At 32.0% G+C, this 71148-nt stretch overlaps 10 protein-coding genes, 1 non-coding gene and 1 pseudogene across 11 annotated transcripts in view; 8 read left to right on the top strand and 4 right to left on the bottom strand.

Annotated features, from left to right (window-relative positions):
- Positions 1 to 2313, top strand: part of LOC123907343 (guanine nucleotide-binding protein subunit gamma 3-like) — a 2499-nt gene extending 186 nt beyond the window's left edge. The window contains exons 1-5 of the mRNA XM_045957558.1: positions 1 to 161; positions 681 to 733; positions 827 to 871; positions 959 to 1003; positions 1686 to 2313. The exon at positions 1 to 161 is cut by the window's left edge and continues 186 nt beyond it. Of these exons, the coding sequence (XP_045813514.1) occupies positions 6 to 161; positions 681 to 733; positions 827 to 871; positions 959 to 1003; positions 1686 to 2103 (717 nt within the window). The 5' untranslated portion in view covers positions 1 to 5 and the 3' untranslated portion in view covers positions 2104 to 2313. The remainder of the gene's footprint in view (positions 162 to 680; positions 734 to 826; positions 872 to 958; positions 1004 to 1685) is intronic.
- Positions 2314 to 4587: 2274 nt separating this feature from the next.
- On the bottom strand, positions 4588 to 7733 carry LOC123907342 (subtilisin-like protease SBT1.8). Its single transcript, XM_045957556.1, has 2 exons — positions 5661 to 7733; positions 4588 to 5546 (listed from the first exon to the last, which is right to left on the bottom strand). Exons 1-2 carry the CDS (start codon positions 7270 to 7272, stop codon positions 4876 to 4878), a joined length of 2283 nt encoding a protein of 760 aa, XP_045813512.1. The 5' UTR covers positions 7273 to 7733; the 3' UTR covers positions 4588 to 4875.
- Positions 7734 to 12427: 4694 nt separating this feature from the next.
- TRNAS-GCU lies at positions 12428 to 12509 on the top strand. The gene has a single exon. It is a non-coding gene; the product is annotated as a tRNA-Ser (tRNA).
- A 4748-nt stretch (positions 12510 to 17257) lies between these two features.
- On the bottom strand, positions 17258 to 20311 carry LOC123907341 (serine/threonine-protein kinase RIPK-like). Its single transcript, XM_045957555.1, has 5 exons — positions 19392 to 20311; positions 19043 to 19178; positions 18796 to 18932; positions 18481 to 18604; positions 17258 to 18349 (listed from the first exon to the last, which is right to left on the bottom strand). The coding sequence occupies exons 1-5, from the start codon at positions 19812 to 19814 to the stop codon at positions 17589 to 17591; spliced, it is 1581 nt and encodes a 526-aa protein (XP_045813511.1). The 5' UTR covers positions 19815 to 20311; the 3' UTR covers positions 17258 to 17588.
- Positions 20312 to 26939: 6628 nt separating this feature from the next.
- LOC123907340 (pro-cathepsin H) lies at positions 26940 to 31246 on the top strand. The gene is made up of 7 exons (XM_045957554.1): positions 26940 to 28025; positions 28115 to 28230; positions 29106 to 29179; positions 29640 to 29904; positions 30212 to 30343; positions 30480 to 30615; positions 30954 to 31246. The coding sequence occupies exons 1-7, from the start codon at positions 27734 to 27736 to the stop codon at positions 30989 to 30991; spliced, it is 1053 nt and encodes a 350-aa protein (XP_045813510.1). The 5' UTR covers positions 26940 to 27733; the 3' UTR covers positions 30992 to 31246.
- Positions 31247 to 39093: 7847 nt separating this feature from the next.
- Positions 39094 to 42579, top strand: LOC123906299. The gene is made up of 2 exons (XM_045956183.1): positions 39094 to 40238; positions 41785 to 42579. Exons 1-2 carry the CDS (start codon positions 39982 to 39984, stop codon positions 42272 to 42274), a joined length of 747 nt encoding a protein of 248 aa, XP_045812139.1. The 5' UTR covers positions 39094 to 39981; the 3' UTR covers positions 42275 to 42579.
- A 542-nt stretch (positions 42580 to 43121) lies between these two features.
- LOC123906298 lies at positions 43122 to 44059 on the top strand (annotated as a pseudogene).
- A 3935-nt stretch (positions 44060 to 47994) lies between these two features.
- On the top strand, positions 47995 to 48957 carry LOC123904665. The gene has a single exon (XM_045954300.1). The coding sequence runs from the start codon at positions 47995 to 47997 to the stop codon at positions 48955 to 48957; it is 963 nt and encodes a 320-aa protein (XP_045810256.1).
- A 3621-nt stretch (positions 48958 to 52578) lies between these two features.
- LOC123906297 lies at positions 52579 to 55452 on the top strand. The gene is made up of 4 exons (XM_045956181.1): positions 52579 to 52815; positions 54395 to 54547; positions 54769 to 54944; positions 55097 to 55452. Exons 1-4 carry the CDS (start codon positions 52681 to 52683, stop codon positions 55254 to 55256), a joined length of 624 nt encoding a protein of 207 aa, XP_045812137.1. The 5' UTR covers positions 52579 to 52680; the 3' UTR covers positions 55257 to 55452.
- A 2238-nt stretch (positions 55453 to 57690) lies between these two features.
- On the top strand, positions 57691 to 58610 carry LOC123906296. The gene has a single exon (XM_045956180.1). The coding sequence runs from the start codon at positions 57723 to 57725 to the stop codon at positions 58347 to 58349; it is 627 nt and encodes a 208-aa protein (XP_045812136.1). The 5' UTR covers positions 57691 to 57722; the 3' UTR covers positions 58350 to 58610.
- A 2402-nt stretch (positions 58611 to 61012) lies between these two features.
- Positions 61013 to 61435, bottom strand: LOC123904664. The gene has a single exon (XM_045954299.1). It carries the CDS (start codon positions 61433 to 61435, stop codon positions 61013 to 61015), a length of 423 nt encoding a protein of 140 aa, XP_045810255.1.
- A 2386-nt stretch (positions 61436 to 63821) lies between these two features.
- LOC123904663 (dynein regulatory complex subunit 6) lies at positions 63822 to 67741 on the bottom strand. The gene is made up of 6 exons (XM_045954298.1): positions 66692 to 67741; positions 65695 to 66128; positions 65437 to 65598; positions 64913 to 64988; positions 64304 to 64459; positions 63822 to 64175 (listed from the first exon to the last, which is right to left on the bottom strand). The coding sequence occupies exons 1-6, from the start codon at positions 67739 to 67741 to the stop codon at positions 64035 to 64037; spliced, it is 2019 nt and encodes a 672-aa protein (XP_045810254.1). The 3' UTR covers positions 63822 to 64034.
- Positions 67742 to 71148: the final 3407 nt, after the last annotated feature.

The following is a 71148-nucleotide window of genomic DNA, read 5'->3' as shown; positions in this document are numbered from 1 at the left end:
TATCAATGTCTATTCCTATGCTTCGTTCTTCTTCTTCCTCTTCTGTTCCTTCACTTCCTCCTCCTTCTCCTAAGTCTCCTCCTGAATATCCTGATTTGTATGGCAAACGCCGTGAGATGGCTAAGGTTCAGATGCTTGAAAGAGAGATAAGTTTTCTTGAGGTCAGTATTTCCTTTTCATCTCTTACATGCTTTTTTCAATCTCTTAATCAAAATGTTTCTAACATTTTTGTGATGATCAATGAAGTAAGTACTATTACTATTAGAGTTGATATGTGGTTTCATTTCAAATTCAAGAAATGTACTATAGTTTGTATTCATGGCATTATAAAATTCAGAGACAAGGTTTTCTAACTTCAAAATTTAAATTAAACTAATTCTTGAACTCTTTTGTTTTTAATTATAGCAACAAAAAGTGAAGATGCTCTTTTCAATTTTGCAGAGAATCTTTTTGTCTGTGACTCATTGTCCAATTTGAAAGACATACATGATTTTACTCTATGGAATTAAATTAAATTAAATTATATGTGTTGTTAATTAGAAGTTACTTGATTAATAACTAATTAGCAACATGGCAACTTCATTTCATGGAAATTTGGGTTTAAGAGATTTTTTCTGTAGTCTCTTTCTGTCAATTTTTGGTGTTAAAATCAAATTTAGTGATGATTTTGCATCTACCAGGAAGAATTGAAATCTGTGGAAGGCCTTCAACCAGCTTCAAAATGCTGCAAAGAGTATGTTAATTTGTTGAATTTAAAACTATAGAGTGATTCCTTAAAATATTTGATTTTATTTTTGCTGATTGAATGCCATAATTAATGTTACAGGCTTGCTGATTATGTGGTGGCAAATTCAGATCCTCTGTTACCTTCGTAAGAAATGTTCTCACCAAATCAATCATCCTTTTGTTAGTAGTTTAGAAGAGATCATGATTCTTATACAATTTCTCTTTCAAGCAGAAACAAGAAGAATCGCCGGTCTTGTCGCTTCTGGAAGTGGCTCTGGTACCATTTCTTTATCTCCTAACTTTTATTCGCTTATACCACGAAACTTGTGAATAAATCTTCAATTTAGTCCAGCCAGAAACTATCCTTATGATAGTTCATGGACTAACTTGATAGATTAAAAGTAGTTGAGGGACTAATTATTTTTATTATTCTTGGAGCAAATTGAAGAGAGAACAATAGTTTAGAACCAAATTGAAGGTTTATTCAAGAAACTTTTGAGTAGTATAATTCATTTGAAGGTTTTTAAATTGTACAGCTTCAACACCAAGTCACCATGTAGTCTGTTTTCCACACATGCAGCTATTTTATTGAAATGATAAGAAAGATGTTATGTTTCAAGCAAAAAAGAGTAAAAAAAATAACAAGGAACATTCTGAGAAGTGTATATGTTTAGCTTAACTTTGAAGAATGACACACTGTTATGCCTAATTTCATAGATTATGGAATATTTCTTGTCCTTTTTTACTCTGCATCATGTTGCTGAGCCTTAAATTCAGCTAACATTGGTGTGTGTGTTTCTGAGATATAAACAGGAGTGACCACCACACAATGATTGATAAGTTAGTCAAATTTCATTTATTGAAGCAGCAGCATGCCAGCATATATATATTACTAGTAAGTAGAAAGTATTAAGTGTTATTTAATAGAATAACATGAGTAACTAACTTTTTTTGTGCAGTCGAATGCCATGTTTTAATCTGTCTTGGATCTGCTGTTGCTGCTGTTGCTGTGATGGATTATCTGTACATCTAAAATTGCCACAATGCTGCTGCAGTGACTGTAAACCATGCAGCTGCAGCAGTTGTTGCAGTTGCAGCAACTGTTTTCCATCATTCAGTAGTTGTTGCTCCTTACCTAAGTGGAGCTGTTGCTGTTGTTTCTCTTGTCCCAAATCATCCAATTGCTGTAAACATAGCTGTGGTTCGGGAAATTGTTGTACTTTTCCAAGTAGTTGCAATTTTGGGTGTCCATCATGCCCTTCTTTATGCAGTTGCAAATGCACCTGCACTTGTTCTTGCCCAACTTGTCCAAAGGTAAAGCCAGGCTGCTGTTGTACAGACTCATGTTTTAATCCTTCTTGTTTCTGTTGTTGCTAGCTACTAGTATATTCTATTTTTTCCAAAGGAGAAAAAATCTGAACCAGCTCTTGTTGTAAGTCTTCACAAAATTCCATTTATATTAGCTAGCTAGACCAGTATAAATTTTGGAAAAATAAATGTTTATAATTAACTATGCAGTATATGGATAGTGGATACTTGAAGCATTTGTAAGTTGTAATGTAATTTTTGGTATCATAAGTTCCATTCCATCCTTTGTGTTTGTACTATTATTCTCCAATATTGAAATTAATTAGGTTCTTTAATTAATCGATAACCTTCTTCATTTTTAAGTGAAGAATGAGTATATCACCGTAGGCACGTCAGAATCAGAATCACCACTTGCTCACGGTGATTCTGATCACTGCTTGTCCACAGTGAGCATACTCTCATCGTGATACCAAACATAGACTTAGAGTAGTTATGTGTGTTGATTTCACAAACTTTGATTGGTAAAGGCTGCTGGGATGTTTGACAGATCATGAGTCCTGCTAGTTTCCTAAAATCATGATAAGAATAGTGTTTTTATCTGTGAAAAGAGTAAAGAAAAAAGTGTGTGTTGATTTGTCTTATTGATTATTTACTCTTACAAGTTTAAAATGTTAGAGTTGTGGTCCTACATGAAAGTTGATGATCGATGAAAATGGGGTGCACGGCAGGAAAATAAGTGAGCTAATTTTCTTTTTTCTGCATAATAACTGACACATACACACAGAGAGCACAGTACACGGGAAATGACTTTACATTCGGTACACCATTTAGTGGTCATTCAAGCAAAGAATCGTTTTGGAACAAGAAACTGAGAAATAGCCAGTAATTAGTAATTCAAAGGAAATGGGTTGTTAACTTTGATGAATGACCGTGTGCACTGTGCAGCATATACTGCGGTAGAAGTTGCTAATACAGTAGTAGTATAGGAGGATAGTATCTTCTTTTGCTTTTTCCCCCTCTCTGTCTCATTTACTGCACGCGCGTACGGTATATAAGGAAAAGAAATAAATAATTCACACATGGGTGTGCTCAATTTTGCAGAGCAATACTGTCTCGTGATGTTTCCGTATATATATATATATTTGTGAATTTCATTAATCTCCTCAGACCTCAGACCTGCGTTCTGCACTATATATACGTGCTTCTCTGTCTTTGTTTGTTGGTACTATGAGATAAGTTTGGGTTTTATAAAAATTTAGTAAACTGTTTTTATGCACTTTGTTCATGTTTAGTTTTATAATGAGTTTTCTAAAATCAAGGGGATACACACCTTAATTTTGCAAAAGATCTCTAAAGTATAGTGTTTATAAAATTTAGTTTGATATGGTAAAGTTTGTGGAATCAACCACTAATTTAGTCCTCAACTTTGTAAGTGTTGTAACAAGTGTTTAGAATTTAAAAGGAATTAGTAAGAAATAAATAAGTTTTGAACTAATGTGTAGTGTGAATTCTAAAAGATTCAATAAGTCTTGTATTGGAGGAACAACACACACTCTATAGTAGTGTTTATAAGGTGAACACTTGTGGAATATCGTAATGCTATTTAGTTTTGTAAACGGGGAACACCAATGACACTCTTGAGTAACCAACACTAGTAACTTTTTAATAAACGAAATTGATTTTTTTTTTTCTTTTATTTAAGTGTGTGGTCCAATTGTGTTGTAATATTTTACCGATTTCTATCGTACAATAGCTATTCAATATCAATTTGAATTGTCCCGCTTTATCCTAGTACCTCTCACACAATTTTGACAAAGTCGCAAAACATTTTCAAAGAGCAACTTAGTATGTGACTCGACCCGATAATTTCTTCGGTGATATAATATTTTGAACAGTTATGTTATTTTGACACAATTTTTGTTACACAAATACTGTTCATGCAAAAAGTGTGGAATATAAAGTTTTTGGTTTGACAAAATATCCTTTCCTTTTTGAAAATGTCTCTGTATTGTGTAAAATAAATTGTGTATGAATATCATTTCTCAAAAAAAAAAAATATGGACCGACATGTTTTCTGTTTCTAAAAAAAAAAAAACTCAAAATCTCAATTTTGAAAATCTTAAAATTCAAAAGCAACCGTAGGAGATTCTCAAATAGATCTATGACTTTGAGAATATCTCAAAAATGTCTCTAACTTTATTAATCTATCAAGTAAGTTCATATTTTAGTTACTTATTATCAATTAAATCCTTATATTTTAATAATTTACTGTTAATTTTATCCTTAACTTTATCCACTTACTATCAATTTATTCTCTAACATACTTTCAGAAGGAGTAATATTTATAAAATCAGAAACATATTTGAGTCTTTCTTACAAAGTTAGTGAGCAATTTAGTGTACTCAAAGTGGGTTCAAATTTCAGAAGGAGTAATATTTATAAAATCAGAAACATATTTGAGTGTTTCTTACAAAGTTAGTGAGCAATTTAGTGTACTCAAAGTGGGTTCAAAAACTTGGAAATTATCATAAAAATTGAAGAAAATTCCAAACATACTTTAATCATACTTGGTGCATAGCATTATGTTCTGTCAAAGCCTGTCGAATTACACTATTTTTAACGCTTAATAATAATGTCTTGTTACATTAGCTGTTACTTCTGAGTATGACTAATTAATCTCATCATAATGCTATGTTACTTACTGATTGCAACAACAATATCCCATTATCCATAGCTCCAAGCAGCTGGTTTGTTTTTGTCGTTTTCTTTTTTAGATCAACTCCAATAGGGCTATCCTATTGCCTATTGGGCTACAATAACACAGTAGCTATCCAAAACATATCATAAATTGGTCCATGTAAAAGCAATTGGACTTCTAACTTGGTGTCGTTCATTGCTCCACGTAATACTGCCAAAATCACACGTAATCGATTCATCAACAGAATCTCTGTTGGAAACAAACTTCACCATGTATGTTTGCCTTTCTCCAACTTGTTCAAATACAAGCTTGGTAGGGTTCACCGATATCCCAACCGTCGATGGTCCACTCACGGCCACTTCATAGACTGATCCGGACTCCCCAACGTTAGTGAGTGTACGTGTGTATTGAACAACGCTACTATTGTTTCCAAAAACAACAGAAAATGATGGATAATTAAGATCACCGGGGTCAGACAAATAAGTAGAACAATTAACATTAGGACGCTTGACAATGAGTTTCACATGGTCAAGTGTGTAGTTTAAGGAGCACAAAAATGCAATGTAATCGTTAGTGTCAACATCATAGACAAGCCCAGGTGATAGGGCCTTTTGTGGGTTGACATGTCCTGACCCATAAGCCCACGGTGTGGATAAAGCCTCCCCCATTGCATCCCTTAGAGGAGACTCAGTGTTGTCAATGGTATAAGCTGTTGTCATGAGAGCTGATTTGATTGAACTTGGACTCCAATCCGGATGAACCGCTTTCAATAATGCAGCTACTCCACTTATGTGTGGACATGACATTGACGTACCTAACAAAATCACATTCACAAAATTAACAATTCAATATCATACTATAGTATAGTACTAGTATTAAATTATGTTTCAAATTAATATACTATAGTACGAGTATTAAATTATATTACCAGACATGATATTGAATTGAGTTTTGCGAGTGTCTTGTGAGCCAGAAGGCCCAACAGCACCGGTCCAGCCCGCTAAGATATTTACGCCAGGCCCAATAATATCCGGTTTTAGAATCTGGGGGGTCACACCATTGGGCCCACGAGAGCTGAAAGATGCTATCACGGGCGAAGGTTTCACGTTCAAAACAGTTCCACCGAAACTAAGGACAGCCGTTGGATTACGATCCAACGATGCATACATTTTTATCTCATCTCCCTCTGTTTTTCCAACCGCCACGGCGGGTACCAAGTGACTATCAGCCACCAATCCCTCACCGCTCGCCGCCGTGTTAGCAAGAATCATCCCAACTCCTCCGGCGTCACTCACCACCGTGCCTTTCTCAACACGTGAGTTAACACCTCTATCACAAACAACAACTTTCCCGCGCACGATTTCTGGGTCAAGCGAACCGGGCATACATATACTGCTCGATGAGTTGAACCGTTCGTTAAAATAAACCAAACCAACCGGTTCGTTTCCCATTCCTTCTCCACTGTAAAGCGAAACGCCAGAGAAACGTTTTCCGTTTCCGAGCATAGCGTAAGCCGGAAAATCCCGATCCAGCGTCCCTGCTCCGACGGTCATGAGCCACGGAGCTACATTCGACAACGAACCGCTGCGAGGTCCGGTATTCCCCGCCGAACAAGAAACGAATATCCCCCTCTCCACCGCCGCAAAAGCTCCGATTGCGACTGTGTCGAAGTAATAAGGAGTTGAAGATGAACCACCGAGGGAGAGCGATAACACATCAACGCCGTCTTGAATCGCTTGATCTATTCCGGCGAGTATATCGGAAGCAAAGCAACCGTCTGTCCAACAGACTTTGTAAACAGCGATTCGCGCCTGAGGAGCCATACCACGTGCAGTTCCGGTAGCGTAACCGAGAAGAGTGGTAGCGTAACCGAGAAGAGTAGCGTTGGCTACGGCAGAGCCAGCGGCGGTGGTTGCAGTGTGAGTACCATGACCATCTCTGTCACGAGGTGAAATAGTGTCCGTAGCTTTTCTTCTACCACCTCCGGTGGAACCCATTAGATAGCCCTTGGAGAAACTTCTAGCACCAATGAGTTTCTTGTTACAGAGTGAAGGATTGAATTCTGGTGCTGATTCACACTTTCCACGCCATCTTGTTGGGATTTGGGGCATTTGAGAATCATGGAAACTCTGTGATTCTGGCCATACGCCAGTGTCAAGAACTCCAATAACAACGTCGTATGAAGGTTGATGAATATACTGAGAATGGGTCTGAATTTGAAGAAGACCCAAAAACTCTGGAGTTCGGGTTGTGTGCAGTGAGTACAGGGTATCTTCGTATACACCAAGTACTGAATCAGAATTAAGCAGTTTTTGCGCTTGTTCATTATCAAGGGAAACAGCGAAACCGTTGTAAGAGTTAGTATAGGTATAAAGAAGAGAATCAGAATGAGAAGAAGATTTGAGAATGGAAGAGTACATGGATGATGATGCATTGTGTTTCATGTGAACTATGTAAGTCTTTTTGGTAGCCAAGGACATTACTATTGTTATTGATAACAATAACATTACGAGATACAAAGTTGAGATTGAAGAGGCCATGGATTCTTAATTGATTAATAATACCGTGATTAATTAAGAATGTAATGACTAATGACTAATGTTAATGTTAATATGAATGATTATTATTTATAATGAAACAAGAGCTAAGAAGAAAACAACTTACACAAGTGAGTGAAGCTCATGATTCTTATCATCATCATCAGGTTGGCATTTATAAACAAGAATAATTTGAGCTGGTTGGTTACTACTTACCAACTTGTTAGTATTTTGCTAAATTATTTTGTCTGAAATTACGTTTCTGCCACTGTCTGGTAAGTGGTAAGTATTGCTATCCTGTATAAAGAATTTTTTTATAGTACCTTTAAACAACCCACCTTAAAGCATAGTGTAATGATTCTCCAGAATAGTTAAAAAAATTGGAAATGGATAGTCTTTTGGATGTTTGGCGTACTGGGAATGGGATTATTGTATCAATATAGTAACATTTTGAAAATTATACTTGGCTGTTATTATTTACAGAATTAGGTAATTAAGTACCATAGGATCCTATATACTGTATTCGATTTGATAAGCATATGTTCCCATTCCGGATTATTATTGTTACAACATGATATATTAACCTCATTCGTAATACATGATTTTTTTTTAAAGTGGTGTCCACAATCTTTGCCTTCTAATCTAAGGGTAGTCGCGCCGTAAATAGTCGATGTCTAGTGTATTTTGACCAAGCCTCAAGCCTTGACGACCATACTAGACTTTAGTAGGCTTGAGAAAGATTTGGTTTTCTCATGTTCGGTTGCATTTATACTCGTCTTATGAGCTAATAATTGAGGCTCCTTTGACCATCTCTTTAATCGATCACTTGTTAAACCAATTTTGATTAACAATTTATTTTTTTGTGTGTAATTAAACATGTATTTCAACTCTTTTAACACTTAGCTCAAAATCAATTTAAGATACCAAACTCCCACTTTCAAATCAACTATTAACGTAATCTAAAAAATGATTTTCCATGAAGAGAATAAAACATAAACAATTGAAAGAGTAACACCTAAAGACAAAGTTTTATATATGAGGAATTGACATAGATTTGATTGCCTTCGTATTCCAAGGAAAATGAAAAACATACAAAGACAAAGTGTTGGGTCCGAATCAACGCGTCTTATAAGATTTGAGCCTTGACATATCAATCCTTGCTTTCATAAAAAATATATGAATAAAACTTGGTGAAAAAGAATTGAAGGAATAGTCCTTCTTTTAAAAGCTTTTCAATTATGATAGCACTTCAAAGTTGCCTCCTATTATTTGCAACATCCAAAAAAAATTATTAATAAATAAAATTACAAATTTTGAAGGGACATTATAAAAAAGTACAATTCAAATGAAGGAAAATCAACAAAAAAAAAGTCTAACCCATGTTTCTTCATGTTTGTTTTTCCTTTTGTTACACTTTTGGTTATCCTTCATTTTGCTTCATGTTTCTGAGTTTTAGGATAGAAAATGGGAAACAATGAATTAATGCGATAATTGATAAACCTAACCATGTTGTGTGTTTTGCTTGTACATTTTGATGGAGAAATGAGCATACCGATTTTGAATATTGATCTTGACTAGTACTCTTACTTTATCTACAGATTACAGAGCAACCATCATCCATAGAAAAATAGTAGTTTTAGATATAAAGAATAAACAATATTAACTTTAAGTTGATGTTTTTATCTATTTTAAGAGACCTTTATGGGAGGTTAGTGCTTAGGGTAAAATTAGAGGAGTGTTTAACAAATTAATTAACTGTGTTAAGTTGATAAGAGAATTTTTTTATATATTTCAAGAGAAGTCACCGTTTAATGTAAAATTAGAGGGGTCCGTGTCATTTAGAAAAACTTGCAGAGGAGATGGATATAATTTTTCCTAAAATATATGGATACCAGGCACAGGCAGGGTGGATATTAGAATACCCGCACTCATACTCATTTAATTTTTCGGATAATTACTTGTACCCGTTTCTATTATCTTCAGTGCGAATTTTTACCTTATCTACCGTTTTTGCAATTACCCATTGAAAATGAGTCCATTTGCGATTCCTATTCTTAGCCTGTTAATTTAGGCAACCTAAGTATTCTTCATTGTTTAATTTGTGGAGTGGATGACATGTCGTTGTGACCTTTGTTGAAGTTGGATGCTTTCTACTATATATATTATGCATACATATGCATGTAAGATAAAGATATGATCTAGGAGCATTTCTAATGTTTGTGATTAGTATTGATAAAAAAAACTTGCCCCTTGAAAAATATTAATTAAGTAAATGGCTATGGGAAATGACATTTATTCACTTTGGATGCTATCAATTGGGATAATAGAGGATATGTTTCGGGGGAGAGATATTTGTCTTCATCAAAGAAGATATAGAACATATGAAATGCAGGGATTGAACAGCTGGAAAGGAGTGTGGTTACCACTATTTTTTGATAAAATATACGTTTATTTATTTTATCAATCTTTTTGATAAAATATATATATATGTTGGAAATCACTGCCAATTCCTTTTTATGACATTCTAATATGTATTCATTAGATTAAATAATTGAAAATATTCAATATAGTATACTAAATATTTTGTTATTGGTTTTTTATGGCATATTTCGTTGGCACGACCTTGTTGTGATATTCATTGGCTACATTGCTTAACCAAATCATCTTCTTGATACGAACATGGGCAGGCACTGCTACATAAATTGAATGATTTATCCATCATCCATCATAGGGGTAACAATTGAGTATAATAGTGCTACATATATTCAAAACATTTGGATTCAAATCTTCATCTTGATATGTAAAAGAAAACACGACTCTACTAAATTTGTCTCTATTAAATAAGGCTTCTCCTTTGAGCACTTCCTGCAGATTCTCCTTTCAAACAATTGATCACAACAGTTGAATCAATGTGTAACTCAATCATATATTAGTATGGAGAATCAATGAAAAACGCGTTTATTTTTTTTTTGTCTTCAAATATATAATTTGATTTGACAATTCATTCCAAAAAGTATTAGTATAATTTTCAAGAGAATAAAATGAAAACACGTTTTGTTGTTTTTGTCTTCAAATATAAATTTGATTTGACAATCCATTCCAAAATATAAGTAGTATAAATAGTATTTAAATCCTTATATACTCACGGACTTGAGCTTGGTAATTGTAATAATATAATTATAGAGTTTTATATAAAAATAAAATAAATTACACCAAAGAAAAAAATTGATCCACTTACAAGTTTTATTAATGGACGTCCTACTCAGCAGATGAATAGTGCTGGTTGAGTTTACTTTCCTTACAGAAGATTCTAATCATAAAAGTCCTACCAGAAACATTTGTAACACACTTAGTTCAATTAATGCGTTACTTCAACCTAATGAAACCTCCTCTCAAGACTGAATAGTGAAATCAGACATCAGCTCGACTTGATTGGGGCAATAAGTGAATGATGATGAATCATGCATACACTCACATTTAAGAAGATATGTTAAAATTTATCAAGTGTGGGTTAAGTTCCACATTCTTTGAGAAAGTTAATGTTCAGGAATATATAAGTGAAATGACATATAAACTTAATATTTTAAGGTTTTGAGAAAAATTATGGTGTTAAAAGTCACTTATGTGGTTGCTCAAGGTCTAATGTGATGATCCAACCTACCGAGTCTCCTCCTCCTGGTCCAATAGTGGTACTAGATAGACTCACACTTGAGGGAAGATGTTGAGATATATCGAGTATGAGTTAAATTTTCACATTGATTGTAAAAGTTGAAGTTCAACAACATATAAGTGAAATGACTCATAAAACATGTTAAGAATCTACCTCAACTCCCAATAAAACATATAGGGAATTTATTGTTAAACAGGCCAAAAATTAAGAAGGAAATATAATGGAGTAGTTCATATATAACCTCTGCATATAAAAATCTAAAAGTAACCAATATATATTAGGTTTAGCGGAATGAGCTAAACTATGACAAATTAATATTCAAATATTAAATGGAATACATGACTATCTTAAGTGGCGATAATCTATAAAATAAAAATAACAAAGAAAAAATAAAAGTAAATCATTATCAACAAGTAACAAAATTAAATTAGACTCAAAATTATAAATATCAGTCAAAATAATCCTTACTTTTATGAGTCAACAAATTCATATTTGAAATCATAAAAGATCATTCTTTTTATGGAAGTAAAACATCATTTAAAATGGTCAATTTGCTAACTTCTACCGTTAGAGGCTATGAATCGACGAAATTGGACTCCATGGAATCAACATTTATCCCACATTCAGTCACAATATTAATGTTTGTGCGGTTTTGATCGGACAAACTAAAAAATGACCTATTTTTTATTTTAGAATTTCAAAATTATCAAACTTAAATCCAGAATTAAGATGGTCCGATATCAATCGGACAATACTAACGCGTGACTAAACTCCATGGATGTCTTTTAGTGTAGCAACTAGCAAATCCTCATCTAGTATTGACTAATGAGTTAGAGATGTTAAATAAAAATAAAAGAGAGAGTTTGAGATGTTATATTTTTTAACACAATATAAGCATGAATCTTTTCAAAACACAGAATAAGTGTATTCCGTAAACTATGTTCCTATCCGATACTGTGTGGGTTGTGTTTTAGAAGCTAGTAATATTTTTTGTCAATGAAACATAATAGTTTATGGATAATAAACCATTTGAATAGAGTGAAACATATTTGAATTGTAAATTACAACCCCCCACGTTTAATATTTTGTCCTATTATTGTTGTGTATAAATTAGTACAAAACTTGTTATACGACACATATTCACGGGTTTTTAGCTCAATAAACTAAGTGATGATGGATTGATGGATGTCTTATGTGCACGATCCTTAGTATGAAGGAAAAATAGTTGTAAAAAGAAAGAAATTGGGTGGGAAAAAATGAAGAGACTATAATATATTAATTAAATAGAAATTGAAAAAAATTGTGTTAAACTCTGATTAAAGTTAATAAATAAATTTGTTGGGTCTCGTCATAAGAAGTTCATGTTCTTTTTTTTTTACAACCGGTCACAATGAAATTAAATCTAAATTAACTAGGTTGTATGAAACCAAAACAATTCTCTAAGCGTCCACATGTTAAGTTGTATGAAAAATATTACATACACATGTTGTCGCTTTGGCCGAGTGGTTAAGGCGTGTGCCTGCTAAGTACATGGGGTTTCCCCGCGAGAGTTTGAATCTCTCAGGCGACGTTTATATAATTTTTTACAATATTTCTCTTATTTATGCACCGTGGCGAGAATCAATCACCTGAAAATACAAATTGAACTCATTATTAAGTTCTATTTGGTAAGACAAGATTATAGCTTATAAGCTTATATGATAAACAAAAGATTCGTTTGGTAAACATTTTTCAAAAAGAGTTTATACTTTATAGTGTATCTTACTAGCTTATATAGTTTATTTTTTAAATGTTATTTCAAATAACTTATAAGCATATAACTTATCATTTAATCATCAACGACTAATTTTATTTTCCTTTAATCACGGTTTATGTATTTAATGATGAATCATCAACATATAATTTTAGCCGCTAATGCATAAAACATGTCAATATGATCACTTTGAGTTTAGGCAAAAACCATTTAATCAGCAACAAGTAAACTCTGTCAAAAAGATGAGACGAAAGTAATGTATATCAGCAACAAGTAAAATTAATAGGCGTGTTATTAGACTAACAACATCAGCAGCATGATCACAAGAATTTAGGCATAAACCATTTTATCATGTTAGAAAATTAAATTAGGCCACGTCGTTGGACAAGATGATAAATTCTCTATCCACCTCTACATTTTTTTTTATCTCCTGAATTTCCGTTTTTGTCCTTGTATAAAAAAATCGGTTCTTGTTTATCGAATTTTTTTTGCCTTGAAAAAATATTCAGTTTCTACTTACCGAATTTTTTCTTAATTTGCACTAAGAAAAAAATTGGTTTATGCGTACCGAATTTTTCTGCAAGAACAAAATTGGAATTTCGGGAGGTTAAAAAGAATCACCGGGAGAGTTGGAAGAGAAATTATCGGACAAGATAGGGTATGAAACCAATTGGAATTGGGCTCACTTACAATATTTTTGGCCAATAATGAACTGGCCCAATTTTCAGTTTTTCTAACAAACAAAAGACTGAAACAAGAATTTTTCCACCCCATGTTTCTCTTATCTCCCTTGAAAATCCGTTTTTGCCCCTAAGACTTAAGTTTGGAATCTCCGTTTCAAACAAAAAATGGTTCAAAAGATATATTCCGCTCACTATGATTCGGAAAACATAATCTAAACATGTCCTTTATACACACGGGTTATTACATATTACCCATTGCGGGGTGGGGGTGGCGAGAGAAAATTTCTTTAAACAATGGTTTGAGGCCCATTGTAATACATTAATACCACCTTTTATAAAAATGAAACCAACACCTTTACTAAATAAAATTAAATTAAACCAATCGTTAGTTGGTTCAGTGGTGATTGGCGCTGAACTTGGTAGGGAGGACCACGGTTCGATCCCCCGCAACTGCGATCGGGAGGGGGCTGGAACCACTTGATGCCAAAACTGACCCCCGAACCAGATTAAACTGGTGGTGAAAAACCAAAAAAAAAAAAATAATAAAATTAAATTAAAGGATATAAGTGTTATTAGCAACACAATATTTTCAATACTTTAATAACTAGGTGAAATTCATGCTGGCCTACCATTTAAGAAAGTCTCCACTAAATAAAATGTGTGATTGTTTACTTATAATTATAAAAGAGAAAATGAGAACATTTTCTGTCAAAAGAAATATATTATAAAGTGAACATTTACATGTCATAGTTTTTACATTAACATGAACATAAGTTCATCAATAGAAACAAAAAATAGAAAATTTTGGGGCGAAGAAAACCTTGTTTTCATTTTTAGGAATTAAAAATTAAATTTCTCATTTTTTTTAGAAACGTAAAACTTATTTACCCCTAAAATTATTTTATTGACCAAAACTAAATTATGTATTTTTTTTTTTGAAATAGTATATTTTATATTTTAATTAATAATTTTCTAATTGTAATAAATTATGTAAAGACAATATTTTCATTAAATTATTAAAATGATTTTAAATCAAATATTTTCAAGAAAAAAATAATTCAGCAACTTCCACAACATACTTTTTAAATTAAATTTATAAAACTTGTAATTAAATAATTCAAATAAACTAAATATATTAGCCCAGATATATAAATGTTGGTCAAATTAAGATCAAATATTTAATACATAACGATTAATTTAATAATACCAATCAAATTAAAGAGATGCTTACATAGAAATAGTAACACAAAGTGTGTCATTCTTGACTTGATTAGAGCAATTGATAAGGGCGATCATTCACACCTGATCGGAGGGTCAATACATTTTAACACTATCTAGTATCTACATTATATATGGAAGAGACCATATGAAAATTGTGTTAAACTTAATTGTAATGGAGCTTATATAAGAACTCATTTGAGCTACTATTCACATATTTTTTTAAGTTTTATTCGAGTTTTTTCTTCTGTGATTTTTTTCGTCTGGTGTTATTTTAATCTCGTCTTAGTGTGGAGTTTTGTTTATCCCGTCTGTGTACAGTGTTTGTCTCGTCTTGGTATGACGTTTATTTTTGTTCAGATTTGCAGGTTTGTTTCGATCTCAATTCAGTGCAGATTCAATGACTTTAGCATCATCAACGTTGCATATCCGGATACATGATTATTCCGGACATTTGAAGTTTGTCATATCAATTGTAGGTTTTTTCTTAGACATTAGGCCGTTTTATGCTATTAACTCAGATGATGTGAGTCTGATTGCAGATTCATTCTTATAAGTTTTTAGCGAAATTGAATTTGTAATGATTTCGATTGATGTATTTCCTATAAATTTGAATGAATGAATGAATATCGTTGTTTTTGAGTAAAATAAAAAATGGACGGAGGTAGTATTACTTAATTAATCATGTGATAATTTTATTCATCATTCAAATGATACTTTCCGCGTCGTCAACGTGAAATGCAAATTCAAAATTAAAGTTTTTTATATTATAAACTAGTTTTTATATTAAGTATTAACTAGTTGATGCGTTAATATTTCACCTCCTGTAGTACTATTATTCAGGCATGAAGCATATAGCGACATTGAAGTGATTATTTATTTTTATATTGTAATACTAACATGATTAGACGATGTGCAGTATATTAAATATAAAAATAAATGGTACAGTATAGAATAATTTTAGGAGTGAATGAGTGATGCAATCAGTCTGAAAATAAATTTATTTAATAGAACGTCAAAGACTAAAATTCAAAATTTCTTTTTATTAAATGAGATTTTTTTTGGTACATTATTAAATGAGATTTTATATATTTCAACTATACTGTGTTATTAAAATCTTTAATTAAATGTGCATGCCACAAACCACAAAATAATTAACAAGGCGGCTAATTTTTCATGATGTCTTGCATTCATGTGGTTGGTGACCATGGTTACATTTTAACCAACTATCGAAGAAGTAAGTGAGGTGTTGACGTATCTTCTATATGTTTTTGTTGTGGGAATGATGACGAGACTATTCTTCATGTGCTTTGGGACTGTTCTGTTGCAGTGTAGGTATGATTTAGACTTTTTCCTCCAGAATGTTTCTGGTGTCCAACCAATCCTTCAATGTCATTCAAAATTTTATCAGGGTCACTGAAATAAGTTGCTTCAATCAACGGCAGTGTTTTCCTTAGAATTGGGAAATTATTTACATAGGTTGGAAGAAGCCTCAAGATGGTTGGGTCAAACTAAATTGTGGCGTGACTTGCAAAGAGCTTGGTTCAACTGTGGGTTGTGGTGGCCTATTTCGAGATTCAGATGGCAGATGAATCAAGGGCTATAGTCGAAAGATTTGAGCGTGTGATGCTCTTCATGCAGAGATGTGGGGCATGCACCTGGAACTAGACATAGCGTGGATTTGGAACTAGACATAACATGAAGGGACGGTTTATCTCATTTGATTGTGGAAAGTGACTCGAAGATTCTCATAAACATGGTCACAAACAAGTGCAATATCAAAGAACACACTCTTTCACTAATTTGACGTATTCAAGAGTTTCCGCACAAAGATTGACAAATTCATTTTGTTCACACCTAACAGAAATGCAACAGAAGTACGGACTGATCGGCTAATTTTAGCCTTACTTCTATGTCTTGAAATCTTATTATTATGGAGTCTCTTCCTAATAAGCTTAGGCAACTCTTATTTGATGATATTTTTTAGGCTTAGATACTTAAGAGCATTAGCTTAATTTCTTTTTGTTTCTTTTTGGACTTCGACTCTCGTTTATACCAAAATAAATTAAATTGTCAATTGGCTTTTGTTTGGATATGTATGTACCGTATTTTATTTTCTGTCAAAACAAAATACTCCTATATATTTTTTTTTTTTGAGAAAAAAATACTCCTATATATATATATACTGTATTATTTACGATTTTACGTGTCGTTTGGTCAACGCACGCAAGTTGTACTCGGCTACTCGCTTTTGTTGAAGAACTGTAAGGACTGTAAATTCGTTCAAACAAATCGTGGTTGGTAATTGTCCATTTGTTGAAGTAGTCTTTTGATTTTGAATAATACAGTAATTAATTAATTAAGGTTTAAACACAGATGACTACTTCTAGTTTTGATTTTGAATAATTATGTTTAAACACAGATGATTACTTCTAGTATACTATGTACCTACGGATTGGGATTCCCTCTTTCTTAACAAATTAACACAATTATCAAATCTCAGCCGTTAATTATTTAACGGTTCAAACCGTTAAATCTATAATTAGCTTAAGAAAAAATGCTTACCGGTGGTTTTAGAACACTAGTTAAAAAAAACTAAAAATAGTAACATTATCTTGAACTTTTTGCGGTCATGTTACTAAAATAAAAAAATACATATATTTGTGAAGAGATAAGAGTATATTAACTCATTAATTAATCATGGAATAAAAATTCACTATTGTATACACAATTCAAAATAATCAACTTCCTCAATAAATAAATAGAAAAATAATAATAATAATAATAATAATAAAACGAAAGAAAACAAAAAACTCAAGCATGCTTTTCCATGCTAGGACCATTGCATTTGCATTGGCACTTCCTTCACCTTTTTCTTTGTTTCCAACTTTTATTTGCTTGAAGCCAGCTCATTGCAATATTGCACTATATACATTTAAAATTGTATGATCTTAATCTAACTACGTACGTGTCTATTATATACTATATACTTTCCTTAATTTCCTTGGCTTTCTGATGTAATAGATGTATCTGGTGAATTTGAGTGTGACCCATTTTGTTCATGTCCTAGCTCATTTTGTGACTTTGTTTTTGGTGACTTTTGTGGATGCCTATGTCCATTGTGCCTATGATGATGATGACTTCTATGATGATTACCATTTTCTCTCTTCTTCTCCTTAGGTGTATCATAATATTCTTCTCCATCTTTAATCACTTCATTAGCATTATTTTTATCTATAACAATATGCTTATGATTAGTAGTACCATTACCATTACTTTGATGTTGATTTCTACGATGATGAGTACTAGTACTATTTCTTCTTGATCTCTCCTTTGGTGTCTCAGCAGGAGTAGTATTACCAGTATTACCATTACTACTCTCTTTTTGAACTTCATTGTTACTAACATCACTTGGAACTGTATAAACAAAAGGACCAATTGGAATATCTACATAATTTTGAAGAGGTTCAAGAGTGTTAACTACTATAGACATTGAAGGTCTATTTCTTGGTCTATGACTTAAACATTGATAAGCTAATGCAGCTGCTTTTCTTGCTCCTGATTCAGAATACTGTCCTTCAAGTCTTGGATCCATTATTCTACTAAGTTTACGAGCATCGTTTAAAACTGGTCTGGCCCATTCCACTAAATTATGTTCTCTTGGTGGACGTGTTTTGTCCACTGATCTTCTACCGGTTAATAGTTCCAATAAGACAACTCCAAAACTATACACATCACTCATTGCTGTCAAATGTCCTATATATCAAAATTATAGTATTAATGTTAGGCCATTATTATTAACGACATGAATACCAGACACCAAACACAAATATCGGACACAGACACGATGTTGACATTATTGACATATATGTGGTAAATTAATTTACCTGTCATGATGTATTCCGGGGCAGCATAACCTTGAGTACCCATAACTCTAGTGGAAACATGTGTATCATCTCCTTCTGGACCATCTTTTGCCAAGCCAAAATCAGAGAGTTTTGCATTATAATCCTGGAAGATTAAGAAGAAATAATAATGAGCTAGATCCAAAGTTGAAATAACTCTCCAAAAAGGTTTAGTGGCGCAGCTTATTGTCCGTTTACCTTTCGTTCATGTGTAATTATATTATATATACCAGAAATTAAATAAATAAATAAATAAATTAATAGAGGATTGTTTGAAGATAAATTAGTGGTACTTACAGAGTCTAATAAGATGTTTGAAGCTTTGAAATCTCTATATATAACTGGTTTCTTTGCTTCATGTAAAAAGGCTACACCTTTTGCAGCTCCAACAGCAATTTTCATTCTTGTTGACCATGGTAATGATGCTGAATATCCTAAAATATTTCATCAAAAAATAAAAGGGAATAAAAGTTAGATCCTTCAAATTTATGCAAAGTGAAAGATGAGGATATAATAATATTATAACTAAAAATGAAATTCTTACTTCTAAATAGTTGATGTTCTAAGCTTCCTCTTGGTAAATACTCATAAACCAAAAGCCTATGCTCCTCTTCACAACAATATCCAATCAGCTTCACAAGGTGTTGATGTCTCAATTGACCAAGAAACACAACCTCAGTCTGTTGTCAGAACCAAGAGAAAAATCATTAATCTCAATTTCCCAAAAGATTTTAAACTATGAAGCACCAACACATACACAAACATCGGATAAAAACTAGATGTCTCACTATCGTGTCAGACACCAGACATAAAGTGTCGATGCTACATAGATTCTGAGTACTAATTAACACAACTAAGATTCAATAACAATAATCATGAAGAAAAAAACTCACCAGCCATTCTTTATGACCTTGAGAACCATGCAAATCTAGAAGCTTAACAGCCACAGGTTGAGGTTCAAGTCCAGCTCTAACCTTATCATCAATGAACCCTTTATGAACAGGTCCAAAACCTCCTTCACCAAGAAAATTACTAGAAGAAAAGCTCTGAGTAATTATCTTAAGCTCAGCATGTGTAAAAACATATAGATTAGAACCAGCTAAAGATATTGAAAGATCATCTGAAAGTGTTGTAGCACTTGGAAAACTCAGATCCGTCAGAGAAATTCTGTTAAAAGAATTTGTCTTTGTTGCAACAACATCTTTTGTTGTAGCAACAACTTTCGTTGCTGCTACTGGTTTGGGCGAAGAGTAATCACCTTCACCCTTATAACAACTTGGAAATATCAATTTCCACGTAAATTTCATCACAGTCATATATATACGTTATTATGATTGTGATGAGTGATGAATATATTGATGCAAAACTTGAATTTGTTTGTTTAGAGAGCTATGTTACAGAAAATGTTGCTATAGAAAGATGTGGTTGAGAAACGTTGGGGAAATAATTGAGGAAGAATGTTTATATAGAGATTGGAAAAGGGTTTAAGACTTTATAAAAGAAAGTGGGCGCAAATCTTTAAACTTCTAAGAATTTGCAGCTTCTTTTTCTAGCTTTGTGTTGAAAATTTCCTGTTTTTTTTTTTTAACTTTGATTATTAGTTGTCTAGGTCCTATATTAAATGGAATTATTCTTCTTTTTATATATATGATATAGAAGGGGTGGTTGTTGTTAACAATGAATGGACTAAGGTTTGAACTTGTTTAAATATTTGGTATTGGGTTAGAAAACGAGTATTAAGTCTAAGATGATGGATTAAGAGAAAATGACAGGGATACCCTTCTCATTGACTTTTTTGCATCATTGTGTTGTGGTCATAAATTTAGAAAAAGCAATTGGAAATTTTTATAGATAAAAAGCACCTTCCAGAATGCTTCCTTTCATTCTTGAGAGTATTTTTTTTATCAATTATTAAGAGATGTTATGTTGCTCACAATTTTCACATGGATATTTTGTTTTAGTCCTTGTAACTTATTGGTTTTTAATTTCAAACCCCTTATCATTTGTTTACTACCAACTTGCTGGTAGTCTGGTAGAAATCCAAATCAACATTCGTCGCGTAGACTTTTTAAATGATTAGAAGCAAATAATTGGAGACAAATATGAGGATAGGGATTCCATGAGTAAAATTCCACATTTTTGCCCATTAATCGATCATATATGTACTTCACTAGATTTTTTCGTCAAAAAAAAAAAAGTACTTCACTAGATGTCTCGTATGCTTTAAGCACGATTATATGGTACCACTTTAGTTTCGATGAAGGTCATTAGATCGTAGTCAATAATATTAATTAAACTTTATAAGAATTAACCACCTGCTCGTTCTTGATTTATGTGGGTGAGAACTTATTCGTCGTAAAATGATACATTGATTCTAGCTTTCACACATATATAAAGATCACTACATATCACAATATGAATTTGTGTATTTTCGTTGAATAGTGGTGTTGATGGATAAAGTGAATATAATGTAGATGAGAGAAACAAAAACTAAGATTTGAAGGTCGAAGATGAATATGATTCCTTTGATGATAGTAACAATTTTTGGTGGACATCCACAATTGTGAGTTAAGGACCAAGTGAATGGCTTGCCATCTGTAAACTATATATGGCCATAATGGCCTAACTCTTGAGACATGGTGTAGATCCCGCCTGACATTAAGGTCTCGTGGCTAGGTCGAACTCCATTCCGTCTCAAGTCTCAACTTAATATTGTTTTCGACACTCCTTTGGGCCTAGTTGAGCACTAAAAACTATGGCCGAAGTAAAAGAAAATTGATCGATCAAAATAAGGGCAGTTTAAAAATATTGAATCTCTTTTATGCTCGATAAAATTTTCATGACTCTATTTTCATGACTGTAAAGTTTGAAATGGTGAATTGAGGTAGAGTATATAATAATTTCTATTTTTTATTTACTTTCTACTACATGATCAATGAGATGCAAAATGTTTTAAACTTTTTTTTATTTATTTCCAAAAACAAAAATAATTTATTTTGTTTTTCTTTCATTATCTTTTGTAACTATCAAAATTTATTAGAGAGAAACAAAAAATTTCCCCACAAATCCATAAATATTATTGACATTGACATATAATGGAGTGATGCAACTAAAGAAAAGGAAGGTGTAGTGGATTTTTTTTATTAAAATTTGACTTAAATAAAACCCACAAATCCATTTTTTTATTACAAAATTTTAGGGTCAATGACTCAGTGATGATTAGAAAAATCTTATAACTCAAAAAATACTTAAAAATAAATTTGCATTAATATATCCCTTCAAAAATATTAGCGATTTAAGCTCTGTTTGGATTGATGGAATGTAATGAAATGGAGCGAAGCGGATGAAACATAATAATGTTCTATTGTTTGGATTTTAAAAATAATAATGAAATGGAATAGGATGAAATGAATTTCCTCCTATACCACCAGTTACTTTCAATTTTGTTCATATCATTTTTAAAATATCCAAACAATGGAATGAAAAATTTATTTCATTCCGCTCCATCCCATTTCACTCACATCTAGTCCGCTCCGCTCTATTCAATTATATTCCCATTTATATGGAATTGAAGATTTATTCCACTCTGCTCCATCTTATTTCACTCTCATCTATTCCGCTTCGCTCCATTCCATTATATTCCCATCTATTCCGGGAAAATGTATTTTCTCAATAAACCCATTGGGTACATGAATTTTAAAATGTTTGGTTGTTTTTCTTGACGGAAAAGACTATAAATATACTTCATCCGTTTCAAATTACTTGACTTTTTTAAAAAATTTTATTTTTTTCAAATTACTTGTCTTTTTGATAATTTATGTTATATTTTGTCTATTATATCCTCATTATTTTAAATCTTTTTATTTATTTTCTTTTTTTACTAATCTTCTTTATATAATTAAAAAAAAAATTGATACATAACATATTAAATTTATTGGGAAGAGAAAATGTGTGAAAAAAAAAATTGGTGAATTAAAATAAGGGTATAATAGAAAAATAAGGTGCAAAAATAAACTTTCTTAATTTCTTTTTTTTTTTTTCTTCTAAAAAGTCAAGTAATTTAAAATGGAAGGATTACTATGTAATTATTTTTGTTTGACGCAATTATTTACTATGTTTTCACTGTCTGTGCGTGAAAATAACCCCTGCCAACAAACAGCGCGTTTTATTAATGGTCAAAAAAGTTCTGGAGGACGTGTGTACAATACAGTGATACCTCCATGGCGACTGAATGTTTTTGTTTTTTTAGTGGAAACAAAAAATACAGCTAAGAAGCATCGTTATTGTGTGGGCCTTCTTACTTTTCAGTTTTCATAGTCTCGTTAAAGAGTTCACATCTACACCAAAAATAATTTGCATGAGCAACACTAATATCATAAGTTATTTTGATATATTTTTTTTTTACAGTAAGTTATTTTGATATATAGATGGTTCGGTGTGGATTGGTATATATATGTGAATATCTAGTACACTGAAGACTTTTCTTGCCACCCTCTAGAAGTGAAGATCACAATACTCTTGTTTGCATGATGAGAAGATGACCTGTTGTGTTAATTTGACAGAAAACAAGATAAAATTATTGCCGTTAAAAAAAAAAGAAAAGAGAAATAAAATTATTCACTTTTTTTTTTTACCTAATCTTATATTCTTGTTAAGAAATAAAAATTTTCATCCTATAAAAAGCTAGCTTTAAAAGATGATGGTTCTCAATCTCAAACATATTTATATAACAATCTGAGCAATATGAGATTTCAACAACTTCAACATCCACCCTTAAGTCTAGCGTGAGCCTAGGTCTAATTTCTATATAGTAGTCTTTAATCCAACTTTAATATCATATTAAATGGACTTGAATCTCATATCAAAAGATAACTCAAATGATGAGGGTGTTCAAACACATTTGTATACTCAACACTTGAGGAACATGAATAATGTGAGACTTCAAACAACTTTAACAATTCTGACTCTTTATTATTTTTATTTTTTTTTACATTACTCCTCACTTTTTTTAAGTGCATTATTTGGAAAAAAAATATTTATGACTTTAATTTTTCGTTTTTAAATTTTATCAAAATAGAAGTTTCGAATATTTGTCTATCCTTTTGAGATAAAGAGATGGTATAAAATGAAGTGATTGAGATTGACTGGCCGAGTGTGAACAACTAGCGTTTGTCGCGAGATAGATGTTGTGGGTAGTACCTCCAAACTGCAAACACCTTGATGCTTAAGTCCTATAGAGAGTAGAAAAGTGTGAATGTACCTTCCATTGTTTGTTGGTGAGGAGATGCATTTACACAACACCAAAATAGATCCATTACCACAAAGTGAAAAAATATTGAAAATGACAAAACAAAAGGAGACTTGGCTAATGAAAGTTTAGGTCCAAATGTTTGTTTTAATAATTTTAAATAAAGTTGCACAAGTTAAAATTGTACCCAACCACAATAGGGTCATTGGTCAATTAGATTTCCGTGGGAATTCCTTCCAAATGACACCAACCATTACAAACTTAACGACACAATTTCCCCTGATCAGAAAAAAAAAAAAATCAACACTCAATATTGTTGCGGGAATATTGGAAACATATTGTGAAGTTATAAATCAATGCAAATTAATTAAGATTAAATTGAGCCCATAAACGTGCATATGTTAAAAGTACGTATCATGGTGTTGCGGAGTTTGCAGAGAGCATATGCTGCTGTTGGACGAAAGGTTGCACTAGGGTGGTTGCAAAAATTTTCTTCCTTTGTTCGTTAACTTGCAATCTGTCTTGCAAGACAATCAAAAGGATTGACTAAATTTTTTACGATGTTATAAGTACTAAATTTTTACGTCATTTTATTGATATTAATATCAGTTGAAAAATCTTCCGTAAAAAAATATCAGTTGAAAAATCTATATATTAGACGCATAAGATGAGTTCTTTCAACCAAATATTTTTCATACGTAAAATTCAAATGTCAAACTCATAGCCACTTAGGGGTTCACAATAATAACCGGTTCCGTGGTAAGAGTATTTGACCATTTAAATAAGTGGAGTTAGATATCTTATTTTTGTATATGAAAAAAATTTAGTTGGAAGAGAAAAATTTACTTTTTATATCTGAAAAAATTCTCTAATGAAGATTAATCGCCGCTAAATAATAGTAGATTTTTTATTATGATAAAAGAAAAAACACACACACAAGACATGCACGTGTTTGCCATACTTTCTGTCACTGCTACAAGCATACAAGTTACAACCATTACCCGCTTATTAGGTTTTCCTAAAAGAAATAATGTTTATTTATCGAAATATTGCTGTAAAATACTCCATTCAGTTTTATTTATAGGTAGAAGTTATAGAAGGTTGTGTATTTTTTCAAACAAAAAAAGAAGTAATATATCTAAAATATTTATATTTGGTTTTTGAAAATTATAAAAAAAAGTGGATTCATTTTCTTGAAATATAACACTCTGTCACCGTTTTATCTGCATCTTTCTTTCTGTTTGATAAGGGAATGTGGCTCGAAAGGTTTGTTTGGCTTGCATGTTTGTAGTACTTGGATTGGATCATTTACATATTGACAGTTGATTCATTCACCATTTTTTGCTCTGAATGCTCACTCCGCTTTTTTTGCAACTTGATTTCGGGCTTGTTTGCAAGTTTGACAGTTTGTCCGTGTTTGTGTTTGTTTAGGGTTATACTTAAAACCCGTTTAGAGTTGTTTCTCTATTGTGTTCCAATTTTATGATGACATTGTTTGTATTACATTTGGTTGTCCTGACTCCTGGGTTAGTTTTTTTTTTTCTCTTTCTTTTTATTATATATTAATTTCTATTTTGATTAAAAAAAAGTACACCTTGGCCAAATTATGAGCTTTTACACTAGTTACCGTGTATTTTGAAATACTAATTAAAGTATAGAGTTGAAAAATTAAAGAAATAACAATAGTTTAAAGTGTTAGTAAAATAAAATAACTAAAATACTGAGTTTAAGTGGTTAATGAACTCTTCTTAAAACAATTTATTCGAAAATTTCGAGTTCAATTCCTGAAAATAAAAATAGTTAAAAGTGAAAAAGGATAGAATATATTTTTCAAAAAATTATATAGATGGGAGGACCATGTGTGATGTGTCCAGTTGTGTCTTGTGTATACAAAAAATTGTAAGAGGCCCATACTTGATACTTCATACTTGGATAACTCCACAAGCTTCCAATGTCTTTCTTTCACGGCCCAACCAGGATAACCTCTTTTCCATATAGAAACAAAAACAAGGAAGTTGCATGATTTATTAGAAGAAATAAAAAATAAAAAAAGCGAGGCATGTATTATTTATAGAAGAATTGAAGGTATTTATTCAACCATAAGTCATATAATTAGTTAGTAGATTTTGTTTCAAAAAGAATAAGTGACATAAATAGATTTGCATGTACTATCTACAAATTAATTTTTAATTTACATGCAAATCTCAAGGAGTAATCTGAAAAAAATAGGCAAAAGGGAATCTCCTTCAAGCTACTAGGTTTGATCCACTGATGATGAATTTGAATAGTATATTATGGGTGCGTTTAATCTGCTAAAAATCAGGGGATTGGACATGACAACTTTTGTTGTACCCTGTTTGATTTGAAATTGGTTATGGGACTGGACAAATTAGGTAGCAAGGGACATGACAAAAACAAGATTTTTTGTCCCTCACTGAACCACATGACAACTTTTTGTCCCCAGTACAACTATAAAAATATACGAAAATACCCATTTTATTTTTGAATATAAAAATATTATCGTCATATATCTCTCCGGTACAATTTTGTCCTGTCGTGTATTATCTTGTTCTGTCCTGTACTGTTCTGTCTAGTTCTTGCTGTTTTACGAATCAAACGCACCCTATAGGTTATAGGTTCGATTCTCACCTTCATTTTAAAAAAAAAAACTCCTCCCTCCATATTATGTCCGCTGGATCTTAGGATTTACTTGAGGAATTGAACTTTTCTTACTATAGAGGAGTTGCATGCGCAAAAGCAATTCAACTCGTGATAAAATCACCTAATAACAAATATTGGTGGTTACTTTCAACATTAAACCATTATTACTTTATTAGAAAATAAAAATAAACCATGACTCTTATTATTTTTATTTTATTTATAATGTTGACAATGAAGATCAAACCTAGGATCTCATACTTCTCAAATCTCTCACTACTAAACCAAACTTAGTGACTTAACATTTTATTATATTATATCTACTACTAAAAAATCTAAGCAAGTAATGAGAATTGACATATCCACCACTTTTAGCCACAAAAGAAATGAAGAAACAAAAAATCAAGGATATTTTGGAGTTGTGATGTTTGACTGAATAAATATCAAATATAATTCCAAACAAATCCAAAGTATTCATTGCCTTGCTCCCAAGTGATCTATATATGTACACAAAAGATGTCAACTACAATACTTAACATAAATCTCAATTATTAGTTTTATCTAGTTGCGTGCGAGTAGTAACCACTAATAAATACTATTGTATATCATTATGGTTAAAATAATATTTGTTGAGAGAGTTTCAACCCTTAAATAGATCTCAGTTAACTCGAGAGGATTAGTCTCTGCAACTGCATGCGGATGATACATTTGGTTAACAAAAAAAAAAACTCTTTTTAGGGCTAACACCCTCGGTTATTTGGAGTTCAACTACGATGTAAGTAAAATATGAAAAAATTGTTCGATCCAATAGTCAGTATTTTATCGTTCTTTTTTAAGTGTCATTTTAGATTTGTGCACATATGTCAATGGACAACTGTAATCACTAACATTTTTAATAATTTATTGTACAAATTATGAAAATTTTATATTCTAAAAATACTCGTTGAGATAAATTAAACAACATTTCTATGCTAATATTTATTTTTATATATTAATAAAAAATTACGTTCAAAATAGATTACAATTTTGATCATACGAATAATCTGCACGATTCTCAAACAAATTCCAATTGTTCCAAACTATTGGGTAACTTAAATCGAAGGAGTGGATACGAATGCAATGCAAGGAAGTAGTAAAAGTAAAACACTAAAATCGGAAATGAAGTTGGAGGATAATTTGGTCATTCCATTTTGCTACGAGAACCAATCATTGTTTTGCTTAGAAGCCAACCAATAGAAATTGAAATAATTATTATAGTATAAAAAAGGATCATGAGATGAGAAAATGAAGAATAGAAAGTAGAAACCGAGTTAGTTAGAGAGAGTGAAAATGGCACAGTGGTCGCTCCTTATCGTGTTGTTCTGCGTCGCCACCGCCGTCGCCGGATTCAGTTTCCAAGACTCCAATCCTATTCGGATGGTCTCCGATATGGAGGAGCAGCTACTTCAGGTGATCGGAGAATCTCGCCACGCCGTCTCTTTCGTCCGTTTCGCTAACAGATACGGCAAACGATACGATACCGTTGACGAAATGAAGCGTAGATTCAAGATCTTCTCCGAGAATCTTGAACTCATCAAATCTACTAACAAGAAACGCCTCAGTTACCGTCTCGGTGTTAATCGTACGTACTCTTGATTTCTCTTTGACTTTAATTTTGACTTCAATTTTCATTTTCTTTGTCAAATTTTGATGGAAAATTTGGCGTTGCAGATTTTACTGATTGGACTTGGGAGGAGTTTAGAACTCACAGACTTGGTGCTGCTCAAAATTGCTCTGCCACTCTTAAGGGTAACCATAAGATGACCGATGCTAATCTTCCTGAGGAGGTATATCTGCAACTACTACTGTAACTGTTGCTTCCATTTATTTGATATGTTGATGTTGAAGTTATATAACATACTGATATGGTTAGTTAGTTACTTAATTTCAATCCAAACACCAATAGTGCATAAGTGCTTATGCATAAGCTATTTCTATAATACAAGACAAAATAAAGTCAAACTGTTTTCGTATAATCAATAAGTTGTTTTCATAAGCTATCATGGAGAGCTTATGGAAATAAGCTGAAAACAGTCTATGAACATGTTATAAGTTATTTTCATAAGTTCTTATAAATAGTGTTGCAAATGTTTATGCTAATAGATAAGCTCAAATAAAACAATCCAAACATGTCCTAAGTGTAGGTTGCTCCATATTTTGGAAACTATACTATTTTTGGAATAAGCAAGTGTATATGTGAACATGTGAATATGTGATGTAACAAAGTGTGTGTAGGCATGGAAGGACTCGACAAAAAATCAGTGATAAATTTGCTGAAATATGTGTGACTATTACTATATTAGCCTTTGTGCTCAATGTTGATTTTTCATATTCCAATGCAAATTGGTGGTATTAATGAGCATATATTTGGATAAAAGTAATAAATGCATATAGAAGTTTGTAGAGGATCTTATATTTAAGGACAACCATTTTTTATAAAAGAGTCTTATACTAGGGATGGAGGGAGTTCTTGTTATGTATGTTAGCATTAATTTCATGTCATTCTACGGCTGAATTTTTATGTTTCTTTCACCAATTACTATTATACTATTAGACTGTACCTGAGAGCCCTTGTTCATCTTCTTTTGTGAAATAAATTAGTAATAAATTGCGTTCTGAGGAGATTTGTATGAATTTGTTTTCTTTTTGTTCTTGTGTGCAGAAAGACTGGAGGAAAGAAGGTATAGTCACTAAAGTTAAAGATCAAGGCCAATGTGGATCATGCTGGACATTCAGGTTGCTTTCTGACTTTGAAGAACTGTTTTAAAATGAATAAAACATCTATTTGTGTATGTCTATTTGAAAATTCTAAACACTGAGTTCTGGAGTTTCCATCTTTAGTCATATATAAGCAAATGCAAGTTGCAACCTTTTTATTCTTTGGTTAAGTGCCTTTTTACTTTCTCTTAAACAATTCTTCATTTTATGTTCTTACTTTGTATTTATTATCATTTCAATTCTAGTCTTTTTATACTGTCCAATAATTTTATGGAAGAAATAGCAACAAGCATGTGTGTATGTGTATCAATATCTAAAATTAATAAACAGACAAGTCTTTACCCCTAAGTCCTAATTTATTTTAGTTATTTTTCATCAAATATAAATATTTTCATCACTTTCTAAAATTAATGCATTTTAAAATTATGTAGTTGCACTTTATCGTATACGTATGTAACCGTAACATTATCATCTGCAGCACAACTGGGGCATTGGAAGCAGCTTACGCACAGGCCTTTGGAAAAAATATCTCTCTTTCTGAGCAGCAGCTAGTGGATTGTGCTGGTGCTTTCAATAACTTTGGCTGCAACGGTGGGTTGCCATCCCAAGCCTTTGAATACATTAAATACAATGGTGGCCTGGAGTCAGAGGAAGCATATCCCTACACTGGAGAAAATGGTCTCTGCAAATTTTCATCTGAAAACGTTGCTGTTCAAGTCCTTGGCTCTGTCAACATCACCTTGGTAATCATAGTCTTGATAGTCGATTTACCACTTGATGTATGTGATAACTGTACTCTAGCTAGCTATGGCTAAGTGAATTGCTTAAGTTGATTAAGCTGTTACTGAGTTTATATTAAGTGATCTAAAAAAGAGCACAATGATCGTTTGTAGATTCTCTCGGTTTTCTCTTTTGACGGTATGTGGTCATAACGATAGTTGTAATGTTGCCTTGCCGTTGACTCTGCAGAGGCATGACAGAATCAGATCACTCAAACCTTCATTAATATACAATTTTCTAATCTTGATTTTAATTTTGTTTCGGGTGTAGGGTGCTGAGGATGAATTGAAACATGCAATTGCTTTTGTTCGACCCGTTAGTGTGGCGTTTGAGGTGGAGGGTGACTTCAGATTATACAAGAAAGGAGTTTACACCAGTACAACTTGTGGCAACACGCCCATGGTGAGTAGTATTATGCAATATCAAGAACAAAATGCTTAGCTACAAGTTTAATGCGTTGATAGTTTTTATCTAATTCATGGCTTTGCATCATGAAATGCTTCACTGAAAGTTAACCAAATTTGAATTTGCCTGGCAGGATGTGAATCACGCCGTTCTTGCTGTTGGGTATGGAGTTGAAGATGGTGTACCATATTGGCTCATTAAAAATTCGTGGGGAGGTGATTGGGGTGATCATGGCTATTTCAAGATGGAATTGGGGAAGAATATGTGTGGTAAGAATTGTTAAAGTGAACTCACCTAATTGTCATTTTTTGTCTCGAATCTTGATGATTAAGTGTGGCAAAGGCCTTTAGATTGTGATACGGAGGAGCAATTTTAAAAATTTCAAATCCTTCACATTTTCGTGAGAACTTGGCATTGCTAGAGTTGTTGTAGTGAAGTATTAGCAACTCTAATGCTGATGCAATTTAGCTTCTAAACCTCATGAACTCAAACTCATTAGTTTGCTCTGGATCTTCTCAACTCATCTTAGTTCTAAATTTATACAGCTGAAAATAATCAATTTGCAGACAATTACCTGTTTTTGCTAATCATTTATGTTTAATTTCAGGTGTTGCAACTTGTTCCTCTTACCCTGTTGTCCGCTAAATGGTAAGGGTAATACCCGAAAGTCTTTCCTTGTGAATTCCATCTTGCACATTATGCTTCTTAGCTGTCCATCTTAAACGTAAAATGTCTGTGATATGTCTTCGTTGATGTTTATCTGTAAAATAAGTTTGGAATTAAGATTTGAGATGCTATTTCTTCTATTTGCTATATACCACATTACAGAATAAGATTGTAAATCATGTATCATTTATCACATAAGAGACATAATAAACTTCATTTGTTGTATTTCCTTTATTTCTGTAGCAATTAAAGGATGGCATGCAGGGTGTTTATCACTACCTAATTGTTTAGACATTCTTAGAAATAATTAACAAATATATGATTTCTGAAGATGGTGGAACTCTTTTGAGGTCATTCATCAAACTTTATGGATACATGTCAGAACTCAAACGAACACGAATATAAATGACAGCTCCCATTAATACAAATAGTGGTACCTTTTTATAAATGACGAAAATAAGGTATGTTATCATAGAGTTCTTATCTGATATTGTAACCAATAAAAGAGTTCTTATCTGATACTACATTCAAAACCCAAAATTAGATGTAAATGTGTGTTTACTTTGTCGAAATCATTTTAAAAAATACCTATTAAAAATTCTTTTGTAATCTATAACAAAATGGCCCGTTGTATAGTACTACTAGGGCACAATGACTCGATAGTTTTTCAAAAATAGAGTTGTGCATCTATCTCTTTTTTCTGGCCAAGATTAATTTATCAGTATCTATCTGAGATAGCTTAAATCAAACGTCTCCAAGTATGTTTGGGTAGAGGTTCAGTCCAAAAAAAAGGACGTAGCGTCTTGGATCCAAAATGACGTGGACTTGCGGCCATGGAAACCCTCCTTTTCAAATTATAATTTTGGCTGTACATTTAGAAAAAATCATAAATTCTATATGTATTTAGAAGTACTTATACATTACTTCCTCTTATAATTGGGAATAGGTAAGACCGACAAGAGCCTACGGCCTAGCTTACATATACTTTAACAAATAATGTGTGATTTAAGTCACTAGATTTGGATAGTATGCTAGAGGTTCTCGTTCGATCCTAACGATGGGTTGTACCGTACTTCCTCCATTCTAAAATATAAGAAAAAGTGATTAACAAAAATGAATGTATTTGATTCAAATTTTTAACCAAATACATTAAGTTTTTTTTACTCATTTTTACTTATATTTTGGGACGGAGAGAATACCACTTGCATGTGATTCCACGGGGACCCATTATTAGTGTTGACACAACACAAGGAGAGAAAAAACATGTGGTTGTGTTGTGTTACCCTATCTAATTTGACCATGAATTACACGAGGCACTATCCCTTTGTCTAAAATGTAGGATAGCCCTTGCCGGCCGACTGCTAGCAAGTAGCAACGTGCTATCCTCCTCTCCTCGTTGTATAATAAGAGTGATGAATAAAAAATAAAAAATAAATCTTGCACAAGCATAAATAAAAAGCATTTGGCACACAAGCATAACTATTAAAAAAATAATAATAAATTGAATAATGTGCATATTTTAAATAAATTATACTTTAAATATATTTTGATGTGTGGGCGCTTAAATATTTTTCATTTAAATTTGTGCACAAACAAGTACTCGTATTACCTTATAATTATAAAAAAAGAAAAAAGTATTACTCTTATAGGAGTAGTACCAATGTTTCACGTTTTTATTTTTGTGACGTACTAATGTTTCATGCTTAAAAGTATAAGAAAATATTCTTTTTAATACAGTACAATATACATTTTTTATTCTTTAATTTGTCGATTCCACAACTCACTCTACCATTCCTAATTTAATGAAGTAATTTTTATTTAAAGAATGCTTTGTTGCATATGACCATTGAGAATTGACAATTAATTTGTTGAAAATCTCGCACAAAATGAAGATTATCTTCTTTATCGTATTCGTAGCAATTGTGTGCCTAGTACATGTACATCTATTCTTTGAGATATACCGTAAAAGAAAGACTTGTCCTACATTGTGGATTTGGATTTGGATTAACATCCATTTTACTGCAAATCATTCTTCTTTCTCATGGCGGCGACTTCGACCGGCGAGATGGCTGCAGCGGCGGCGATTACGAGAGGAACAAGGAAGAGGCAATAACGATGACGAAAGTGAAAGATGGAAACAACGTTGATTTGGCAGCCGAAGATGTCGGAGGCGGCGACAGGGAGAATAAGATGGAGGAGGCAGCGCTGCAGTAAGAGAGAAACTTAACTGTTTTGTATCAAAGTAGAAAAACGTGGATGAGTCTCCATACTTTTAAATTTTTAATCACAACCCTTGGATCTATTTTTAACACATGTCACACATTCATATAATTAATTGCCTAAATGGAGGGAGCCTGCATTTTCTTTTTCTTTGACTTTTGCTAGCAGAGTCTTTCTTTTTAGCGATTGACAATCGTGAGAAAGATTTGCATTTGTTACTTCCACCGTGATTCATCACTTAGGGTTCGTTTGGTTTGATGGAGAGAAAATGGGAGGAAAAAAATTTGTGCAAACCAATGAATAAACTTAGACTAACTTTAGTTCAAATTCATTCATTAAAGACTTGGATTTTATGGAATAGTTGCAAGTTGCAACGTTTAGATATGAACTAACTAACATCATTAAACAACCATACAATATTAGTATTGTGAGTGGTTGCCGCTCATGGACATACATGTGGTTGGTAGGCTAAATTGCAATGTTGATGCTTCTTTTTTCGTCAAAGACATAATCATGTTAATATTGAGGTGAGTCTGGGATGATCAATGGTCTTTCGCTCTGGCCAAAATGGAATGGTTGACGTCTTAATTAAGTTTAGTGACAAAGTAGAAGCACTTAGTATTTTATTTATTGTGACTTGTCATTAAGGTCTAAGTTCATGTTGCAAATTTCTTAGAAAATGATCTTGGTTGTGCTTTATAAAATATATATAGTAGCATATCATGTGGTCTAAGTTAGTATTTTATCACTTTTACAGACTCAATTTACTCAAAATTGATATGACCGATGATGCTCCTCTTCAGCACGGTGGTGATGATGGAGAAGTTGTATTCGCAAATACTCTGACGTTCAAATCAGTATTTGTGTGAAATGAATGTGTTAAAGTGAGTAAAAAGTACATGAGCCTATGTAATGTGAGGACGGATACAATGTCCTCGCCATTAATGACTGTCGGAATAACGACTGAAAATTCATGATTAGTAGTGAATGTCAATCTTTCAGATGTCGGCTGTTACAGAAGGTTGACTTCTTTAAATGTTGAATAGAGATGCACGAACTTGGACTCGTATCGTAGTAGTCTGACCGTATGAGTTTGACGTGCGGGCGGATGAGGTCTCGTAGATTGGGCCTTAGGCCCATTCCAGAGCAAAATAATACCAAATGTTTTTATGATGAAAAAAAATGAAGGAGATGAAGGAATAAACAAATGATAATATTAATATGGCTTAACTGTACATTTTGTCCTTTACGTTTATTTTAGGTTTTAATTTGGTCCCTTACGTTTAAAAAGTATCGATTTGGTCTCTTACGTTTATTTTAGGTTTCAAGTTAGTCATTTCCGTCAATTTTGTCATATGTGGCAGCCAATTATCATATGTGGACAGACACGTGACACTTGGATACACTGACATGTGTACTGTTCAAACGGTGTTAGTGACAAAACTAACGGAAACGACTAACTTGAAACATATAATAAACGCAAGAGACCTAATTAATACTTTTTAAACGTAAAAGACCAAATTAAAACCTAAAATAAACGTAAATGACCAAATATGTAAATAACCATATTAATATATACCCTAAAAATACGTGTTAAATTACAAATGTAATAATATATTCTTGAAACTTGAGCATTATACTACTGGTACTTTTTAAACATTAGTACATTTTTATATATTATTAAATTAAATATAAATTTATAATTTTAAATGTGTCTTCTTATAATCCATAAACAAAAACAAGAAATGGTGGGTGAGGACATAAACAAAGTAGTGCGGGATCCACCAGAGATCCTCTTCTAAGTTGCCATTTAAACCCAATCAAACGGTCCAAACACAGTCAACCAATACACGGCAATCACTAGAAACATCTAACTTTCCAAACAAAAAAAAAACCTTTGTTTCTTCCCAAACAGATAATCTGTTTGTCTTTTTAATCATCATTTTCATTTCACTAAATATTTTTTACTATTATTCAATTTAATAAAATGTGGATAAGATGTCCTGGCACCCCACCCACCTCTTTTTTTATTCTTTAATTATTTTCTACGACAATTCTTATAAATTTAATTTAATTAAAAAACTTTATTGTATATTTTTATATTCATTTATCAATCACTATTTCCTTTCCCTATGGTGGAAAAATTCTGATACCCATGTGCTACTAACCAGATAAATATTTATAGGTGTGTGCTAGGTTGCCTTTAGAAAGGTGTGTGCAACTAGCACACCTTGATGTGGCACTAATGGAAAATAGCCATGTGGAATCCACTATTCATGTCACCATTATAACTTTGTTTTACAGATTTCTCAGTATTTTCTCATATTTGCATGTTTACCCAATTTGCATTTAATGATATTGTCATACCCTAATTTTGTCCTACCCCATTTTTATCCTATTTTATTTTTTTATTATCTTATTATTATTTCAAAAATTCAAAAAAAAAATATTAGTTTCTTTTGTTTTATTATTATTATTATTATAAAAAAATCAAAAAAATAAAAGAAAAACAACACTTGCATCATGTGCACTCTCCACTCCCCTTACTTCAAGCTTACAATTTTAACTTTTTCCCTAATTTGATCAAGGCTTTACCATTGATTAAAGGTGGAGCTTTTCCTTCCTTTCTTGGCCACAAAAACCTTAATTTTCTAGTATAAGTAGAGGACGTTTTTCAGAGCAAAGGGAGGCGATAGTTGGAGGCAACAGAGAGGGAGAAAACCAAAATTTCATCTTTTCCACCATTTTTACTCCAAATTCGAAAATCAATAAAACCACCATAAACCTTCAATTTTCTTTAACAAAAACATCCTAAACACTTTCAGTAACGGAACCCACAAGAAAAAATACGAAGAAAAGCACCAGAGAAAGCATACCCGAAGCTCTAAAATTGCTAAGAAAAACTTGGGTTGGTTAACACAACTCGAGGTTCAAACCAAGTGAGTTTCAGTGTATCTATGTTTATAAACACGTTCTTAAGCTTTTCCAAACATCAATTTTGTGTGGTTTTGCTTGAGTCACGTTTTGGTTTTTTTTATGTTCTTAAGTTGTTGTTTCGGTTTTCGAATTATAAGCCTCCACTGTGAAATCTAAGCATAGATTCATGATCAGTGCGAAAAATTAAGCGAAATAGTGTATTCGTTTATGATTTTTGAGGCCAGAATGATTTTTTTCGAAAAGCTCCGTTTGAGCTTTAATGGAGGTTTTGTTCCTGCGAATTGTCGTGAGGAAGAGGATGTGAGGAAGAAGATGAGTTGTTACTCATTGCACCCCCTTTCTTGCTCAGAGCTCCCCCCATCCTTTTATTTTTAAAACCCATCCGTTAGATCTAGTGTAAGGCCGAGATCTGTTATAGGATTTCTTTAAATCCAAGCCACCTGATTGAATCAGAAGGCCCAGATCCGTGATAGCCTACCATGCACTTTAACTCTGACGCTGCACTAGAGTATTTTTGTTCTGTTATAAAATATTATTATAAATATATTTGTTATAAAATATAATTAAAAATATAATTCAACTTCAATATAACTTATATAATATCAATTGATTAGGAAGTAGCCGCAATATTTTTAATTAAGTAAAAATTCAAAATCTCCAGTAAAAATTGATAGTTTTAGTCAAACTTCGTGACTATTTCATTAAAACTAGTTTTCCAATAAGACTGTTATTACGATATCTTTATACATCCGAAGTCCGATAATCAAAATTCTTTCTCTCATTTGTTTGTTAGTCAAATTAGGTGATATTGAACGGTCGGATTGATAAAATTTAAAATCTTCAGTCCAAGTCGGTAGTTTTAGTCAAACTTCACGACTCTTTCATTAAGACTAGCTTTCGAGTGAGACTGTTATTATGGTATGTCTATACATCCGAAGTGCGATGATCAAAATTCTATTTCTCATTTGTTTGTTAGTCCAATTAGATGACATTTAACGATCGGATTGATAAAATTCAAAATCTCCAGTCAAAATCGATAGTTTTAATCAAACTTCACGACTCTTTCATTAAGACTAGCTTTCTAGTAATATATAAAAGTTAATATTACTACTAGTAATTTTATCAAAAAATTACTATAAAATAATAAATTTAATCTCTATATTTTTTTTTAATTACTTTCAAATTCACTAACAAATTTAATTCTACTATATTTGTTCCACTCAATCTAATATATTTTTATTTATATATCTACTCTTAATAATATAATAAAGTTAATTACTATCAAATTTAATGAGTTGCCTACATATTTTTAATTAAATTTTTAATTTAATAGTCCTGAAACGTTACGGGACAAGTGTTGACCACTAATACCTAAAAATTATTTTAACAATAGTTTCTCTCATATTTTTAAAATAATTCATAACAAATTTTTAAATATACGAATAAAGATAGGAACAAAATAAAAATATGAATCTATCTATGAAAATATGAATAAAATAAATAAAAAGCTTATACAAAGTTTAGCCAAAAAAACAAAATTATAGAGGAAAAAAGGGAAAAAAATAAAATTAATATATTATTGTTTTTTCCTTTTTTTTCTATATTTATTTTATTTTTATTTTATTTTATTTTTTCCTTTTTTTCCTCTATAATTTTGTTTTTTTGGCTAAACTTTGTATAAGCTTTTTATTTATTTTATTCATATTTTCATAGATAGATTCATATTTTTATTTTGTTCCTATCTTTATTCATATATTTAAAAATTTGTTATGAATTATTTTAAAAATATGAGAGAAACTATTGTTAAAATAATTTTTAGGTATTAGTGGTCAACACTTGTCCCGTAACGTTTCAGGACTATTAAATTAGAAATTTAATTAAAAATATGTAGGCAACTCATTAAATTTGATAGTAATTAACTTTATTATAATATTAAGAGTAGATATATAAATAAAAATATATTAGATTGAGTGGAACAAATATAGTAGAATTAACTTTGTTAGTGAATATGAAAGTAATTAAAAAAAATATAGAGATTAAATTTATTTTATTATTTTATAGTAATTTTTTGATAAAATTACTAGTAGTAATATTAACTTTTATATATTACTAGAAAGCTAGTCTTAATGAAAGAGTCGTGAAGTTGGATTAAAACTATCGATTTTGACTGGAGATTTTGAATTTTATCAATCCGATCGTTCAATATCATCTAATTGGACTAACAAACAAATGAGAAATAGAATTTTGATCATCGCACTTCGGATGTATAGACATACCATAATAACAGTCTCACTCGAAAGCTAGTCTTAATGAAAGAGTCGTGAAGTTTGACTAAAACTACCGACTTGGACTGAAGATTTTAAATTTTATCAATCCGATCGTTCAATATCACCTAATTTGACTAACAAACAAATGAGAGAAAGAATTTTGATTATCGGACTTCGGATGTATAAAGATATCGTAATAACAGTCTTATTGGAAAACTAGTTTTAATGAAATAGTCACGAAGTTTGACTAAAACTATCAATTTTTACTGGAGATTTTGAATTTTTACTTAATTAAAAATATTGCGGCTACTTCCTAATCAATTGATATTATATAAGTTATATTGAAGTTGAATTATATTTTTAATTATATTTTATAACAAATATATTTATAATAATATTTTATAACAGAACAAAAATACTCTAGTGCAGCGTCAGAGTTAAAGTGCATGGTAGGCTATCACGGATCTGGGCCTTCTGATTCAATCAGGTGGCTTGGATTTAAAGAAATCCTATAACAGATCTCGGCCTTACACTAGATCTAACGGATGGGTTTTAAAAATAAAGGGATGGGGGGGCGCTCTGAGCAAGAAAGGGGGTGCAATGAGTAACAACTCATCTTCTTCCTCACATCCTCTTCCTCACGACAATTCGCAGGAACAAAACCTCCATTAAAGCTCAAACGGAGCTTTTCGAAAAAAATCATTCTGGCCTCAAAAATCATAAACGAATACACTATTTCGCTTAATTTTTCGCACTGATCATGAATCTATGCTTAGATTTCACAGTGGAGGCTTATAATTCGAAAACCGAAACAACAACTTAAGAACATAAAAAAAACCAAAACGTGACTCAAGCAAAACCACACAAAATTGATGTTTGGAAAAGCTTAAGAACGTGTTTATAAACATAGATACACTGAAACTCACTTGGTTTGAACCTCGAGTTGTGTTAACCAACCCAAGTTTTTCTTAGCAATTTTAGAGCTTCGGGTATGCTTTCTCTGGTGCTTTTCTTCGTATTTTTTCTTGTGGGTTCCGTTACTGAAAGTGTTTAGGATGTTTTTGTTAAAGAAAATTGAAGGTTTATGGTTGTTTTATTGATTTTCGAATTTGGAGTAAAAATGGTGGAAAAGATGAAATCTTTTGTTGTTTCCTCTGGTGTTTTTAATTTTAAGATTTTGTTGTTTTTAATTTTATTTAAAAGATTCAGTTTTAATCCCATATTAGAAGCAGCCTTAACTTAATGAGGACTGAATCTATTAATTGAGAGTAGGGATGAATATGCAAATAATTAAACTTACACAGTAAAAATGTAAAATATAATTATAAATATGAGATAGATAATGGAGTACACATGTCTTATTTTTATTGGTGCCACATCATGGTGTGCTGTTTGCACACCTCTTTATGAAGGTAACCTAGAAAAAACCATATTTATATCCACAAACCTTATTGTTACTGCATCTTTTTCATTTCATTTCATTCATATAACTTTATTCTATATATTCTTCTCTGTTTTCTCTCTCTCTCTCTCTCTGCTCAAACCATGCCTTTGTCTCTTGAAACCGATGAAAGGTCCAACAACTTCAACCAATATGTTTCGATCTGTAATCAGGATTTTCCGGAGGATGATTCTGATTCTGATTCATGTGTTTCATCTTCTTCTTCTCTTGGGAGGAACAGTGACGATTCATCTGAAGATTCTTCCGACCGGGAAGATTCCGGTGGAGTTGAGGTCAAAACTAGCAAGTTTAAAGGTCCTTTGGATACTATAAAAGATTTGGAGGAAGATTTACCAGTCAAGTAAGTTTTTTTTTACTGGGTTTTCATCAAACTTGAAAATTTGTATTTGGATTTTGTTATGTGAATGATTTTAGCAACTGGGTTGATTCAAGAGCTATGAAAAGTACAAGTATGGTTTTGTTCTGTTTTGCAGAATTTAATGTTTTTGTATGAATTTACTGTTTTACCCTTAAGGTTTTCAGTTTTTTACCTGTTATTATTTATAGCAACCTTTGATTAGGTTGTGTGTTTGTTTAGTTGATCAATCATCGCATGTTGTTGCCGTGTTAGTGTTGGTTAGGAGAAAGAGCATCTAATAAATCAAGTTGTGTATCTTGGAATATTTTTATGTCTCAAATTATTTTTCTAATTTTAGAATACTAAGATAAGATAACATTTTTTTTCTCAATAATTTACACAAGTATTTTAGTTTTTAGATATTACTATTTTATATTGAAATCAATAAAAAAAGGAGCATTAGCTTAAACTACATTTATAGTTTTTTCTTTTTTGATCAAAAAAGATAATGTGCTCACCATTCATTATTTAATGATATGCTTTTTTGGGTGGAGAAGTTGTTTTCAGAATATATATCTTAAATGAGTAATAGTGTAATTGGTGGACATAATAGATTTCCACCATCCAAAGAAAGAGAGCATCTTCCAATGATGTTTTAGCATCATGTTCATTTTAGGACTCATGATCTTTTAACTGTGTGAGTTTGTTCCTTTAAATAAACAAAAAATATTCAATATAATGATGCATTTGCATAATATATATTGAATTCGGTTACTAAATTATCACCATTTCTTCTATTTGGTCTCTGAACTATTGTAATATAATAAATATCTCCTAAACTATTATAATCCATCAAATTAATCTCTCAATTACTTTCAAAATTTGGAGAGAGTAATAGTTTAAGGAATAAATTGATAGATTAAGAATAACTTAAGAGACTATTTACTACAGTTTTTATTATTAAATACATTTCAGTCTTCACCTTCTGTATTTTCTCTGGACTAAATGAATGTAGACTCCTTTTTGTGTCCAAATACATTTCATTCTTCATTCATGTGGATATGGATATATATATATATCCAATAAATGTGAGAATTTTGAGCATATAACAGGTCCACACGTTGATGATGTTGGTTGGTTGCCAGATAGATTTGTCATTTGTGTTATGTTCAATCAATGCAAAACAGAAATAAATTAGAAATTATTTAAAGAAAATGCTAACAAGTTTCCTAAAGACATTGTTTAAGGAGTCCATAGTAAAAAATTTAAACATGTCTTTAGGATACTTTTTAGCATAATCACTTAAAATAAGGAAACATGTAGTATTATTATATTTCTACAGAAATGCAAAATCGCATGGATGGTCTGTTTATAGATTTCCTTGAACTCCATGTTTATAAAATTACACTTTCAATACTACGTACAAGAGTAATTACCAATATACCGAACACTAGATATCTCTTTATTTCAACTATAATGATTGGATGATGTGAACATTTTAATTCAGGTGTAGTTTTATCAACTTACATACTTTTGTTGTGTGATTCAGGAAAGGCATATCAAAGTTTTATAGTGGCAAATCAAAATCATTCACAAGCTTAGCAGATGCAGCAGGTGAAACTTGTGTGCAAAAGATTGTAAAACCAGAGGACCCTTATGCTAAAAAACGCAAGGATTCGCTAGCACGTAACCTATTGATAGGGAGGAGTCGTAGTTATGCAAATGTTGGTGGGATATCAAACTCAAAGCGAACTTCAAACTTAGGCAGACGAACATCTTGTCTCAATCTGAACTACAATGCTGACAGTGGTGATGAGGGGAAGAGTTCCGTTTCCACATCAATATCACCTCCTTGTCCACTTCCTCCTCTTCATCGTCAACCTAATAGGTTGTCCACAACTGCTTCACATCCTCGTCCTCCTGCACAAAATACCCCTTTGCGCTCATATTCATGGTCTGATCTGAACTCTGTTGCTGAGGGTCATGATATAACTGGTTTGGCCATTTGTAGTGGAAACAAAGGCAATAAAGTACACTGAATTTTTTATAGGAGTTTCACTCTTTAGTTGATAGCAAGCGAGTTTGTGACTTTGTTTTGTATGGCGCAGCAGCTGTGGACACTTTGATTAAGAGAGAGACATTTTCTCTCACTAAATGTAACGGTCTTCACGACTGCTGTATGTGGATCCAAAAATGTTTTGTATTGGAGAGGGTGTTATCTATGTGAACTCGTCTTAAGCCTTCTGAGTAGTGTTGTATATTATGTCTCAACTTTTGATAATTTATGACTCTAAAAAGCATACTTATTAGCATAAATGATGATTATCATCTTGTTGCTGATGAATTCTTCCTTGGTGGTTTAATCCTTTCTTGCTTGTTGATTCTTTCGTAGTGGCTTCAATAGAATACCTTCGTAGATACTATGAAAATCATAGTACTAGTGTTATGGTAGACATAAAAAGTTCCACATTGCTTGTAAATTGAGACTAAAGGTAGTTTATATATAATATTTACATTTTTCAACCCACAAAATCTTGAAAGTTCACATATGGTCCAAAGCAGACAATACCTTGGATGACAATTGTATGAGCTATGTCCTAATATATTGGACACACCGCATACAATTGTCATATCTGTCTCTATTTCGTTGAGTTTCAGAAGTACAAGAGTATACCATCTCGATTATTTCTTTGTGTTTAAGGTTATCATCAATGGTTCATCCATGCAGATATTCCTACTATATTTGATAAATTTAAACTTCACCAATATAATATATAGAAAACATGGTCTTGAATGATTTAATTATTGAATTAATTCTAACAATTGATATCAAAGCGGAGTGGATTCATGTTTGATTTGATGGATTGATATCTGCAAAATTTCTGTCATGGAATTGACATCGAGTTTACTCTCTCCAATGTTGCTATGCTAATATATATGGCGCATTTTCTAGACACGACAGGAGAAATCGCCAAGAAAAACTTGTTGGCGTATGCCAAATCATTTCTGAGAGAGACAGTGCTCTCCCACACTGCAAACACTATATCTGTTCTTCACTGTTGGGAAACTCTCCAGCTATTTAGAATGGATTAACCTTGTTTGCAAAGAGCGACTTACTTCTGAAGCCATTGAACCCGAAACACCTTCAGAATGGTTGGGAAAATATCTTTCTGTTCTTAATCTTGATTTCTTCAGAAGAGTTCTGCAATGAAGTTAAAGGGACTGAAACAAGACATTATCAGCAAAATTTTGATAGACTATGCACATAATTCTCTTCAAGTTGTCAAAGGAAGTTTACTTGACTTAGAATTCCTGAAGAATCAAAGAGTTCTTTCTGAAACAGTAACTAGTTTACTTCCAACTCAATCAAGGGAAAACCAGGTTCCAATAGCATTTCTCTCAACTTTGTTGAAATCTGCAATAGCAGCATCAGCATCTACTTCTTGTAGATCTGATTTGGAGAGGAGGATAGGTGTACAACTTGACCAGGCAACTCTTGAAGACATTCTGATTCTAACAAGTTCATATTAACATAATAACCATAGCAGTGCTATTTATGATACAGATTCAATTGTGAGGATTTTTTTCGATTTTTCTTAACTTGGACGAAGAGGATGAGGACGATAGTTGGTTGATCAAAGATGAAATATTAATAGTTTCATGAAATTTTTTGTGATTGACTCGATATATACTTTCTACTTTATCGTGACATAGGTTCATCCAAACATAAAGGAGCGAAAGCGATACTGATTATGCAAAACCATCAATTGTAAGAAACTGTCACAAGAAGCATGCAGCGATGCAGCACTAAATAAGAGGCTACCAGTTCCAATGGCCGTACAAGTTGTATACTTTGAACAAATCCAGCTTCGAAACGCTATGAATGAAGCAGGAAGTGATGCAGGAAATGGAGTTGTGTCACTTAGGCTAGAGATAACTATGCATCAGTTAGAAGGGAAAACTGGGAGCTGAAACTTGAAATTACAAGAATGAGAATGAGACTCACCGATTTGGAGAATGAATATGTTTCTATGAAAGAAGACCTTGTTAAGCCTCATGACCCTCATCAGATTAAGCTCTTTAAATCGTTTTTTTTTCTTCTAGAATTTCATTTTTTAAAATGAATAAGTGGAGTATTCAGAATTCGAATTTTGGCTTTACCAACTGAGTTATGCTTATGGGGACCGATTTTCTTTTTATTAAGGAAATGTTAGCTAATATGAAGATATATATAACATCGACTAAACTTCATTAGAGAACCTATGGAGCAAAAAAGTGAATTCTCCTCTTCCAAGATGCAAATGATTTCTATATGCAAAACTCAGAAATCATACCCGTAATCACTTCATTAAAGACTCCAAATTTCTTACCACTTAAATCTGGTAGGTTATTAAAACTTAACTTCTTAAGGAATATACCGTAATAATCATTGATTTAAAGGAAGGCATATATGATACACAAAAATATTATAAGTTTAACAAAATATGTGTCCGCCTGTCCATAAGTCATAACTCAACCGGTAAAATAATGTTGAAATTGTTAGGTTGGATGTCATGATCGGAGTTCAAACCCCGACTCTCTCACTTATATGCGTGAGTTTATGATGACTTTGTTATTTTGTTTATGTATCCAAACAAATTGTTGTTTTGAGAAAAGTTTGACCGAAGTATTTGAAAGACTCGTTTTGTCGTGAATCGTAAAGACCTATGTGTTCGATCACTTTTAACTTATATTTAACGCAAACGAAGACAAATGATTGTTTTTCATCAATTTTAACGTGAAGCGTGTGCAAGATTCATTCCTGAAAACGCGATTTTGAATTTTGCAAACGGTTTTAATTTAAATGTTATTTATATTCAACACAAACGGATAAAAATTATGCTTCGCGCAAACGAACACAAATAATTGTTTTTCCTCAATTTTAACGTGAAAGCGTGTGCAAGATTCATTCCGAAAAACACGATTTTGAATCTAACGGTTTTAAATGTTATTCATATTCAACAGAAACGGATAAAAATTATCTTTCGCGCAAACGAACACAAATAATTGTTTTTCATCAATTTTAACGTGAAGCATGTGCAAGATTTATTTCGGAAAACACGATTTTGAATCTAATTAACGGTTTTAAATGTTATCCATATTCAACACAAACGGATAAAAATTATCTTTTGCGCAAACGAACACAAATGATTGTTTTTCATCAATTTTAACGTGAAGCATGTGCAAGATTCATTCCGGAAAACACGATTAGAAATCTCGCTAACTGTTATAAATGTTATTTATATTCAACACAAACGGATAAAAATTATGTTTCGCGCAAACGAACACAAATAATTGTTTTTCCTCAATTTTAACGTGAAAGCGTGTGCAAGATTCATTCCGAAAAACACGATTTTGAATCTAACGGTTTTAAATGTTATTCATATTCAACAGAAACGGATAAAAATTATCTTTCGCGCAAACGAACACAAATAATTGTTTTTCATCAATTTTAACGTGAAGCATGTGCAAGATTTATTTCGGAAAACACGATTTTGAATCTAATTAACGGTTTTAAATGTTATCCATATTCAACACAAACGGATAAAAATTATCTTTTGCGCAAACGAACACAAATGATTGTTTTTCATCAATTTTAACGTGAAGCATGTGCAAGATTCATTCCGGAAAACACGATTAGAAATCTCGCTAACTGTTATAAATGTTATTTATATTCAACACAAACGGATAAAAATTATGTTTCGCGCAAACGAACACAAATGATTACGCTTTGAGTCAATTTTAACGTGAAGCGTGTGTAAAATTCATTCCGGCAAACACGATTTTGAATCTCACAAACGGTTTTAAATGTTATTTATACAAACGTATAAAAAATATTATTTTGAGATACATTTGAAACACCCATTCCATTACAAATTCATGAAGACCTAACAAGACATATAGAAATATCAAATATTTCTCATGTTAAATAGTAGATTCATCCCGAAGAAAAATAACTCTAAAAGAAATCAGAGCCAACCCAACACAATAAAAAGTCTAAGATGAATTTAGTAATTTTTAAAGCATATAAAACATTTTAAATCTTAATGTTAAATACATTGTATAGGATACAAAATTGTTTATTAAATTAATATAACCAAGTTCATTTACAGTAATATTTATTTTTTATATTGATAATAAAGTCAATATTTTTAATAATTTTTTTTTTGAAAACTTGGTATCCGGCCCTATGAATATTTTTAATAACTATTGAGGCAATATTAATTTTAGATGAGATTTATTTAAATTTAGATTTGAAATCCATAAAATATGAAGTTTTTTAATATACCAAAGAGAGTAATTATATCAGGCCTTTTATAAAATAATTTTTATTTCAAAATATTTTTGAAAGCCTAAAACAATTGTGCCTTACCCTTGAGTCAGTGCTAGCAATACAATCTTTTTATAATCTTTATAAGTGCAATCTTAGAGTGTTGTTATTAACTAAATCTTGTTATAAAAACTTCTTTTATTTCTTAATTAACTAAATCTTGAGTTATAATCATTAGCAAGAGTGCAAAAATTGATGCTTTTACAGTTACATATATTATATAGGGTTATGCTAACCGGTGCCCCCGGGGCACTAGTTAAGGAAACCAAAAAAGGAAATTTTTAAATTGAAAATAATACTTTTTAGACTTTCGAGGCGTTGACTGCACAAAGATCAATGTCATATTACTATATTTGCTTCCTTAAACAGTGCCCCGGGGGCACTATTTAGCATTTTCCTATTATATATGACTGCATTGTTCATGCTTCTAGTGACTTGTTTGATCTCCCCAATGCTGGATAGTGTGAAATAACTAGGCACTAATAACTCAAACTTTTATAATGATTACTATGAAATTTCTTAAGTATACATTTTCACATCATGTAATATTAATTAATTTTACAGTATATTTTTGTAAGTGTAATTCCCCCAAATTAAAATTTGACATATAATCTTGACCCAAAAAAAAAATAAAAAATTTGACATATAATTATACAAGTGGTATTTAAATTTGAGTTAATATATCAAAATAAATATAATTTTTTTTACTACTTTATCAAATATTTTTTTTTACCAATGTTCAAACTTCAAAGAATGTGTGCATTAACTCGTTCATTTTAAACACACTTTAAATTAATTTAACACAACAATTGCACCGTAAAAATTATCATGAGTCAATGAATCTGAGAATGAAATTTTTTACTTAGATTCAACGACTTCAACACGATATATTTTATTTTACGGTGCAACCACTTGAATATAAGATGAAACAGTTTGAAATCTGCAACAATATTCATTCAAGGTTGCTTGCTACTCTATCTATATCTATCCGTCTTAGTTTTGCATGAAACTCACAAAAAAATAATGAGTTTTTGTTTTTTTGTACCGCTGTAGCTGTACCTGAGATTCCTCTCGCAAAATATGCATTCTAAAGCATATTTCTTAGTTGGCAAACCCCAAAGAGTGTGTCTATAGTATTAAAGATAAGTTACTTTTGTAACTGATAATTTTGGTTTTGCAATATGATGAGTAATCTTGAAGAGTTATGAAATCACACACCCTCACACTCACAAATCACAATACACGTCTCTTCATGCATGCACACCAACATGTCTCATGTGACCAATAGTTGTGTGACTAATATTGCACCTTTTCATTTCCTTAGTACTATTTATACTAACCAAAGTTTCCTAAATTGAACATATAAACACCATTGTTTTTTGTTCCATCATGGATCCTTCTGCTTCTTCTTCTTCTTCGAATTCTTCAACCATTGTAACCCTTTCTCATGAGGATTTTCTTCTGTTCCATCAAATGGACAGAGACCTCTATAGTATACTTGTTAATAATCTTTCTCGTGACCCTTTAGAGTCCATGCAATTGCTTTCTCTATGGCTTTGGCTAGAAAGAGTTGGTTTTCGCAGCGTTGTGAAAAATATCATGGCTTTGCCTGTTATTTTGATCAATGAAATTGCTGATGAGTCAACTATATGTCTAAGTTATCTTGTCAATACCAACAACAACACTTGTTTGATTCCATCACTATCTCCGGCTTCGGAATCTAATGAGATTCCTCTTCTTCAAAGCATAGTGAAAGAAGAAATTACTCTGAAACTCTTTCTTGAGAATCGCGCGACAGTGATTCAAGGGATAGAGAGTACAAAACAAGACATTTGTTTAAAAGCTTTGAGTGACATCATGCAAGAAGCCATGATGAGGGACATGGCGGAACGAATGGTTGAGCATAACAATCTTTTGTTCGGTTCATTAGGACCGGCAAATCTGCAGTTTGGTTCGGTTGGTGGAAGTGGGATTGCTGGTGCAATAATCCCACAACAGATCTACAACAATGGAGGAGGGTTTGTTGCGCCCGATGACAGGACATTGTTCGTGACATTTTCGAAAGGGTATCGCGTTGAAGAATGGGAAGTTAGAAATTTTCTTACAATGACTTTTGGAGATTGTATTGAAAATTTCAAATTTCAAGAAACTGCAAACAATGAACAACCACTTTTTGCTAGAATTGTTTTTCACAATGTGAGTACTATTCAAATGATTCTGGGAGGGGCTTCTAAAGTGAAATTTACAATCAATGGGAAACATGTTTGGGCAAGAAAGTTTGTTCCAAAACGAGGTAGGATGATGCAATTGCAAGATACTTTTGGTTTTGGTAATGCTGGATTTGGGATGTAGAGACAAAATCTCATGTTTATCGATCTTTTGTATTGTTCTGTGTAAGGTGGTTTCAGAAAGTTTGCTTTTCAATGATGTATGTTCTATGGTATCATCTATGTACTTTGTATTTAATTTGCATCAATAAAATTGTCTGTTTTAAAAAATATCAAAAACTATGCAAGTTTTTTTGATTAATGTGTTGTACAAGTTTATTATTGATCGGTATTATGAAGATTTTGGATGGGTGCAAGTGCAACTTGTGCTAGCTGTGTCTCTAATACTTGGAATGAAATTTTATCCAAGAAGAGATTGCAGAAAATAGGGTATTAAAACTACTGTTGTAACGACTAATATCGTCCACCGTAAAAATTGTATATTTTTAATTAGTAATTTATGCATTTGTTTGTTAAGTCTATAATGTGTTTTTCTATCAATTGAAAGTTATCTTTTATACGAAGAAATGGGGGGAGGGGGACTGCTAAAACAATAAATTGAAGCCGAGAGAAATATGATTCAATGGAAGCAGAGAAGAGAATGAAAAATTCAATTGATAGATATAGAAGAACACACCAGTGGCTTTGTTCATGTAACAACTCATATATAGAGGAGAAATATGGGTAGTGTATTTTTTGGGTTACCATATGTTTTTTAGTCAGAAATCAAACCCCGATAAGTTGACCCCGAGACCGTTACGACTTACATCAATTTATCGTTGGTTGGGTGGAGTATTTATTCTATGCATATGAAATGAGGCGTGATCATGAATTAAATTAGCAACCGATTGTGTTTTGGAGAGAAATTGCAAGTGATGTAGCACAATGACGTGATATGGTTGGATAAGGTGTTTAAATAGAGATTTTTCATTATTTCAGCATATTAGGGTTAACCTAATCATTTGCACTCAACTTATATAATCATTGTTTTAAGGAAGGTATATATGATCCATAAAAATATTATAAGTTTAATAAAAAATATATCTACTTTAATTTATATTTAGTGCAAACGTGCATAAATGATTGATCTGAGTCAATTTTAACTCAAAGAATATGTAAGTTTTATTCTGATAGATATGATTTTGAGTCTTGTAAATAACCTAAAAAAATGTTTCTTATATTCAACACAAACGGATAGAAATTATTGTTTTGAGAAAAGTCTGACCGAATTATTCGAAAGACTTGTTTTGTGACGAATAGTAAAGACCTAAATGATTGTGTTAATGCTTTAACTTTTATTCCGTGCAAACGAACACTTGTTTTGAGTCAATTTTAACTTAAAGCATGTGCAAGATTCATTCTAGTGGACACCATTTTGACTTCCGCAAACGGCCTAAATAAACAAGTATAATATCTGTGTTTGAATGTTTCATGTATTCAACACAAACAGATACAAATTATTGTTTTGAGAAAAGTTTGACCGAAACATAATTTGAAAGACCTATGTATTTATTTTAACTTATGTTTAGCGCAAACGAACACAAATGATTGTTTTGAGTCAATTTTAACTTGAAGCATCTGCAAGATTCATTCTAGAGGACACGACAACTTATGTTTCGCGCAAACGAGCACAAATAGTTGTTTTAAGTCAATTTTAACTTGAAACATGTGCAAGATTCATTCCGACAAACATGATTTTAAATCTCGCTAACAATTTTAAATTTTACTTATATTCAACCCAAATGGATAAATTTTTTTTGTTTTGAGATGCATTTCAAATAGAGGTGTGTTATATAAACACAAAAAAGTTGGACACAAATACAACATATCTTTTCTCCACTCACAATACGGATATCGAGACGTACAACAAATATTAAAAAAAGCAAAAAGTGTAGTTTTATTGTATTTTTGTTAAAAATTTGTGTTTAAATAACATTGGTGTTTCAAATACCCATTCCATTAAGAATTCATAAAAAACTTAACAAAATAAGTACACGATTCTCTACACCTATATACTAATTAAAAGAGTACATATAAAAATATTAAATATCTCTCTTGTTAAATAATAAATTCATCTTCTGGAAGAAAAATACTATAGTTCTTCTAAAAGATATCGGAGCCGATCCAACATACTAAGAGGTTTAAGATGAATTTAGTGATTTTTAATGATATTTTTTGAAACAATTTAACGGTAAGTTATAAAATAAAATATAGATATTTAAGCAACGAGTGTGGAATCTAACTGGTTTGGTTTTTAATCGCAACTCTTTCCAAGGGGCTGACATGTTCACATGGTATAATAATATGGGTAAGATTCATGGATCTCTCTTCTTCATTGCTCTCTGGGTGATTTGGTGTGGAAGGAATGAGATTGTCTTCAATAATCATAGAGAAAATACTCACTAGTATGGGAAAGATTTATTCCTTGCTAAAATCCTGTGAAGCTGCTTTTATGCCCCCGCATTCGGTAGCAGCTACGTCCGTTAACCCGCGTTTAGTATCTTGGTCCCCACCTAGGGAAGGTACCGTGTGTCTCAATGCTGATGGAAGCCTCATCGGCGCTACAAGTTCAGCTGGTTACGGTGGTCTGATTCGGGATCATAACGGTGTTTTTATTTCGGGTTTCTACGGAGCTGCTAATGTTCGAAGTATCTTATTCGTAGAACTCATGGCTGTGTTACATGGTTTACACATATGTTGGGATAGTGGGTTCCGTCGGGTTACATGTTACTCAGACTCGCTTCAGTCAGTTAACCTTATTCGGGATGGTGTGTCTGCTCACCACAGGTTCGCTAATGAAGTCTTCAGTATTCGTCAACTCCTCGCCAGAGATTGGGAGGTTGCGATTAACCATACGCTACGGGAAGGTAATGCGTGTGCGGATGCCTTAACAAAGATGAGTGCGTTATCTGACTCATCTTTAGTGAAAATCTCTACGCCCCCAAGTGACCTCTCTATGCTCTTGCTCGCTGATGCGCAGGGGATAGGCTTCATCCGGGAGTAGCTTCCGCTACTGTTTAGTCTTTTTGTTTTGTTTTCTTTATTGTAACCAAAAAAATATAGATATTTAAGCTCTGTTTGGGAAGGTCAATAAGTTAGCTTATAGCTTATAACTTATAAGCTAAAAGCTCTGTTTGATAACAGTTTTTAAAAAAGAGCTTATAGCTTATTTTTGAAATGTTATTTCAAGTAGCTTATGACCTTATATCTTATCATTTTTTCCTTTCAATTTTACCCCTATCATCTTACTTGAAAAAAATTAAATATTAATTAAACATATATTTTTATGTCATTTCATACTTATGAGCTAGTTGAACCGCTAATTTTACCAATCACTACAAATTCAATCAATTAGTTTATTCGCTATAAGCTAAAAGCTAACTTATAAACTCATCCGTTATAAGCTAGCTTATCAACTATCTACTTTTTTTTACCAAACAAAACTTTAATCGATATTAAATGATTATTAAATATAAATATCAATTTTAGTGTAAAATATTTGTCCACTACAGTCTACAACTCACTTTCAAGTATCTGTGGGGGAATAGTTAATTTTTATTGGACTTCATGTAAAAATATTTTACACCTAAACTCTATTTTTAAAAAAAATCATTTTATTCTGTCAAAAAAAAAATTCATTTTATTTTATTTTTGACGCATTTTAAAATATTGATATAAAAATGTGTGTTTTTTTTTTTACTGAATTAGAGATGGTTTAATTGATTCCTTTATCTGAGACCGACCCTTAGGAATTGGAAGAAGAAAATCAATAGCAATAGCAATAGCAATAGCATCAGGAGTGATAATAATGGATTCGGTGTCGAACGTGGAGGAACCTGCAAGTTCGTGGGATGAATTATATAACTTCAATTTCATGCCTTCTGAATTATTTCTTAAATTCCGTAAAGAAATTCAAGGTGTTCGTCTTGCTCTCAATATGGAGGTAAGCTTTTTCTCTTTTTCTTCTTCTACTTTCATATTATTTTACACACACTTCTTTCAATGTAATTTTGTTGCATGTCTAATAATTGATGTTCATATAGTTACCTAGTTAGATTGCTTTTCATTTCAGGTTGCTGTTTTATTTATAACTACATAGTTAGTTAGTTAGTTAGTGTGTAAATCAGTGTAGTATTGTCATCAAACCCTCAATTAAAGAGTGACAGTCAACCAACACTGCTTGGCCCAGTGGAGTAACCTGTCCTAGAACTCGGGAGTTCGAACTCACAGGTTCGATTCTCGTAGAGTTAAAAAATGTGTTGGTAAGTAAGCCTTTACTTGGTCCTTGGACGAGCGGAGATTAGTCTTACATTGTCGGAATGGGGACACTCTGTGGGTAGTCAACAATGATCCTAAATCAAAAAAGGAATGAACAGTATCAGTTAAATTAGATAGGTAATTAGAAAGGGTGGTATTTTGGTTGAGGAGTTGAATTTGTTGGGAGAGGCCAAGTTTGTTGAGTATCTGAATTTTGAAATATTCGCAACTGTTATTGTTTATCTGTACTCTTTTTTTATTACTCGTTCGCCAGATATCTATCAGGGGAACTTAAGATTACTGTTTTGTAGCTTCAACCGCTAATATTTAGTCCCTTTGTTTCTTTTAGTTGTTGTTTTAAGATTATTTACAAAATACTAAGTGTTCTTGCCCGAGTTATTTTATGGACATCAACCTGAAATTTGAGAATCAGTGTATTTGGTGAAAGAAGCGCGTATATGAGTCAAGATGCATGGGACTGAGTTTTTCTCCCGACGTTCAGAGATAGTCACTACAACTTTATACAGAGAAAACCTGAGGCCTAGGATTGTTTTACCGGGCGCCAAATGTTCTCCCTTGATCAAATCCTCGATCAAGTCCTACAGGGCTTGCGCCAGAGGTTTAGATTCCTTAGGCCTCAGGTGTGCGATTTTCAAACTCAAAGACTTGATCGAGGATTTGATCAAAGAAGAACACCAAGCGAACTAATAAATTTTGTTTTGTTTGATTTGATGAAATTATTGTCTTTTTTCATATAAAACCTTAACTATTTATTATTCCAGTCTACTTATTTCTCTCTACGATAAATAGTTAAGGGTATTATTGACAAAACAATAGTTAATATTGCGTGGAATTTTGAAAACGACAAATAAATATGAACAAAATTCTTTCACAAAGGCGACATTTTAAAAGGAATGGAGGGGTAAAATGATACTTTATTATCAGTTCATCTTGCATGGTACATAAACTAGATTATTCTTTGTTTCTAAATTCTAATTCCACTGTGACCATATGGTTAGATATTGCCATTTATCCTGTCTTTGTGGTTAAACTCATCTGTTCCTTGGATACAAGAAGTTTCAACGATAACTCTAAATTAATAAGAGTGCTTCTCTGTGAAGTTTAACTGTTTATATAGTTGGATGGATCTCTTCAGTTAATAGGTTAATGTTTGTGGTTTTTTTGTTTCCTAGTCAATTATTCTGATAACGTTGCTACTTATTCAGGAGATTGATTTTTTTATTTTTTTTTGCGTGTGCGTGCAGATCTATAATGCTCCAATCAACGAATGTCAAGCAAAGCTTATATTTAAGCCTTTGACACCTGAATGGAAATGGAAGTTCATTTATGAGCCAATTCAGCATGATGTTCGTATTCTCTCAAAAAAGATCCCAATTACTAAATTTCTGAATCTTCAGGTTTGTTGATGTCCGTTTCTTTTGGTTTTTTTTATCATGACATGGCTATCATGCTTACATTGATCATTGCAAAAATGTTTAAAAATAGATAAATGTGGTTTTTATTATGTGCTTGTGTGTATTAATTCCACTGTGGTATTGTCGATGCCATGATAAGTTATGATCTCCCATTTTCTGTTAAATTTCGTTTGAAGCGACTCACACTGACATAATCAGCACAGGTTGGTGTAGGACACAGTTTTAAAATGCATGCTACTGGTTGGAAATGGAAGCTCACCACATGTTTGGGTGGAGATAATGTATCCCGAGTCCGAAACAAAACATCGGTTGGTGTGTTCCCTGGCTTTGATTTACGGTTCGGATGGAGGGCAGAATATGTTCTTCCTGAGCTTACTGGGTAAGTTTTGTAATCTTGTATTTTGTTTTATCGCTGTTTAGAAAGCATGCACCAAGGTAAATGATTTTTTCATGAGCTTACGATACATGTTATATTTGTTTTCTTTCATGCAATTATTTCATGAATGATTGGTTAATTTAAACTTTAAACAGGGGTCTAGGTACTGGTGAGCCAATGTTCAATATGCAGTCAGGACGGCTACATGCATCACTTGATAGAGTTGAGGCCATCATAACCCACAGCGAAAATAAAAACTGCCAATCCCTTGCGGAAGAAGTTTTAACACCGGTGGTAGATAGGACACAAGAATAATTCTAAATGGTTTCTGATCCTTTTTTTTTTTCTTTCAAATTGATTGCTCCTTTAATTTTTCAAGAAGGGTTTATTTAAATGAAATATACTACTGTCTAGTATGATGATTTGTCTGCACTGGAGTTTATCAATGAGTGTATTTTTCTGGGAATATATGCATTATTTATTATAGTCTAAACGTGATTTTCACACTGAATTTTATTGTTCAAGTAACTTTTACATAAATGTATTCAAACATAAACCAAACATTCAATTCACTTTTAATTAAAATCAATTTTACAAAATCAACTCATTCAAAATAAAATAACAAATCATCATGAAACCATACATGCTAGAAGTTTCAAAGTGGGGTTTAGACTGATACTGATACTGGTTTATTTGAATTTTGTGGCATATGGCCCAACTCAACTGTATGAAATTATGAAGCAGTTGATGGGAGAAAAATTACTCAATGTATACAAACGGCTATTTGCTTTGTGGACACGTTATTGCAACAGAGTCAAGTTAAACTTGCTTTGCTGGTTTGATGATTTGTACATGTGGCTTTTATTAGTATTCTTTAGATCCAAATTCATGATGTTCCTAATTGCTTATTTACTCCACATATTGGTTGTCTTCAAACTTAAATTGGGATAAAAGTGATTCAAACTTGTTTCATATATACAGAGGGTTATTTTCCATGATAAAAATTATCCTAATAATCTTTGTATGTTATTATCATATGTTTATTTAAATTGTGTTATTTGAACATTAAAAATATTGTATGTGAACACGGTTCACACTGTATACATTTATTTTTATCTCTTTTATTACTTTTTATTTTCTACAACTTATATATACAGAAAAATCAAGTGACATTATTATATCTAATGTAAAAAGTTTAAGAGTTTAATGAACATGTTTTGTCAGTGTAAAGTGTAAATTATTCTTTCATAAACGTCCAATATGAATAAGTTATCTTCAATATCATACCATTAAATTGCGGTGTAGTGTAGAAAATTGAAGAAATACATGGCTACTATTCAATAACAATGTGAAATTATTTTACAGTGTCGGTGCATATCCTATTTTATCGAAGTTTGGAGTTTAATGGACATGTTTTGTTAGTGTAAATTATTTTTATAGGGACATCCAATAGGAATAAGTTACTCTTCCACATCATACCATTGAAGTAGGATTTTTTTTTTGTGTACATGCCTTTATTATTATTATAGGAATATACTAGTATACTTTTTTGATAGCTATAATATATCTATGTAATTGTTAGACTATTAACAATGGTTGAAAGTTTAAATCCCAACTTTTTTACTTCCTAATACTCCACGTCATTTTCTCTCTCTTCTACATAACAATTAAACTATTATTCAACTTTTACTCCTACAATGGTTTTGTTTAAACCAAATATTCTCTCTTCCACCCAGATAATCTATTCTTTAAATGAGCCAACACCGGTTCCCAGAAAATCAGACACCTCGAATCGCCACCAATAGGAAGCCCCAAATAAAGGAAAGGACACTTTCCCACTTTACAACTTAAATTTTATTTTAAGATAATGAATATTTTTATTTTTATATAATATTTAAAATTATTATTCTTCCTTAATTTATCAACTAAATATGACAATAATTTTTTTTTATTATTATTAACTCAATTAAAATACGCAAAAACAACTCGATTATAGTAAAAATTGTTACACACGAAATAATAAAAAGATAAAGAAGTGTAAAAATGAGTTTTTTTTTTTTTTTTTTATGTTGAAAGTATATCAAACCATACCTCTATTTATAGAGTTTTAAAAATTATTAATTTTGATATTTAAAAAAAAAAATTGAAAAAAATATGCTATGGAATAATTGCCCAAAAAGTATTAGAATAAATAAAAATATACACAACCAATCAAAATATTACACATATATATTTTAAAAAATAAAACGAAAAAACAAGAACCACCTCCCTCTTGAGCAAGTGAACCACGAGTGAACCACACTTGCTAGAGGTGGCCTCTCAGCTTGCGCCATGTGTCCATTCCACTCCCTCACCTTTCCACTTTCCACTCTCCCACTTTCCCTCTTTTTCACTCTCTCACCTTTTCTCTCCATTCAACCGAGTTGAATTTTTTCATCCTCTCTCCCCTCCAACTCATTCAACCATAGTATTAATATCCACCAATGTATGCAATCAACTCCTATTTTGGGTTTAATACCCACCATTGTAACTACTCTTACAACATGGCTCCAAACATGATTAAAATTTGAAATGATTCTATCTACAAACAAGACGTTTGTTTATGAAGTGCAAATTTGATTTCACCTTATTCGAGGCAGTTTGAATACCTGGGGAGGGAATATTGCACAAAAAAGTGGGGTCTGCCTAATGCTAGCCGTTACATCAATCTTTAACGGTACCTTTCAACCTCTCTATAATTAACTCAATTTCTCTTTCAAAAACCAAAAACCAAAAACCAAAATGGCTTCTTCCAAGACTAGAAAAACATGTTCCTTCACCATCCTCCTTCTATGTTCTTTGAATTTCACACTTTTCATCCTTTCTGCTACATCATTTGCACCAACCATTCTCCTTAAAATGCCGCCAACGTCGTTCGGCATGGCATTCCTAATGGTTTCCACCGTCTCACTTTTCTCGTCTTTCGTCGGTTTCTATTCACACCTCACACACTTGTGTTTTCTCACTCACATTTCCCTCGCACTTGCCTCATTGATCGGACAAACTCTCACTATAATCGCTTTGTTTACCAAAGAGAATGCAAGCCTCAAAATGATAAAATCTTCAAGGGACTCAAAAGAAGCTAAAGTTTTGATAAGACTTGAATGTGGTGCTTTGATGGCTATGTGTATGTTGCAGTTTGTTGTGTTGGTGTTGAGTTGTATTGTGCATAGTTGTGTGGTGAGAGATTATGAAGAATTTGAAGCAGAGAAAAAGGCTATTGCAAGGAAAAGGAGTAGAAGAATTTCTGAAGTGCAAGAGGAATCAACTGCAAATGTGAGTAAGATTGACGAAATTAAAGATAAGGAGTTTGGTGAGAAAATAAAAACCAATTATGGACAGTGGGTGAAGACTGATTTAGAACCATGAGACAAATTCTCAAATATCTTAATTCCTATCCTATGTAGTAGACATTTGCATAATTGATTTTATGTTCTTCTTCAGTTGCTTGTTATTGTCACTATGGTGTGGCTTTTGAATTTCAATGTGTTAGAATTCCATGTAGAATTGTGATATGGGGAATTTCTATTGCTAATTTGCTACAATATTATTATTGAGTAATAGTAACAATTTGCCATTCCGTGTTTTTTAGGCTTTTTCTTAATGAATGTAGTTAAAGTAAATTGAAAATTTTAATTTCCCTTTGAAAGTATTATTCCCTAACCACAACTATATGCATCAGAATCCTCTAAGTCAAGGATTATATACACCTTCTACACACTGTAATTAAGATGTTTGGACTAAGTGCATGTTTGAATTGTCTGTGAGATTGACAAAATTATAGTGAATCAAAAGGTTTCCAATTTGAAGAAAAGCATGACCTATCTTAACATGACAAATTGAAAAATGGATTAATCCAAGCAACACATTACAAGTGTGTATCAGTGTATGCATATATTAAATAGCTCAAACATAGCTCTGATGAAATAAATAATGTTCTGCATAATATTCATTGATTACTGGAATGATTATGCATCATTTAAATACTATAATGTAACAATGTGACAACATGAGGATCGTTCTTCATTTACCTCGTCATTCATTAACATGTTGATCGTTCTTCATTTACCTCTATTTAGAAAACTCAAAACAAACTACTAATAAGACTTAAATAAATTATACTAAATAAAAAGGAATCAAAATCAATATTTGCCAGACAATAGCACATTCTAAATGATTGAAAAATTAAGCTTCAGAGTGTTACTTCAGCAGCACCTTCCATTGCAGCAGCCCCTTTCTCTTGCCATACAAGGAATAATATCTGCAAAAGTTTAATTATGTCATCATGTATTTGTTTGAGCATGTTTGACTTTCAATTTCATAATACCGTGACTTAAAATCTATACACAGGTTACTCTTAGAGGCATCAAACACAATCAATTCTGGTAGAACCGAGCTAACTATAAAACATTGATAGCACAGACACATTGCTGTATAGTATTTATTCATGAAAGAAGGGAACAAGAACAACATTAACATAGGGAAATTTCATAATTGCATGCGGTACTAAGAAAAAGATCGAAAAACATGTTAAAGTCAGTCTGTTATAGCAGCAAATACAGAGCTGGAAGCACAAGAAAACTAGATATGAACACAAAAGATCAAAAGAGATGCAGCAGAGTACAAGACATACAGCATCGAGATGTTTTTCAATATAAATGTGATTGAATAAGGCCAAAGTGTTGAACCTTAAACCATTCGAGCTTCACGAAACATTAAATCAAGCGTTGTGTATCAGTGTATGCGTATATTGAATCGCGCAAACATAATAGCTCTCAAATAAATAATGTTCTACATAATATTTGTTAGGCCAAGTTCAATGTGAGAAGGGGTTACAAAGAGTAGTGTGGAGATGGCATTGTAAAACATTATAGATCATAAAAAAAAAATCAATGACAAATACACAACACAGTATTCATTGAGTTGAATGATTATGTATCATTTCGAAAACTCAAAACAAACTAAGTGAGACAATAGCACATTCTAAGTGATTGAAAAATTAAGCTTCAGAGTGTTACTTCAGCAGCACCTTTATTGATTTCTCTTGCCATAGTATGACCATACAAGGAGTAATATCTGCAAAAGTTTATGCGGACAAGTAAGATTCATACAAGACAATAACATTAAAATTCATATGTCCATTAAATCATGTCATCATGTATTTGTTTGAGCATGTTTGACTTTCAATTTCAATTTGTTTGAGCAGTGGCATAAACAGAAGGAGGCAGAAGTAGAAGGTGTGGTAGAGCAGGAGGCAGATGCGGCAAATTGCAAACTATATTTGATAATCTCTGTGCTCATTTTAGTTTCTTCAACCTGTTTAGTAACAACCAATCACTGACTCTTCTAATGGTTGTTTCAATTAAAATTATCGAACTCAGATTCTAAAAAAAGTTACCACACTCAGCTTTCATATGACTTTTAAAAAACTACCTGCTTGAGATAGTATCCGGTAATTTGCTCTTATGTTAACTTTCGCCAATTGCTAAAATAATCATGCAAGAAAATAATGTTAGCTGTCAAGCAGGTAAAACAAAAACATTGAAAATTGAAATGTGAAAAAACAAAAACATTGGAGATTGACATAATTACATGCTAATTTGCTCTTATTTAAACAAAAACATTGTTTTATGGAGATGATGAACCGAAACTGAAGGCGAAAATACTTTCTCTACCCTAGCCGAAAAATTACTTTTTCTAGAAGAATTTGTACGTTCATCGCTCAACGTCATCATCATGAGTCCTATTTCAAGTGAAGAAAAATTCGTTCTCCAAAAAACTAGGGATGCAACACAAAGGGAAAACTCTTGTTTAAACAAAAACATTGTTTTATGGAGCCGATGATCAGCTTCCATGTGACTTTTAAAAAAACTACCTGCTTGACATCTAACAATGTTTTTGTTTAAATTTCTAAAATAAGAAAATATAATTAAATGATATTTTATTTGTCACAAATTATAGAATTTTTTTAAATTTTTTCCCCCCTAAATATAACACTCTTTACAAATTTTTAGATGTAATTTTGTTTTTTTTCAAATATATCCTTCCTCAATACCATTAACTTCCATTGGAATATGAAAAAACAACATTGAATTATTACTCCATGACAGATGAATTTTCTCGTGAATTGCTTGTTTAACAGAAGAAAGTGAAGTCTCGCCAATTTCAGGAAAACCACGACCGCAAGTAAAAGCAAAGCGACGAAGACTTGGAGCAGATAACTCGAGTTTGCCAAAGTCACGTGAATTCTTATGCATACCTAAATTGTCTAGTGTTGCACTTGATATCCGGATATTTTTTGTGCCGACCAAGTTACATCGATCAAGCACCAAACTATTTAACTTGGTAAAAGGCAAAAAGGGTTCAGCAATGTCACTTGCACCGCAATGAAAGGCAAATTTTTCTAATTCTAAGCTGGTCAATGAAGGCAAATCCAACGATTTTGGAAATAACATTGGTATACCTTTAGGCTTAAGTGAAAGCCTAAGAGAGGTAAGACATTGACATTGAGATATAGAGTTCATAAGCAAATCTCAATCGGCCGCGACCAAAATTCCTATTTCCTTGATGCTATTTATGAGATTCAACATACTGTGATTTTTTTTTAAGGACGCCACCACCACCAATCAGGCCCGTTTCTACGATTTTGGTGGTCTATGGGCGACGATATAATTTGGTGGTCTGTGGATTTTATAATGAATAGGAAATGCTTGCTTTTTTAATAGAAGAAAGTCCAGTCTCATAAATTTCGGAAAAAACGCGACCGCAAGTAAAACCAAAGCTACGAAGACTTCGATTTTGCCAAAGTCACGTGAATTTTTATGCATACCTAAATTGTCTAGTGTCGCACTTGATATGCGGAGACTTTTTGTGCCGACCAAGTTACATTCATGAATGACCAAACTATTCAACTTGGTAAAGGGCAAAAAGCTCAGCAAAGTCACTTTCACTGCGATGAAATGCCAAGTTTGTTAGTTCTAAATTGGTCAATGAAGGCAAATCCAACGATTTTGAAAATAACGTTGGTGTACTACCTTTAGGTTTAAGTGAAAGCCTAAGAGATTAAGAAATTGATATCGAGACACAGAATTCATAATCAAATCACTATCATCCGTGACAAATATTCCTAATTCCTTGATGCTAGATTTCGAAGATTCAACATGTAAATTTTTTTTAAGACATTATCATCAATATTATTCCGACAGTCAAGATCAAATTCGCACTTCCGCGATTCAACAACAATCTCTCTCATGGACTGTAAACAATATAAAAATTGAATTAAAAATAGAAAATAAATAAATATAAAATGAATAAATTACATTACATACACTTAACGATTTTGCGTCAAAATCTTGAGCCGTAAATGTCAGGTAGTCAACGTCCGCCATGATCTTATCCCAACTTGAGGGATTAGAACCATGACGTTTCACGGCCTCGTTCAGAAGTACGAGAAGTTTTGCAGTCCAGTTGTCATCCAACAACAATGTTGGGTTAAAAATAGATTATGCGAGCAAAAGAATCAAATCTGAAATCGACAGAAACAAAATAGATTATGAAATCAACATAAGGGATAAGAATCAACGAGTTAAAATGAAGCTCTAAAATCTTAGTCATAGATAATATGGCAAATTTCATCCTATTGTTAAATCTTGAATCATGCAATATTAGTTTCATGTTATGTTATTTTATCTTTTTGGCTCTTTTAGATATATTTAAGAAGGCGTTGATCTCATTTAGAAATCAATCGATCAAACATTTTATCAAACACCTTCTTCTCTAAAAAAAAAAAAAAACTCTCGATTTATCTTTACATTTAGATCTATTTCACCGAATTTCATTCTTCCATTGGAATTCCTGAGTAGATGTAGGATTATTTCGGTTATAATTGGTATTAGAGACTGGTTAACAAAAGGAGATGTTTCAACAATGTTTCAACAATTGGTATCAGAAATTGGTTAACAAAATGAGATGTTTCAACAACAAGAAGCCGGATTAACAAAAAGAGATGTTTCAACAATTGTTTCTGATATTATTAAAAAGAAGAGTAAATGGTTGTTTACCCTTGCAAAGTTAGCGAAATTTGATTTACCCTTACGCAATTTTTTTTTCTCTTTACGCCCCTGAAATGTGAAAATTCTCTCATTTTACCTCATAGGTGAACAACTGAACATATGACCGTGTGTATTTTTGATGACGTGACATTCACACGTGAAAAAAATTAATTTTATTTTTTTAATTTATTTTTAATTCTACGTCAGCTAATATCTATATAAGTCAGCTAATATCTATATAATTATCTTGTTACTTGAATCTAATGGCCATATTATATAGTAAGAAAACAATTACTACTAAATAAGTAAATAAGACAAAAATATAAGAAAAAAAAAATATGACAAAAATTCACCTCTCAAACGATGAATAGCTTTATTTCAATTAAATCGTGAGATGATCAAAATTTACAATCTAAGCTACTTGCGTCGCTGCATTTTTTAAACTATCTTGATCAAATTTTATCTTGAGTAACAACAATTTGCCATTCCATATTTTTTATGTTTTTCTTATGAATGTAGCTAAGTAAATTGAAATTTTAATTTCCTTAAAATATATGAAAGTTTTATTCCCTAACCACAGCTATATGCATCAGAATCCTCTAAGTCGAGGATTATATATACACCTTCTACACACTGAAATTAAGATGTTTGGACCAAGTGCATGTTTGAATTGACGGTGAGATTGCCAAAATTATAGTGAGTCATCAATTTTGACAAAAGTCGAACTTTAAAACATAAAAAAAATAATGATGTCGCTATTGGCGAACTCAGTCAGATTGTACATATCATGTGTACATAATAAAATCTTCTAAAGAATTTAGTTTGTAAATTTAGGTTTGAATGTTTCGAAAAACGAAAGAAAAAATATCATCTTCTCCGCTTACGACTAAATCAACAAATATATCACCAAAACAAAAGGCGATAGAGTGATTTTTATGCCTATGCAACTAACATCATGTTTATCAGAAATCAACAAGTTATGCCAAACATGAGCTGCGAGATTTCATTTCTGCGAGATTGGTGCATATCGCAAAGCACTTCGATGAGGATCAGGTCGTTCCATATGCTGCAATAAAGGACACAACTTCAACCCAATGATCCGAAGCTCCGAGTTTGAGTGCCCTTTGAGAAAAACATCTGTTACCTGCCAAAGTACTTAACATTCAAAGTCTTCTCCAACAAAACAGCTAACATTCATGTTTTTATATTTCTTCATGACTAGTATATAAAATTGAATTGATCACTAGAAATTCTTTTGATAGAGTTATTTACCTGTGAGCAACCGAAAAGTTTAAGAAACCTCAGCGAGAAACAATTATCCACAATTAAACCGAACTCATTGTCTGTCAAATTTCGACACCAAGATAGATCTAAGGTATGCAAATTTTTTGCCTCCTTTGCAAGTGATAAGGCTGTATGTTGGCCAACCTGAATTAAACCAATGTGAAAAACACTCAAAATATTAATCAATAATAACTTTAATTTCGTTGGCTTCAATAGCTAAAAAGCTAACTAATAAAAACCAGATAGCAGAAAAAGATTAACAGCAGCCTCAAATAGCTAAGTAGTATTCAAGAATCAGTTGAGTCAAATACAATGTCATACCAGCATCATAACACATATTCACACACACATATCAATCAACATTCCTAATATAACTTCAATGATTATCATTAGAGTGGTTATGAAACCAATTAAATTTTGACTTTTAGAAAACAAGTATGAAATCAATCTTCGATGGTATTAATAAAAACAAACTGCAAATTGTTCTAGGCTAACTTGCAACCAGATTAATCCTTTCACAAGCACAGAGAAATACAAGTTACAACAACATGTTACAATTCAGTGATTCATTTGCCAAGGAAATATTAAAAATATTACCTTCTTAATGTTATTAAGTGAAAGTTCTTCCAAGGATTTGCCGGTTACCGCCAAAAATGCACCAATTGCTTCATCGCTGTAGCACAGAAAGAGTTGAGTTATTAAGCACATGGAATTTAGGACAGATCAAGGTTACATGCAGTAAGAGTTGAGATCCGAATGATGAAATACTCCTGACATTCCAAATGCTAGAAAATCCATACCAATAAGTTATGCTGGAATACGATCTATCGAATCTATAGCTTCTTAAGGAAAACAGGACAAAAGAGGTCTTATTTAAGTCTTGGAAACCATAAAACCTCTCAAGGAGGATTACAATAAATCATAAATCTTACTACATATTATATATAGAGTTGTCCTATTTAGTCCAATATGAATTGCACAAGTTATAAGTTATCCTAATATATATTATCACAGAAACAAAAATACCAATCCTACTAAAAAGCTAGAAATTATTAGCCAAAGCAATACATTAAAAAGTATAATGAAACATAAAAATTAACTTGCATAAAACAAGAGACCACCTGAATGGATTGCGGCAAAGCTTCAATGTACGCAATGCTTGACAACTATTAGTAAGATAACCTATGGATAAATCCGTCAACTTGGACAAGCTCATAAGATCAAGCGCTTGCAATCCAGGACAATGATTCGCAATGACTTTAATTGATGCATCAGTTAAATCTCTGCACATTGAGAAATACAAACCAATAGGCTAAATATGAAAGAATATAAGGAAAACTAATTCTATGCATGAACCGAAAAGCTCAAATAGTACTTACACGCAGTCCTTTAAAACAAGCTCCTTAATGTTGTGACCACGTGCAACGATGAAACTGTTGATAAATTTATCAGAAACAGTTGGAAGTCCCGCCAGTGACAACACATCTAATTGTTCAAGCCGCTTCAATGCTGGCAAAGCTAGTGTAGCATTAATCAATATGCAATCATCAAGATACAACTCTTTCAAAATTGATCCTAATGAATCAGCCAAAATATTAAGACCGGCAAAAGTGAGAAGGGAACATTGGCTTAAATTTATGGATCTAAGTGCAGTAGCAGAAGAAAGTAGTAACTGCAATCCGTTATCAAAAAGACGGCATGCACCAGTGAGGGACAGACTAATCAATTTTGACAAGCATTTTGGTGACTTTGCCACCGTAGCAAGTAATGTATGTTCAGCTACAACTCGTCCACATTGGTTAAGATGTAGCACCTATTTTGCAAATAAATGTATAAACCTCAATTAAGATTGTGTAGTAGTAGCATTTATAACTAAAACCTGTAAAGAAGCTGCTAAAGCTAAACAAATCTTCTAATAGCAGACAAAGCATACAAAAACTAAATCAAGCACATATATATACTAGCTGCAAAGGGAAATAAAGTTAAAACATCAAATCTGTCTACTTCTGCCATAACAATAAAAAGCATCATAAATTCTTACCAACTAAAATCTATCCACACAAAGTAAGTTTTTACAAAAAATTATATATGAATGAAAGGAATTTGGATTGTGTTTGTTACCGCACGCCATCAGTCACATCGGTGTCCATTCGATCAAAGATAGGACATTCCGTATTTAAATGCAGATTTTCAATTTTTGTAAAATGCAAAATACCAACTTGAAATTTGGGTTATCCGATCTTTATCAAACAGTCACCAATGTAGTTGGCTGTCTGCGTATGATCACGTGATTGCGCGCAAAAATAACAATGGATATTGCAGATTTTCAATGGTTCTTTATTCATCAATTAAATTTAATTTAATGAACATACATACCTCTATTCCGGAAGGGTTCAACGTTCCAAAATATTTTGTAAATTCTTCCTCTGTCAACCAAGAACAATCTTTAAGCCGAATCACCTTCGGATTCCCTCTAAGAAGCAGTTCAAGAACATGACCGTTCATTCTTCTTGAATCACATAGCAAATTGCTAAGCCTGAGTTTTAGCTCATCAGAAACACCATCAAGCGAAACCACTGCATCAGCATGCTCAGCAAGAACTTTAAGAGACATATCTTCCAACGAAGGAACCAAAAATCTTCTATTAACAAAATCTTCTCCATTCCTTTTAGGAACCCAAATAAGGGATTCATCAACAGTCCCTTTTTTCCTGTTTTTCTCAACTCGTTCTTGAATAGCTTTGATTGCTTCAGAGAAAGGAGTACTTGGAGAGCCATCATCAATAACAATTGCCACATTGTGATCACCATCTTTATTCTCAGGAACACGGTGAATGTGTGCTGCATATCTCTTTGCAGTTTCTTTTATATATTGCCGCTCACGCATGTTTTGACGACGAATTAACTCTCTCCTCTGAGCCTCTCTTCTCTGACCCTCAATTAACTCTCTCCTCTCAGCCTCTCTCCTCTGAGCCTCAATTAACTCTCTCCTCCGAGTCTCATCATCATTGTTATCATCATCACTTTCATTATTAATGTCATAGGCATTAATATCAAAAGCCAACGGCATTTGATTTTCGGTTATTTCCATCCTCTGATCACCATCATCGTTGTCAGTATCACTGATAATGATCGGGTTCTCGCCTTTTGGGTCATCGAAAAAATTGTAGAATTTAGTGCGTTTAGGAGAAGAGGCATAAGCTTCTTTTGGTAAGCGACCTAAGTAATAATCATCAGTGTCATCTTCTTGAATTGTTCTCTTGAGAAAGGGTTCAGGTGGTGTTTCATTTCTGGGTGACAATGGCATAGAAATTTGATTGTCGAAAAAACCATGACCCTTTAGTTGTTCTGCGATAGCAGCTACATCTTCCAGAGGAGGAACAGAAGAAGGTTGTTCTTGTTGATCTTCTTGATTTTGTGGGTCCATTTTCAGTTCTTGATTTCCCGCGTGAAACTGTTTGATAAAAATGAAAAACTGAAAGTATTGAATGATGAAGAGAAGAAAATAAGAGATGAAAGAAGAATGTGAAAAGGTTTTCTGCAATAATCCTCACGGAATTGGAATGAAAAGAAAAAGTAGCAAGAAACAAACAAAAGTGTGATTTTGTGTGTAAATAAGAACGTTGTTTCTGGGTGGGTATGACAGAAACTTCTTAAGCTGCTTTTATCTTTTTTTCCGCCACACTACAGGGCTTAGTATAGTTTATTTATTGAATTTAATTGTTGTGGGACTAGGATTTGATGCGGTAAAAGTAGCACGCAGTTCAACGCTGTTTTAAATTTTAATCGTTAATTTCATATCAGACGGTCTAAATTACATAATATCAAAATTAAATATAAACAATCTCAGACGTTCATTATAGATCGAATGATTAAAACATGTAACTGTGTGACAAAAACTCCCATGTGATGTTTAAGAACATTTGAATATTATGGTGTATTCATATAAGAAACTTAAAATTTAAGGTTTTTTTTAGCTTATAAGTTGTTGTTTTTATTACCAGCAAAAAAACTTAAAATAATAGGGTAAACAAATCGGCCCAACAGACTAGTCTTATTTTATCGGACCTGAATTTGGTGCAGTTAATACCTATGACTATATGCATTTGGTTAAATTAAGACCGTTTGATCAATATCAGACAATTTAAATTTAAAATCAAAATTTTAATGTTTATAAAAATTCAAAATTATTTTTAAATTTGAATCGTCTTATTTTAATCAGATGGCTTCGATGTATTGACTGTATCATGACTGCACCAAAATCGACAGCTCTCAATCCATTTCCCATTTTATCTCTCCAACCTTAATTTTGTTTTATCCAAGCATTTTTTTAGTGGTGTTAATTTATATTTTGAAGAGATTCATTTATATACTTATAAAATTGAATAAACCACCCCAAAATTTTGAAATAGACAAATACCTCTTGAAATTATAAAACGTCAATCAAATTACCCCCTGACATGGACTCTGACTGATAGTGTCGGGAGTAATTTGATTGATATTTTATAATTTCAGGGGAGTATTTATCTATTTTCAAATTTCAAGAAAATATTTGACGAATTTTAAAATTTTAAGGGGATATTTGACGGTAACCTATAAAATTTGACACAACATGACATAGCTATATATTTGGTGTGGCTGAAAGGTAACATGAAATAAAATGTTCTTTTGTTGGATTGGTGGATGAATATCACGTAAAATTTCAAATGTTCCCTTTTTTTTATACCAAAAAAAGTTAAAAAATATTATATTCACGAAAAAAATTCCAAATTAATATTCTAAAAATATCATATCTTAAAGTAATACATCAAAATAAGCCACTAAATTTGATCTAATGGTGAGAGATTTGAGTAGTATGTTATAGAACCTATTTTTTTTTTTAAATAGTTTGGTGTTGAATGTTTGAACTTTGATGATACACAAATCTTTTGTTTTTTTTTTTTTTTTTCATACACGGGACTATAATTTATTAAAACAAAACGGGGCTGCAAGTATAAGGATTAAGGAAATAGTGAAAGGAAATTTATTTATTTTTATCACTATGATATTTGCATGAATTTCATTTTTGATCGACGACGTCATAGCAAAATCATTGAAAACTCACACATATAAAGTGGAGTGATCGGAGTTCGAACCCCAATTCAACGTCCGACACTAGCAATTTGACATTTCTATCAGTTGAGTTAGAATATGTTGACATATTTGCATGAAATTTATTTATAAAAATATGTGTCCTTGACCGTAAATAAATAAAAAATATGTGTCTTAAGACACACGTTAGCAAGACCTAAAAAAAAATACAAATAAATATTCATTTTGACCAAATATTCAAAGACTCTTATAATACTAAAGAAAAAAAGTTGTACCAAAAAAATAAATTAATATTGTAGTATAAATTAATACTATTAATTTATTTTTTGTTTATACTAATTTTTTTTATATAAATAAATATATAAAAAAAAAAATTGTTCCCGCGTTTGAAGAATAACGAAGAAAAAAAATTATGTAAAAGAAGGAGTATAAATTAGTGTGAATAGCTTATAATAATAAAATAATAATCAAATACAAATCTAAGGATAATGAAACAGAAATTGACAATAGATAAAGAAGATGTCCAAAAGATTAATCGACAAACCTCATATGCAAAAAGCTAGAAAAAAATTGTGGCTTGAATAAAGCAACGAGACTTGCAGCATATAGATCAACAAATCATGCAACCTATAAAAGGGAAAAAGTAAATTTCAAGTTATATAGATCAACTCTTGTATGAAAGTGAGAAGACAAATTAGGAAGAAAAACAAGTATCTAAAAACCATTAATTCAACACAATCTACCAATGAAAAATTATATAAGCTAGTATGCATCCCCTCATAAACAATAATCAAATACAAATTATGGAATTCTTAACCATTAGATTACTTAACCAAAAAAAAAAAATCAAACACAAATCTTAGAATAATGAAGAAAAAAAATCAATAGTAGATAAAGAAAATGTCCAAGAGATAAATCAACAAATCACATGGAAAAAAAACTAGCATCCAACCCCCTATAATAATTTGGGTTATTTCTTACCTTAATAGAGATCCAAAGAAGGCAATTTCACTCGCAATAGGAAATCAATCGACTTCGAGAGCGGACAACCTATAAATGAGGGAAAATAAATGTTGAGATCGATCAACTCTCGTTTGATTGACATTGCGAAAAGATAAATGGAGAAATAAGTATATGAAATCATTAATCCAACACAACCCACCAGATTGATTGTGTAAAATCGAAAGGGGCATACAGAGTTGTGTCTTGAGCAGCTGCGCAAATCTTTACGCTAGGGTTAGAGAAAGAGAATTCTTATTATATAAGAGCGAATAGTCAAAGTCTTCTGACTCATAATTGCTTTGACCGATAAAATAATATTTTATTAGAAAACATAACAATTTTTTTTTTTTGAAGAAGCTAAATTAGCCCATCCAAATTGGCGCCAGAGAGAATCGAACCTCAGACCTCAAGAGGAGCACACTCTCAGATCCCAAGCCAATACCAATGCACCAACTCAAGTGGGTTAAAAAACATAACAAAAATTAATCAAAAAAATTACCATAAAAGACTATCTTTTAGCATAAAATACCCCAATTATGTTTATGACTCCCCATTTGTTTTTGTTTTTTTTTCATTCACTCTATCCATAGTCTTATTCATAAGGGATAAGTAAATACTTTTTTTAACTGTTCTTGACATATATTAAAATTCTTTTTATACACTTTAATTGTAAAATTAATTTTGGTAAAGAGAAGACCGAATATAAAATGATTTACTGTATTTAAATAAATTCGCATAAAT

This window comes from Trifolium pratense, linkage group LG2 (assembly GCF_020283565.1).
Source record: "Trifolium pratense cultivar HEN17-A07 linkage group LG2, ARS_RC_1.1, whole genome shotgun sequence".
Taxonomy (NCBI): Eukaryota; Viridiplantae; Streptophyta; class Magnoliopsida; order Fabales; family Fabaceae; genus Trifolium; species Trifolium pratense.
This window is presented reverse-complemented; position numbering and strand designations above follow the sequence as displayed.

Bases quoted from the DNA above. Each gene is read 5' to 3' on its own strand.
- LOC123907342 (XM_045957556.1), bottom strand. From the start codon at position 7,272: ATGGCCTCTTCAATCTCAACTTTGTATCTCGTAATGTTATTGTTATCA. The intron at 5,547-5,660 runs GTAATATAATTT...TGATTTTGTTAG, and splicing joins TCAATTCAATATCATGTCTG to GTACGTCAATGTCATGTCCA.
- LOC123907341 (XM_045957555.1), bottom strand. From the start codon at position 19,814: ATGACTGTGATGAAATTTACGTGGAAATTGATATTTCCAAGTTGTTAT. The intron at 19,179-19,391 runs GTGAGTTTTTTT...TTCTGACAACAG, and splicing joins AAGGTCATAAAGAATGGCTG to ACTGAGGTTGTGTTTCTTGG. The intron at 18,933-19,042 runs GTAAGAATTTCA...GAAATATTTTAG, and splicing joins AGAACATCAACTATTTAGAA to GATATTCAGCATCATTACCA.
- LOC123907340 (XM_045957554.1), top strand. From the start codon at position 27,734: ATGGCACAGTGGTCGCTCCTTATCGTGTTGTTCTGCGTCGCCACCGCC. The intron at 29,905-30,211 runs GTAATCATAGTC...TTTCGGGTGTAG, and splicing joins GCTCTGTCAACATCACCTTG to GGTGCTGAGGATGAATTGAA. The intron at 30,616-30,953 runs GTAAGAATTGTT...GTTTAATTTCAG, and splicing joins ATTGGGGAAGAATATGTGTG to GTGTTGCAACTTGTTCCTCT.
- LOC123906299 (XM_045956183.1), top strand. From the start codon at position 39,982: ATGCCTTTGTCTCTTGAAACCGATGAAAGGTCCAACAACTTCAACCAA. The intron at 40,239-41,784 runs GTAAGTTTTTTT...TGTGTGATTCAG, and splicing joins GAGGAAGATTTACCAGTCAA to GAAAGGCATATCAAAGTTTT.
- LOC123904665 (XM_045954300.1), top strand. From the start codon at position 47,995: ATGGATCCTTCTGCTTCTTCTTCTTCTTCGAATTCTTCAACCATTGTA.
- LOC123906297 (XM_045956181.1), top strand. From the start codon at position 52,681: ATGGATTCGGTGTCGAACGTGGAGGAACCTGCAAGTTCGTGGGATGAA. The intron at 54,548-54,768 runs GTTTGTTGATGT...TAATCAGCACAG, and splicing joins CTAAATTTCTGAATCTTCAG to GTTGGTGTAGGACACAGTTT. The intron at 54,945-55,096 runs GTAAGTTTTGTA...AACTTTAAACAG, and splicing joins GTTCTTCCTGAGCTTACTGG to GGGTCTAGGTACTGGTGAGC.
- LOC123906296 (XM_045956180.1), top strand. From the start codon at position 57,723: ATGGCTTCTTCCAAGACTAGAAAAACATGTTCCTTCACCATCCTCCTT.
- LOC123904664 (XM_045954299.1), bottom strand. From the start codon at position 61,435: ATGTTATTTCCAAAATCGTTGGATTTGCCTTCATTGACCAGCTTAGAA.
- LOC123904663 (XM_045954298.1), bottom strand. From the start codon at position 67,741: ATGGACCCACAAAATCAAGAAGATCAACAAGAACAACCTTCTTCTGTT. The intron at 66,129-66,691 runs GTATGTATGTTC...TTTGCAAAATAG, and splicing joins TGAACCCTTCCGGAATAGAG to GTGCTACATCTTAACCAATG. The intron at 65,599-65,694 runs GTAAGTACTATT...CTCAATGTGCAG, and splicing joins CTTGTTTTAAAGGACTGCGT to AGATTTAACTGATGCATCAA.